Below are 72,089 nucleotides of genomic sequence, written 5' to 3' on the forward strand. Positions count from 1 at the left end.
GAGTATTGAAGTTTAAGTCCTGCAAACTTTCGGAGTACTATATTTTTACTATTGAAGTTACACTCTTGCACTTTATTAGTATAATATCATGTGTCACACAGGGTCGCTCTGTGAATCTACCATCTAATGAAGGACGACAACATGAAGCGTCTCTGCAAGTAATCCGGCGGTCGCTCCTGGATGAGTCGCGCGAGTTGATTGACCATGCGTCCAAGCTCCGAGATGTGAACGCACATCTGGTAAACCGTGCTATGAAGCTATGGAATGAGTATGCCGTACTCTTGAATGAGCACTCATCTCTATCAAAGGAGAACTCATCTCTATCGAAGGAGAACCTCTCCATGGTAAATCAGAACGGGTCTCTAACGAAGGAGAACATCTCCATCCTAAAAGAGAACTCATCTCTGAAAAAGGAGAACATCTCCATCCTAAAAGAGAATTCATCTCTGAAAAAGGAGCACACCTACTACAAGTGGCGGAGCATGACAGGAAACAAGTAATCTTCTTCGGGTGTGAAGAAGTTGTACCCATATGTGCATGTAGAGAGGTGGAGACGGTTGCCGATGAGACAAGTGAGTAGATTGAGGAGGGCAGCCACAACCCACAACGTTTGTAGTTACAAATCTTCTATCATAAAAGTAGTAGTATCGAAATTAATATGTATCCCTTAATATATATGTGGTGTTTGACAATATATAGTTTAACATGCAAGGACTCTGCAATGTAATTTGTATCAGTTTGATTGGCTTTCTACCCAAGTGAGCATGTGTCATATTTGTCCAAGGTTTGATTTTTGCATCTTATCATATTTTGTTGAATACCATACTAAAAAATTCCATGTGCATCATTTTGATGCAGAGGCTGGGGGTCTCAACTTCCATTACGAAAAGGATTTGTCAAGACATGAAACATTGGATAAAATCCTTGACTGTACCCTGCAAGTGTGGCACCTAGAAACAATGATTAAAATTCAAAGCTGCATCTCCTACCAATACAAATGGTATATCAGACAATTTTGAAACAAATTGAATCCAACCCGAAATAAATTAAATTATATTTGGAAGAAGATATGTAGAAGTACCCCTGTACAAAGAGGACGCTATGTGCAATGCACGACATATTGGCAAAAAATTACCCGCATGTACCAAAGGCATGGGCACCAAGATCTGATGCAAATTTGAATTCGGCCAAAGGAGGGTACTAGCAAAGATTTCGATCGTGTCAGCGATCCAGACATTCTTATGAAGTAAAGGGAATTTGATCATCTTGGTCTTGCAAGTAATGAAATGTGGGGACTCCTAAGATCGACGCCTTCAACACCGATGTTTCTTTTTCATCGAAGCTAGTGGTGACAACTTTGATTCCTATTCGGTGATGCAGATATCCATGAGATCATCAAGAGGATCTTGGAACATGTTGAAGCACGTGTCGACATTCTGCTCTCGTGCTTGAAGGCAGATGATTTTGATAGGGTGATGCAAAAGCCGCCATATGGTCAATAGATTGTTATTATATACAAGGATGTTGTTTCTTGGGTCATCATCTAGATCTTTTGTTTTCTTATGTGTTAGCAGTACTTTATGGAAACTATGTTAGTATTGTCTTATACTGAATTGTTGCTATATCTGGACACCGGATGCTTATGTTCTATGACATTATGGAATGTATGGAAAAAAGATGACACCTTTTTAGCTATTCAGAAAAGGCAAAAAAACAACAACAATTTGTTTCCCACAATAAAATGAAATCTTATTGCACCTTTCCCCAAAATGGTAATGCACATTTTACCTTGGGCATTTTCGTTAAGACCCATGGTTTTTTATATAAAATGGTAGGCCATATTTTGAAGCTAGTTTTTTTTTAAACATATCAAAATTCAAGCTTATCATTTTATAGCCACAAGTTCACTTTTTTTTCTTCATTTTTTCCAAAACAGGGTGGGAATCGACTGCATGCCATTCCTTGCAAACATTGGCGAATGTCGGAAATAATCTTAGATAGGGCGAACTCTAAAAGAAGAGGTAAATACCGAAATAGTCCCGAGACATTGTGATGCATGTAATTCTAACGCAATCCCAATAAACCAAAACATATTTTATTATAAGTAGAACCTATATACATACCAATTATGTGATCAATGGCAAAACTTTAGTTCTTTTGAAAATCATTTTGTAATTCGATCGATCAAGAATTTTTTCAATATCTTTTGCTCGATGCACAACTCGGAATTTATGATCTTTGTTGTCGAGCCATTTCAGGAGTCCTTTAAGTCATAGGATAGGAAAAACGTATGTACATCTTGTCTATTTGAATCCTATGGGAATATGAGTTTCTTTGATTGTACCAAAGGGATTTTTCCCTGAGGGATGACCTAATGTTTTGTTCATATAGGATTTGTAGTACAAGATTCATATGGGATATGTTCCCTTTGAATATAACCAATAGTGTAGAATAATTCCCGTAGGATCTAAATCCTATAAATCAAAGGAGCCTCAGTTGTTTTCGTCACCACATATAAAATCAGCGCCAACTCAATGAGATGACAAATGTTGTCGGATGAAACATGGCGTTTCTTTCAAATATAAAGAAATATCTGAAGTCTTCAATTCTACGCGTATGATAATGAATAGCTCAAGGTTATTTTACATATACTAAGATCCATGATACATCAATCTTTTTAATGCGGAGAACGAGTCTATATATGTTTTTTGGTACCTAGTCCATGTTTTGTTTTCGAAATCGGCTCCACGCAGTGTTCACTAAAATAGGCGCAACTTTGCCATATGAAGTCCGTTTTAAGTACTCAAATGTTCAGAAAAAAAACACATATATATGATTGGATATTCACTAAAAATCAAGGTAGGATGGCTGCCGTACCGCCCATGCTTACAAATGAGACCTTGATGGGGTCGGACAGCGTCCATTTTTTTTTCGCGCATCCACCAAACCATTTCAACGAAGCGCTAAAACACCGGCGAAAATAGCTCGGGTTGCCGCCTCCAATTTTCAAATGTTCGAATTTCCCATCTTATCCTTTCATCAAAAACGTCCCCATCGGTTCTTCTCTTATTCGGGCCAAGGCCAATCTCACCCCAACCATTAAAACATACCACCGGCACAGGCGCCGAATCCCACATCTCTCACGCGTCACCCACCGAATCGGAGCATCTCGCCCGACGACAGCAGTGCACCACCGTCCCACCTCGCCACCACAGCCTCCTGACCAGCCGCTGTAGTGTCCGAGAAGACGTTGTCAAGCAAGCTGGAGCCGCTTCCCCGACGAAGGCGCACACCGCACCATTTGTGCTCCACCGTAGCCGACGCCCACCGCGCCGGATCCTGCTCTGGACGCCGTCCACCTCCGCCGCTGCGTCGGATCTGCTTCCCGACTCCCTGGTCTACCGCACGGTGAAATGGGTAGACCCCGCGCCCAACCGGTCCACCGCGCAAAACCAAAGCGTAAAGCCGTCCACTCCCCATGCGAAGGTTGGTGTTTAGCCGCTTCCGTTATGCATTTCATTTCCGAACATCAGTTTCGTGCGATCTGTTTTAGGGCTTGTTTGGTACTAGAGTTTTACTGGGATTAGCAGGGATAATCCGCTCCAAACTTTAAATCCCCACTTATCCCCAATGCATGTTTGGTGCTAGAGTATGAGCGAGTTTAATCCCCACTTGTCCCTACTTTTCCGCAAAATTTAGTGTATTTTTTCAATCCCCAATACTCTACCCCTACCTAGTGGATTGGGGATGGGGTTTTGTGGGTATTGGGTGAATTCTGCTGTCACCCAATACTCTAGAGTATTATCCCCACTAATCCCCACTAAAACACTGGACAGAGATCAGGTGACATGCAATAGGCATGTCACCTGAGAACAGTGTTGTGACATGCGACCATGTTCTGATCGTTGGACTGAAAATGGAGGGCCAGATCAACATGAACAGTAGACGCTACAGGGACAATCCACAGTGCATCGCTACAGGGACAAATCTACAGTGCATCGATACAGTACATCTGCTACAGGGTCATCTACAGTATATCACTACAGTGCTTGATCTTGTCTACTTATTTTCGATCCAACGGCCGAAAGTGCATGTTACGGCACTGTTCATCGGTGACATGCCTATGGTATGACTGTAGTAGAAGTCAAGCCTGCAGAGTGATTAGTCGACATTATTAAACTGCATGTTTATAAATCTTGTAATCATCAATTGGCATGCACAGGGAAATCATTTATTTTTGATCTACGCTTTATTCCTTTTTGAGCTATCATCTACTTGCTACTACTAATTTACCCTTCTACTGCTCTACTCAAAGTTCCATGATAAATCTCGTTAGCATTTTTTTCTAATGCATGCTAAAGATACTGTAGTAGAGTACAAAGAGGGCCGGAGAGAAAATATAGGCATCACCAGTGAACAATCAAACACCTCTCCTGTCTCCATCGATAACAATCAATTTTCTTATTCAGAACTTGATCCCATCGAACAAGAATCCGAGGGAGACTCGAGTAAAGAGGATGCCCTTGTCAAGCACCCTACTCCACCCCCAAGGTGATTGCTCGCTCTTTTCATTGGCATTATTGTTGCATCTTCAATAACTGTGATGTATCTCGTCCAACCTGCACCAAGTTATAGCATTATCATCTGCTTCGCTTAACACATAATAATAACATATGTTTCATCATGTCTTGACTTGCTGTTCTTATGTTCCATAATCGTATCAAGCATGTATATGATTTTGTTGATTGAAGTACCGTTTATCTCTGGCAGGCATCAGGGACTTCACGTAAGGGCGTTTCAAATACCAACAAGGTGAAGAACATAGTTCAACAGGAAGATCAATATCTGACAGCTCACCTAAAAATAAAAAGGGTTCAAGCTGGTCATGTCAGATCACAAACAAATGCAGTGAACAGAGTAAAAACAAGGTTTCAGACTCAGAGTCACTCTAATCTAGTTGAAAATGATGACCAGGCAAAAAAATATTGTAATGCGAAACACCAACATAAAAAGCTTCGACCTAACCCCACATCGGTTGGTCTAAAAGCTGTAGACGGAGCAAATACCAAACCACATGTTCCCCAGCCACCTGTTGCCAATCCAGTTACCCAAGAACAATTCACAGCAGACCCAGTTTCAACAACAGGTTCTCAACACCTAACTAATCACGATCGCCCGCTGACATTTAGTCCTGCCAGAGACAACTTCTTCCTTAAAGATGATGGTGGGGCCGAATTAGGTACGTGTTCCCTTACATGCTCCGTTACATAAATACCTTGATAGCTTGATGTAATGCTTAAATTTGCAGTTCCACCACGACCAAGAAAACGAAGGGGGCCAACGACTTTGAAATCACTTAAAAATAAGATTGCCCGAATGGGAACAAGATTTCCCATCACATCAGTTATAGCAGGTATCGAAGGCCACCTGGATCCACAAGAATCATCTAATATAGCATCGATCACGTGCGTTTTTGTCGGGACTCAAATTCCTATCTTTCCATCATGGAAACAACACGTAAACACCCCTTCCCATTTTGAAGGTTTATCGCACATGTTACATGTAAGTCATTTTCGTAAACAATACCATGTTGCTCGTTCTCACATTCCCTCTAGCTTTGTTGGCTAGCTATCTAACACATGAACGGTTCCCATTGTTGTAAACAGACATGTCTTGAGTTTGATGATGACATGAAGAATGTAATCACTGTTATCAGGAGCATATTCTCTTCAGCGTTGCGCCAGGAGTGCCATAGGCTAAAGATGAGATACTTTGCTGGGAGGACTCCTAGCGATATTCCAACAACCTCTCCTATACTACAGATGACTGATGATCAATGGTGTGATCTTGTTGAGTATTGGTCTGCTCAAAAGAATTTGGTATGTTCTGTGAAGACAGTGAGACAAGATCACATTACTGATTCCTTTTTAAGCATGTGTCTCACAAGTCTTCATTTGTAGTTCATCGCTCGAAGTAACATGCGTGCTCGTAATAATGTACGTTTACAACAGCGTACAGGATCTCGTAGCTTGATTGGACACCTCTACTGTATGGTAAGGAATGTTATCTGTACAACTATATTTAAATTAGTAAATCATTTAGAATTTATAGATGCACAATATACATCGTAAATTGATGTCTCTGTTTTATTTATATTTTTTTGAAAACTTTCAATTGTCGCATGTCGGCATGTGACGTGGTTGTGAAACTAATTTATATTTTCTCTTGCGAAAATATCAGAAGGCAAGGCAAGCATACTGTGAGAGTACAGACAGAGAAATGAGTCTACTTGAGCAATTCAAGGTGTGCCAGACGAGCAGAAATGGTTTGACTGGACATTTTGCACAGAGTGTTATTGTAAGTATTCTCTACTAATGTCAGTTATGGTTTTCAATTGTATGCAGAAATATCTTGTCATATTTGTCAAGCTTCATGCACTAGCCAACACAACCAAATGCCCGAACTGGTGGAAAGTGCTAGTACAATTCACTTATATACTTCTCAGCAATATCATGCACATTACGAATTCTACACATGGATCCATGCATATTTTTATAGTCCTGCTATTACGTGTTAGCAATAGAAGACATGTCAATATGATGTAACATGCTCTTACTAAAATGTATATGCGGTAATCAGCCATGCCAGTTTGTAGGATTATTAGAGGTAGTTCATACACATGTCTTCACATTATAATCTCTTCTCTTACACATGTGTAACAACTGAAAACTCCTCAGTCTGACATGAAAGTGGAGCTGGCAAAACCAAAGAAAGATGGTATAGAAAAAACCCAGGAAGAATGTCTGAATTCATTTTCCAAGGTACTACAATGTCATGGTATAGCCAACAACACATTTCTGCGTAATGCTGGGTTCACAACTAATTTGTCGAGGTCCAAGTCCAAGTCAAAGCCCAAGCGCAGGTTGAGGTCCAAGTCATTGTCTTTTTATGTTCTCGGGGAACTACTCAAAGAGGAACGAGCAATAGTGGCTGCACAAAGAGTAGTCATCCACCGTATAACTGCAGGATTAGAAGCAAGTCAAGCCCACCTGGGCAACATCCTGAGAAAGTGTGGGAGATGCTGAATACCACAGTGAACACCGATACCAAAGGTGTCCCTTGGTTGTGTGAAAGGGTTTGTGATGCTGAACTATTTTGTTGGTGCTTCTATCTGCACTTGTTATGTACCTGGTGGTTGTTTCCTTGGTGATGTGGATTAAATGAAAACTGAATGGATTGGATGCACCAATATTTAATCAAGGTTTAATCTGATTTGTAGTATTTTTTATATTGCGCTGCATGGGAAAAGTATAACTATTAGTTGGCCCATTGGTGACCATTTTCATACATTATTTTAGTTGATGGGTCCTTGTCCTTGTATCCCTGAAAGGAGGCAGTACTACAGTAAGCTACCAATTTTTCTAGTACAGTATTTTTTTAGCGCCAGCTAAATTGAAAATATCTGTCAAGCGCTACAATCTCCCGCCAATAAAATCCAAAATATTCGCTACGCGTTTTTAAATTTAAGTTTTTTAGGAGATAGTACATGGGAACTGATTTTGGTTGTGATTATGACTTGATGTGACCGTATAGTAGTGTCATGCGCATGCGGGAGTGGTGTTTTGAAACATAGGAGCATATGCTCCCTCCATTTTGAAATGCATCTTACACATATTTTGAATTTCAAAAAAAAATCAAACAAAAAATTCGCATGTACATCTTCTCGTGCTACGCCCTTACAAAATTGCGACTTATCATGTGACGTGTGTAAAAAGATAAAATACAGTACTAAAAATAATGCTTTTCACAAGATAAGTTTTCTCTTTTTTACATAGACCACAAAAAATATTGGTTTTTCGTGAAACTTGACGAACGAACATATATTATGAATATGTACATGTAAAATTTTTTGCTAATTTTTTCGACATTTTAAAATATGATTTTTTGGTAGAGGGAGCATATGCACCCGGGAGCCAAATTGAATTTCCGCATGCATATGACACTACTCTATGTTACTACCTTCATAATGCATAGTAACTTAGATGTAGTACTATCATGCATGATTGTTTTAGTTAGTATGTAGACTCATTCTATCTTGAAAAGTGTTATGGTAACATAGCTAGTTACCACAACCAGCTCTATGTTAATACTCCTTAGTTACTCCCACTATGAGTAGTCTAAGTAGCATGGTCTACCCCGGAAGTAGATCCTCTAACGTGCAAATGCAAGTCGGGTAAGCTACACCTCTCTAATTTTCCTTCTCCACATCTACATGATTAAGTCTAATTTGATCTAAATTAACTTCCATAATATATGTAAGCCATATGCATTTACGATAATTAGTAACAATCAAAATTATGACTATCTTTTTTTAATATTTATACGATTTTTTATACATGAAAATATACAGTGATTGCTACAAGAAATACGTACAGATTTGTTACATTTTCCTGATTTTTCTTCTACGTTTTGCACTACTTAAGCACTGTGCTTACCTGACTTGTCATCTCTACGTTAGAGGATATGGTTCCGGTCTACCCCTGGCCTTATATTACAATCACGAGTATATTACTTGGACCATCTGTACAACATACTTTTGTTGCTCCTTGCAAAAAAAAATACTTTTGTTGCGACTGGATTATTAATAAAGGCCGTGTGCATCACCACGATGCAGAGGCTGGGGTCATATCCCCTTTTCGAAGAAAAAAAATTACTTAGACCATAGCCTTATTCAAAATCAATTCTTAGTCAAGCTGCAAAATCTCCTAGTACCAATCCCGAAATATTTCAGAAGGGCTTTTCAAAATTGATTTTCAAGATATATCATGATTATGATCGTGGTAACCGATTTTCAACGTGATGATGACTTGATGTGACACTTGGCCGTACTAGTACGGTCTCATATTTTTGTATTACTTGGACTGTAGCCAAATTCGAAATCTCATTCCAGCGGCAAAACTTCCCGCCCGAAAAATACAAATATTTCACACGCCTCTAACTTCCCATTCTACCCTCGTAAAGATGACAACAATGTCCATGCATAAGTCGGTTGGTGGGGGGTCTACCCGTCATTTTTTTCGATCACCACCTCCCTAGCTCCGAAACTCCCCGAAAAAAAATTCATTTCCCTCACTCTCTCCTCTGAGACCACCCACCGGAACTTCCCAAGTCCCTCTCTCTCCCACCTCCACGATCACCGCACCGGAACATCCCCGCCGGACTTCCCTGGCCTACCCGAGGCCTCGCGATCCTCGTCATCCGGCTGTCTGCCGGAGCCGCTTCATCGACGCCGTCATCAACCGGACTGGATCATCCCCGCCGAACCTCGAAATCATATACTCATCCAGCAGTCTACCGCAGTCGCTTCAGCTGCGGTATCGTCCACCCCACCGGAGCCGCTTCGCCGGATCCGTCGTCCACCGCATCGAATCTAGCTCACCGACACCGCTGTGCATGAACCGGATCTGCTTCACCGGCGCCTTGCATGATCTAAACTCTTCTACTGTCGCTTTTCTATTGCTTGTCTGCAAGTTTTGTTTAATCTTGGGGGAACCTGTTTGTGCTAACGACGCGCCGTTACGTTTTTGCAGATGAGATGAGTAATCATGAAGTGTAATGGCCGTCTCTCCAACCCCAAGTAGCACATGTAGCGTACTTCATCACCAGATCTATCAACCCTGTGAAGATCTCGTCGTGACTCCCACAGAGTGCTTCTCCTAATGTAAGTCCCTTGTTTTAGCGCCATGTTCTGGGTTCAGATGCTTGTTTGTCTGAAGCTCTTTTAGTTCATTCCTAGCTATGACCGTAACACGTTGCTATTTTCTACTTCATTGCTAACTTTAAGCGATTGAACATTTTGGTTTGCATTCCCTGCTCTGTAGATGTAGCCATCATAACTTCTATCTTGCTCAGTCGTTGTTACAAAAATTATAGGTATTATAGTAACATCCTGCTATTATTTAGTTCATGGACAATTTTAAGTAATTGCACATGTTGGTTCGCATTCCCTGCTCTATAGCTTTTGGCATCGTAACTTCTATATTTGGTTTACATTCCCTGCTCTGTAGATCTAGCCATCATAACTTTATCTTGCTCGGTCGTTGTTACAAAAATTATGGCCTGCTACTATGTTGTTTGTACCAATTTTTACTCCATGAACATGTTGGCTTGCATTCCCCGTACTACGAGGTGATGCCATTGTTTTGTATCTAGTTCATTGTAAGCTAACAAAGTAAGGACTTAGTTTGGCATGCTATCACTCGCTATCTAGCCCGTAGTACAAATAAACTTGTCATACTACTAGATAATAATTTTGCGTGCCATCTTGTTCTTCAAAAGCTGCATTATTGACTTGTTTCTCTCGACTTGGCATGACGCTCACATATGGAAAGCTGAACATATTGGTTTGCATTCCCTCTTATACAAGTTCACAGGTGATCCCACTATATTACGTATCTGGTCCATCCTAAGCTCCAAAGATTAACTATCCTCTATGTGTTGCTCATTACAAGTTTATATCCCGAAACATCTTGATTTGCATCCCCTTCACTATAAGTTCAGGAGTATTATTTAGTTCACGGCCAAAATGAAGTAATTGCACTTGGCACATGTTGGTTCACATTCCCTCCTCTTTAGCTTTTGCCATCGTAACTTCTATTTTTGGTTTACATTCCCCGCTTTCTGTAGATGTAGCCATCATAACTTCATCTTGCTCACCGTTGTTACAAAATTTATAGCCTCGCTACTATGTTGTTCATGCCAATTTTGTACTCCCTGAACATGTTGGTTTGCATGGGACTCGACAGTAGTAAGTCTATTTGTTTCATTCTAACATGCTCGTTATATTGGTTGTTGGTATGCGGCATGCACTCTTTGTTTGCTTATTGTGCGCATTACAATGATCTTGTTATAACGACGAAATGATGAGTTCCAAATTCTTTGGCAAACAATATTGCGTGTCTTTGCGTTTCCATAGTTCTCGTCTTAACTTGTAATGTCTTTGTTTCAGATATAGGTGCTGCATGGACAACTTAAAAGATTGCGGATCGCTTCATTGTATTTCTAGGTTTAATTACCATTCAATTTCTCTGGGTTCTGTAATATTTTTCAAAGCCTTGCGGTGATGTAATATTTAGTTAGTTTTTATAGTTCTTTCGCGCATTTTTCTTTGGTGCTTGTGGTAAGTGAGGCTATCCGACAGAAATCAATGCTGCGTAAATATTCTCAGTATCTAAATCACGAATTCCCATCCCTTAAACGGCCCAATTAAGCGAAATCACATATGTGCCGGCCCGCAAAATCCTAAAGCGCCTATTACGCCGGCATATAAACAGCAACTAAACGGGCTAGCCCACTTACTTATTGGGCCAGCCCACTTGATTTACGGTGGACCCCACACTCTAATTGGGCCGGCCCACTTGCTTGAAGGTGGACCCCACCCACTACTGGGCCGGCCCACTAACTAGTTGCCGGCCCTTTAAGACGAAAGTGGGACCCACCAGTGTTTTTGGCCCGGCCCACTATCTTGTTGGGCCGGCCCACTTGCTATATGATAGACCCCACATACTAAACGGGCCGGCCCTTTAAGAGGAAAGTGGGACCCACCTGTGTTTTTGGCCCGGCCCACTAGCGTGTTGGGCCGGCCCACTTGCTATATGGTGGACCCCACATACTAAATGGGGCGTCAGTTTAGCAGTATAGTGGTACCCACATGTGTTTTGGCCCGGCCCACTATCTTGTTGGACCGGCCCAATTGCTATATGGTGGACCCCACATACTAAATGGGCCAGCCCTTTAACTGGAAAGTGGGACCCACCTGTGTTTTGGCCCGGACCACTATCTTGTTGGGCCGGCCCACTTGCTATATGGTGGACCCCACATACGCTGGCCCTTTAACAGGAAAGTGGGACCCACCTGTGCTTTTGGCCCGGCCCACTGGCTTGTTGGGCCAGCCCATTTGATCAAATGTGGACCCCACGTACTAAATGGGCCGGCCCGATAGCAGGAAAGTGGGACCCACTTGCTAATTGGGCCGGCCCAATAACTTCTTGGGCCGGCCCAGTTGCTTTAATGTGGACCCCACTTTGTAAATGGGCTGGCCCGATACCAGGAAAGTGGGTCCCACATGTCTTATGGGCCGGCCCTTTTGCCTGTTGACCGGTCAATCGAGTGCATTCGGCCCGGCCCACATGCTTAGTGGGCCGGCCCATTAAAGTTTTGACCAGTCAACCTTAGAGGTTAGGCCCGGCCCACGTAACTAATGGACCAGCCCAGCTATATAGTTGACCGGTCAAACTAAGTCAGCTGGCCCGGCCCGCAAACTTAATGGGCCGGCCCGCTTAAGACGTGGCAGGCCTCGTGTGGGCCTACCATCTACCACGGGGTTTCAGCCGGTTAACGCCGTTAATCGCGATTAACGGCGTCGCCACGTGTCGCTTGCATGACGTCAGCAGTCAACGGGCTCCCGGAAACACTTGGGCAACGGTCCGATTTTCCGTGGCGGAAGGGAGCCCAAGCGCGACGGACCGAAAAAATCGTCGTAGGACTTTGCCTGACGCAGTTTCCACAACAGAACCCATATCGTCGGGTTAGGCCCATAGGCGACGAAAAATACCCCTTAGCGGACGATTTTGAGACGTTGTCTATCAGAACTTTTCTTGTAGTGTGTGCTATAATGTATTTTTGTGAATCCATATCTATGATAGTGTATGTAAATATCTTGAAAGAGAGCGCTCAAGGTCATGTGTATATCTGTTGTGGGATCATTTGCATTACAGATATCTTGGTTCTCCGGTGGACAAAGATGTGCGTGTTGTTCTTCCAAGGGTTGAAAGTTCGTAGGTAATAATGTGGCCTTTGTGGTTGGTAATAAAATAGAATGGTTTATGAAACAACAAGATGACTTGAAACACGGTACATATGATGTTTAGTGGCCATGATGGCTCGTTGGACAAAGCTTCTTGACACGTGCATTTTGCAAAAAAAATAAGGCATTACATTATGAGCATAATATATAATTGAATGTTCAATTTTTTTTGCTAGAAATCAGATTCTGGAGGCTAAAAAGTAATTAAAGGCTATGGCCAAATAATTTTTGCAAGTAGAGAAGTAGACCAGAAGAAAGAAAGCACCGTTCTAGGTTTCCATGACAAAAGACCATGTTCTTACCTTCGTTCATACCACTCGCCATCTTTGTGACATCGTCAAACATATGAGGGGTGTGATAATGGTCTATGAATGATCAGACACACACAACTTTGGAGACAAATAAACAATGTGGAAGCCTTCTCCAAATATGATATATGAAGGAAAATACATCAATGGAGTCATCATATTTATCTTCTAGCGAGAAGAGTTCGGGCCACGAGATCCATGTCTACATAACCAAGGCTACTTCCTGCTGACATCCTTCATCCACTTCTTGTAACCCCCATTTGTGCGCGTGAATACTCAATACATTAGTGTTTTGTATGCAAATTCCTTAATGGTTCATCTTATTCCATTCATTTAACTCATGATGTTTGTGCCTTCATGATTGTTTGGTTAACTTAGTTTTTGAGGCTATGTGCAAGCACGGCTTAGACAAATGATGAAAGCTATTCGGTAAATTATTAGATTGACATTATATGATTGTGATGATGTCTATGATCCATGGTGTTGTGTGACCATCAAATGCACAACAAACATGAAACACACAACGTGACACTGAAGGGCACCGACTTCATAGAGTTGTGGGTATACATGATACATCGCTAAACCATGGTGCGAGATAATTATTCTTACCTCATAAACCGGCTACAACTAATCTTGTCTTTTTGTGGGACACGGATAGCATGTTTTCGGGTACCATTTCTATGGATTAAGCATTATTGGTTATTATCTTAAGATTTTATTACTATCTTTGTGCTTTGAAATACTTGAAGGGGTGCTAGGATGATGTTTCTTGAGTTTAATATTCCGCAAATTGGGATAGAAATTTAGTTGTTTCCATGAAAAATCAGTTTGTTACTGATTCATTACAACAAGGTTGTTGTAGGATATGGACAGTGGACAGCTACGTAAGCAACAAATTACATTATGGAACACATTGTAATTCCTGCATAATTCGAGACCCCGAGGTCGAGGCAGCGGCCTTGACATTTACCACACCCGCTAAACGAGACAAATGAGAGTAGGCTGACCATAGTGCTAGTATCATAGGCAGTACGTATCATGCATACTAGGTCCATAAAAATGATGATATGACATGTAATTAAGGAGGAGAAATAATGTTAGAGTAACATAGGTGGATACTGTATCATAGAGCACGTTACGAGAAAAGTACATGTCAAATAGATCATGTACATAGATTTACATTGAGATTCTACAAAACAATAAATTTAAAAGTTTAAGATACTACTGTATAATACCACCCACTATAGAGATAGTACCATACAGGGAGCATATGCTCCCCGTATCATAAACAAGTATTGTATGCATGATACTAGGATATGATACTATACTCCCTCCGTTCACAAATAAGTGGACACGCGCGGGTTTCAAGAGACCTTAAATTTTTTGTAAAAAAATCCCTCATTCCTTCAATCAATCTGCTTATTAATCAAGAAGATGCTTTGATTTAGGCGCTAATAAATGTTGTGCATGCTAGCAACCAATAAAACAACATTGAGAAACCAAAAATGATTAATGGGAGCTGGGATCAAGGCATACACTAGGAGCCTAAATGTAAAAAATATACCAAGAAATCTAGATGTACACTTATTTGTGGATTTCCTTAGAAGGCTAGATGTCCACTTATTTGTGGACGGAGGGAGTACACTATAAAGTAAGGGATGCCTTAAGAAAAGAGACGGGAGGGTCGGAGGGAGTACAAAGGGAGGGAATAGCACTTCACACCATATGTTGGGGCTAAAGTTGCACAAAACCACAACTTCCGTTTTGTTTTGCAGAGAACACCACTTTTTCATCAATTGTTGGCAGAGAACACAATAGTACTAATTAGAGAGCCTAATAGGCCATTAAGTAATTGGGGTCCACCTTCAAGAGCCCAAGCCAAGCTTAATGTGACTCGACTGGTCTGCTGAAATTTATCAAGGAGTTAACCACAAATATGTAGCACAACAGTTTGTAGAAATCTGGAAAACAGATTCATATTGCCCATCATCTCCTATCCATTGAACGGAACATCAGCATGATCCTTTAGCCGAAATTTTGGCAGATCAGATCACCTGCCCCAGTGAAATGCTAGAAAAGACCACCTCTCAGTGCATATGCGAAAACTAACGTGGCGACACGCTGGTCAGGCGACGCGTGGCGCAGCCGCCACCATCTGTGGAGGCAGGCTCCTGCCGCCACCGGGAATGGTGGTACGTTGGGTTGGTGGCCTGCCTTTAGACGCTCCGTCGGTGGGTGGGCCCTACCACCGCTGCCTGACAGCTCTAATTGATTCGTAGGTGACTCCTCTAATTTCCATGCTCTCGGTACTATTTTTTGCACTTTCAGCTCCGGTAGACACTATGTTTGTACAGAAAATGGATTGCATGATTCCCCTATGGCGGCAAGGCCTACCGCCACTGGCTATGGTGGCAACCTCCACGTGTCGCCTGGCCAGCGTGTTGCCATGGTACTTTTGGCATTTGCATTGAAAGGTGGTCTTTTCTTGCATTTCACTGGGGCAGGTGTTCTGATCTGTCAAAATTTTCTTGCAGCCTAAACAAAGATAAAAGCTGGTTATTGTTGTGCCCAATTGAAATTTGGTTCAACCATAACTCAACTAAAAAAGAGGTCAATTCAACTCGCTGGGTCGTCGGAGCCCTGGTGTGGGTGGCCACCCGTGTCAAGGGTTTCGTATCGGGTGGAACGGGTGGGAGCACAGACGGGTCGGTCCCATTGAGTAAAGGCTGAGCATGGGCCCCAATATGTTAATGGCCTATTAGGCATCCTAATTAGTACTATTGTGTTCTCTGCAAAGAATTGCATGAAAAAGTGGTGTTTTGTGCAAAAGAAAACTGAAGTTGTGGTTTTGTGCAACTTTAGCCCCAACATATATATGGTGTAAAGTGCTATTCCCTCGTACAAAGGATCTTTATCGGATGGAAATTATCGTGTGTATAGCAGCTCTCTATACGTCCCCTGCTAACGGGGCCGAAGCTAGAAATCCTCCACTCTCTTCTTACTAGCTAGGTTTCCACTGCGCCAGCAATTTCCCCCAAATCGGAGCCCCCTTCCCACATTTTGGTGCTCCGCCGGAGGAATGGGAGACACTGAGGCAGCGATGGCGGCGGTGGTTGGCGTCGACGACCTGCTCCGAGAGATCTTGCTCCGCCTCGATTTCCCGGCCTTTCTAGTACGCGCAGCGCTCATCTCCAAGCGGTGGCTCGGCCTCGCCGCCGACCCCGCATTCCTCCGCCGATTCCGCGAGCGCCACCCGCCCCGCCTCCTCGGCTTCTATTTCCACGATGCCTGCTCCCCGCGCCCGCAGTTCGTGCCCGTCTCGGAAGCCCCGGAGCTCCACACCGCCGTCAGCCGCGCCGGCTTTGACGACTGCGATCCCTCTGTAGGACCCTTCGGTTGCCGCAACGGCCGCCTCCTCCTCAAGCCCGACCAGTTTGCCCACGGCAAATACGTCGTCCGCAGCCCGCTGTGCCCAATGCGAGGCTTGGTCCCCGTCTCGCCGCCCCCGCTACCTGAATACCTAAGGGGCTACGGTTATAGTGAATGCTTCCTGTCCAGGGACAGCAGCGACGGCATTGTCTTCGTGTACCTGGTGCTCATCGATCGAAAGCTATCCCTGCAAGTGTCTGTCCTGCAATCTGGTTCTTGGGGTGAATGCATCTTGGCAGAAGGACAACAACTCCCTTTGCGATTTCACAATGTTTGGATGGAGATGGTTGCCCATGGCAAGCTCTACATGCGTACTGACAGTGCCTACATTTATATGTTGGACTTTGTTGCTCCATGTCCACGATTCGTCACTATAAAGCTCCCGAACGAAGTCCGTGGAAACTACAAACTCTCGTCCGCTGATGATGGTGGGTTCTTTCTCATCCATGGAGAGGGGTTTCAGCTTAGCCTTTGGCACCATGAGACTGATGACAATGGTCAAGACAATTGGGAACTTGTGGACAGATTTTGTGTGCGTGTGGCACATGATCGTTGTGAGGAAATTTTGGTGCTTGGGGTCGGGGACAATGCTGAATTTGTGTTCTTGGGGCTGCAGGAAAGTAGGTCTATCATTTGTGTGAATCCGAGGGGCAGGAAGGAGACAGTATATAAGGTGAAAGTGGGCTTATTTTGGTATGTAAGTGTCTTTCCCTTTATGACTGTCTGGCCTCCCATCTTTCCAGCTCTGAAGGAAGAAGATGACCATGACGAATGATCTCACATTATCTGGTATGACCCCTCTTTACAATTTCTTCAATACCTATGACTTTTCTATTATTGCACTTTCTGTCTATGATGAGATATTGGAAGTGGATTCGGACTTAAAAAGATTTTAGTTGATATGAAGTATGATATTGACTGGTTGCCCCTTTCTTTATTAGTGTATACTACCTTGTAATGACTCTATTGGGTTAGAATCTTTTTTTTTTTGACAGTGCAATTGTAGGAGAGGCTCATACTGTGCATTGGGTCACAATCTTATTTACTTGAGTATCATTTCCTGGTGCATGGAAACTGTTTCATCATCCCAGGAAAGGTAGTGAAACCAATTTACAAACAGCAGGCTGAAGAAAGCAGGCCTAACCATGGTCTAGTCACAGAGGTTGAAGTAGATAAATTTTTAGCTGGATGCATAGGTGTGCAAATGCAGATGTATCCATAACCTAGAACCTTATTTACTTGCAAAAGAAAATGGGAGTTTGCTCGGTGCATAAGTTGGTTGTTCAGCTATTTTCATATCAGTACCAAACATGAGTCATGTCCTAGTGCATGGACATTGTTTCATCATCCCACTAAAGGTCATGAAGTCAATTTCCAAACTTTAGGTTGAGTGCAGGCCTAACCATGATCTGCTCACAGAAGTTGAAGTAGATACTTTTGGCTAGATGCATTGTTGTGTAATTACAGATGTAATTCCTGCCGCAATAGTTCTGCAAAGTTTTGCTAATACTGACATATGTACAAACTGTGATTCTTACTGCAGTAGCGTCAGCTTACACAATTCTGAAGTTAAATATAAAACAAAAGTTCTCTGACCAGATAAAGCTTGTGCATTGGATGTTTTATTCAGTTGCATGCACCATTTAATGTTTTGCAATTCCTTTGAGCTGAAATATATTCTCACTTGTTAGTAATCAGGATGCATAATTTTGTTTGATGATGCTACTTGCCTATCACTGCCAAACATCCTGACCAAGACCATGTTGTTGTGCCACCATGCAGGTCCATTTGGTTGCAGGAAGTGGCTCGAACAGCCTCTCAGGTGTTCAGAGGACAAGCAAAACGGCAACGAGTAATTTGTATGGCTTTCTTTAGAGTTACGGTAGGGGAAGAAGAGTGATGTGTGCACCACTTTTCCAGAAGTAACGGTTTCATGCTAATATTTTCGGAAGCTTGTCAGAAACCTGGAGTAAAGCCCATTTGTGGTATGTATTCTAGTGTTTGTAGGTGTAGAGCTGTGCACTCTACACTTTTGTAGTTTCATTGCAATGACTGAAGGAATGAGATATGGCATCAGAATTTGACCCCAAAACTTGAGAAGGATTAAGTAAGAGTGTAGTATTATGCATTGCAATCTGTGTGTGGAAGGTGACCTCTGATATTTTTAGATCATTTGCGCATTTCATGATCATTACAATAAGAAGATTTCTCTTTGATGCAGTTCTTTTTGTGTTAAGAGATAAATAGGCAATGCATGCATTTTGTTATAGGCTCGCAGCCAGTGGCAAAGGACGATTATTTGTTTGAGGTCAGACGAGCTTTAAAGCATAAAAAAATTAACGCAAAAAGTTAAAGCGAGAAAATGTTCCGTGGAATTTTTGCAAAAAAAAAAAAAAAAATTGGTTTTCTTAATAACTTAGGGTCCCAATTTTCCAACCTATTTTCCTGTTCCGAAGGAGAAGGGGCTCTCAGCCCAAAATCATCCAATCTCGCTAGGTTTTCACTAGGACGGCCAGAAATTTCCCCCAAATCAGAGCTACCAGGTGCTCCGTCGGAGGAATGGGAAGTAGCAAGGCCTCGATGGCAGATGTCATCGGCGACAACGACCTGCTCCACGAGATCCTGCTCCGCCTCGGCCTCCCCGCCTTTCTTGTCCGCGCCGCCGACCCCAAATTCCTCCGCCGATTCCGCGACCGCCACCCGCCCAGCCTCCTCGGGTTCTACGTCCACGACGCCCGCTACCGGCGCCAGCAGTTCGTGCCCGTCGTCTCGGAAGCCCCACAGCTCCACGCCGCCGTCAGCGATCCCTCCGCAGGACTGCCCGTCGACTGCCGAAACGGCCGACTCCTCCTGAAGGTCGTCGGGGAATCCACCACCGGCCACTACCTCGTGCGCAGGCCGATGTGCCCGACGCAAGGCGTCATCCCTATCCTGCCGCCTCCGCAACTGCCTGTTGACTGGGCACCTACGCCCCCGCAGCTCCGCTGTAAAAGTGCATGCTTGCTGTCCAGGGACAGCAGCGACAGCATTGTCTTCGTGTACCTGCTACTCGGCGGCAGCCGGAAGTTATCGGTGCAAGTGTATGTCCTGCAATCTGGTGGAGTCTGGGGTGAAGTGATCGTGGCACAAGGAGAGCTCCATGCACTATCAAGGGATGTTTGGGTAGAGATGGTTGCCCATGGCAAGCTCTACATGGCTTCTGACAATGGATGCATTCATGGGTTGGACTTTGCTGCTCCACGTCCACAATTCTTCACCATAAAGCTCCCAAATGAAGTCGGCGACAACAACTACGAGCTCTCATCTGGAGATGATGGTGGGTTCTTTCTCATCCATGGAGAGCGGTTTCAGCTTAGTGTCTGGCACCATGCATGAGACGTATGGCAAGGGTGAAGACAGTTGGGAACTTGTGGACAGATTTTGCGTGTGCGTGGCACGTGATCGTTGGGAGAAAATTTTGGTGCTTAGGGCCGGGGACAATGCTGAATATGTATTCTTGGGACTGCGCACAAGTAGTGTAAATATCATTTGCGTCGATCTGAGGAGCAGGAAGGAGACAGTATATGAGGTGAGATTGAGCTTACCGCGCTACATAAATGTCTTCCCTTTTATGGCGGTCTGGCCTCCCGTCTTTCCAGTTCTGAATGACGAAGATGACCAGGGCGAATGATCTCACATTACTATTTGGTATGACCCCTCTTTGTAATTTCAAGTTTCTATCCAGCTGCCCTGTACCATCTCATGTTCTGCAATTCCTCTCTTGAGCTCAAATCTGTCACTCGTTAGTATTGAAGATGCATATGATTTTGTTTGATGATGCTATTTGCCTATCATTGCCAAACTTCTTGATCAAGATGATTTTTTTCTCCATGCAGCTGGAATTAGCTGGAATAGCCTCTTTCTTATTCGGGGCACAAGCAGAACGGTGGCGAGGAATTTGTATTGCTTTATGAAGAAGAATGATGGATGCACCACTTGTCTAGAAGCAACAGTTTCATGCTAATGCTTTCTGAAGTTCATTAGAAACCTGGAGTAAAGTCCATTCATGGTATGTTTTCTAGTGTTTGTAGTCCAAGAGCTATGTGCCAGGCCATCCTCCGCACTTTGTTTTCTATGTTTTCGGTGTGTAATAAATGGATCTATACGGCTGTGTGCATCCTAGTTATGCAGAGGCCGGGTGTAATATTATTTGAGTAATAAAGCGCCCATTATCGAAAAAAATCCTCCGCACTTTGTAATTTCACTGATGACTGAATGAATGGGATTTGACCCATCATAATTCACCCCAAAACTTGAGAACGATTCAGTAAGAGAGTATAATCGTTAGAGTTTAGTTAAACAGTTGAGGTAGTGAGATGTCAGGATCATGTAGACCGTGCCCAAGTGATGTGCTCTTTGTTTTTCAGGTGAGTAGTATTTCTGGGCTTTATTCTTATAGGGAAATTTCTGTGCTTATTGAGTAAGAGAAACTGAAGGCCAGGACAAGCATGGCACAGTAAGAAAACAAACGCATTTACATCCTCAAGAAAAGACGTACCGAGCTTTCCAAACCAGCAGTTCAAATAAATGACGTTCATGTTGCCGTGCGTCCGGAGTGTGCTACGCTATCTTTTTCATGTCTTCTCTTTCTTCCGAAGTTCTCATTCAGCCTCCTCAATTCTTGAGGTGTGACGAAGCTCTTGGACCCGAACAGCCGGTCGAACTCTTCAAAATCTTCCTCCGAAGGGCCGTAGCTGTGGAACTCCTTGTCGGTCAGGTACGGTAAGTCGTTGGTGCCGAATTTGGCGGCCCCAAGACCGTTTCCTTCTCCCCTCCGGACCCCACCGACGGTGTCTCCTGTATGACTGCATCCATGCGCGACCTTCTCGATGAAGGTCCTAAGCCTGGAGCTGGAGAAGCCGACCTCACGCAATGCGCATGACGCCGTCAACACCCAGGTTGTCAAGGACCGAGATGACGAGATGCTCTAACTCCACCTTCTCCACGGCGCCTAGGCACTGCACTGGTATGAGTGTGGCGTAGAACGCGTGCCGCCAGATATTTGAGCTGGCCATGGCCATTTCGAAAAAATATATGTGCTGGGCAAGGTGAGTCACGGCGGCGAGGCGGCCAAGCGTGACATCCTTGGCACAGTTGAAGTGTGTTGTGCTGGAGCGGGTGGGACTGGGTACACAGGCGGTGGGGAGAGATGACTCAGGCGATGCGGAGAGCATTGCTCTGGCGAGATGGAATGGTAAACTGGGTGTGCCGGCGCTGCCTGGCTTCAGTAAGGATATAGTTTATCTGATAGATCCCCTATCACTACAGGATGAATACACCGGTTGAGCATTAGGACTGGGATTACGACATCTAAATAAGCAAGACCATGTATAAAAAACAGATTGGGCCTGGAATTGATTTGCTGCAGTGCAGGTTACCTGACTGGTCATTGCACAAATTAAAAATCATGTTCTTTTCCCGGTATAAGAAAAGTTTTCTGCTTGTTCTAATGATATGCTATATTGACTTCATCTCACGACGTGGGCTGCTCATATCCAGTCCTTGACTACCTAATGTCTTTTTCAGACTTGATCATTCTGAATTTGAATGACCCGGAGATGAGCTATTAGAGATCTTTTCCATACTTGGTCAAGGGGGACGCTACAAAATTGCCTCCAGGGGAGTTTTAGTAGTACTGATATTTGGACTGTTTTTAAACTCGCCTCTTCATTTATTAGCATCTTGGTTCTACAGCTTGATTAGCTCATGGTCTGCATGATACTGCGCTGCCTACTAATCTTTGTTAGAGTTATCTATGATAGTTTCTATTTAAACCGATTTTTGTGCATATAAGGTCTCGATCTGATTCACTAAGCACATGGTCATCATCATGAATTAATTGGGATGAAGAGGTCCCCGATAAACAACTTGACATTGCAATAATGAACAACCTGATTTTTATTGGCAGTCCAGTGTCTGCATTACATACAAAATCTTCACACCTTTTCTATTATGTCCAGACTTTTGCAGACATCTCGTTACTACCTTAACACTTGTAACCACTCCTTGCACTTAAGAATTAATTGCAGATTGCAATATATTGGATGAAGGTTTGCTACCCTCCGTTTTGCATGAAGCTGGCTCGTCCTGGTATTGTTGTGGACCCCAGATGCCACATGTGCTTTGAACTTGACCAACACCGTGACCATTGTTTCATGTCACATTGAAAGAAGCTAAAGGGCGTCAGCGTATATTTGATCCCAGTGTGTTATTTTCGGATCTGACAATGGTGGATGCATCAGTTAAGGTATTTTCTCTTCAAGGAACTACGCAATTTGTTTTGTCATGCATGTACTTTCAGTTTCCATATTACCATGCCAACTTTGATGCATGCTTCAGAAACTACGTACACTATAGTCAGACATCATGAAAACCACACCATTAATGGTGCAACAAAGTGTACACATCCTGCTAGAATAATTCATTGGCACTTATGTCAGGTGAAATCCTAATGTTTTTTGGAATACTATGTGAGTATTTTTTATACACGTGGAATTATATTCAGATGTAATGTGAAGAAAAAAACTTAAGTGGACCCTGGGCATTTAACTAGTATATATATAATATTAAAATTGCATCGCACTGCTTGCCCCGAATAAGAAAAAGCAAAGATGTTGATGTCCCTAGACCCTGGAGCAAACGGCTGGAGGGTTGCGACGGGTACCAGACCTTGTACTACGTGGTACCCGTTTTAAATGCCTCTCTCTGTCTACCTCTACTGGCCAGACAGATACCACAGCAAATAGTATTAAAGATTTCCATGTGACAAGACCAATCATGCACGTCCATATCGTTTTCGTGGCCATTCCAACATTTATGTTCCTCGTCTCAACTGACTATATAATGGGATGGGGTTCCTTTGGAGAAAAACCAACGACTTGTGCCTCCTCTCTATTTCATCTCACAAAGTGAAGGTCAGCATATCTATCTCAACCCCGTCATACCTTCTCTCTCTATATAAACATTGCCCGTTTCGACTTGTGTTGCATCACATTCGGGATCGATGTTGGATAGCATTCTTGTTACAAAATAAAAATTCTGCCTTCTATACCAGTATTTTTTTTTCTCCCACAAAGTCTTCAAACCGGCCAACTGGAAGGTTGTACTTCTTTATCATGAAAAAGTGTTTGTAGATGCAATTGATAACCATAATTGAACTACCTCCGTTCCTATGAATAAGCTGCACAAGCATTTCAAGACAATCGTTAACCAAAAGAATTGAGAAAGAATATCTCGTTCATATATTACATAATTGATATTGTTAGATTTCTAAAAAAAACACTTTTCAATGATACCAATACTATATCAAATATTTTTTCTATACATGGGGCAATTTTTGGTCAAAGAAAAATTAAAAAAACAGGCACGCCTTATTCATTTGAATGGAGCGAGTAGTAGACTACCACACCTAGTGGCCGAACTAAGCATGGGCTCTATGGCACCAAGAAGAATTGAGAATTAAAAATGATAGGGGCCTAGTTGGGCCTTGATTTCAAGCATAGCAGAAGATATCAAGTTTGTAGTTTGTTACAGTGTATTACCCAAATTAGTGATTGTTAGAGGTTTTTCTGAGCACACTCATTATCTACACATCAATATTTGTGCTTTGCATGTCTGCATCGAGATCTGTGCTAGCTCATTTATTTCTCTTTTTTGTTCCTCTCAAATAAATCAGCAGTATTCTTGAAATTTTGCAGATTCGTGAAACATTAGAACTTAAGTGTGGAGAAAATAGTTCGAATTTTTCTGATATCATGTAAATATATATAATGATATTTATTTGAAAATATATTATATCTATAATTTTACCATTCAACTTGCAAAATTTGATGATTGTCTACTTTTTAGTTTGGAAGAAATAAAAAAGAGAAACTTGAAAAAGGGTGTGGGTGTAGGTACAACTTCTCCTAGCTTGTAGCTCGCGGGCAGTGATCATGGACACCACCACGAAAGCAGCCTTCATGAATTCTAAGCTGCTAGCACTTGCGTCATCTGGCTCTTATGTGAAACTAAGATACCTTCTTGACTGGCAAGACATAGAAGCCGATGGATTGACGCTCCTGGAGGGAGTAACAGCTGAAGGTGACACTGCACTCCATGTGGTGGCTGCATATGGCCAGGGTTCTACCTTCTTGCCCAGGTACAAAAAATTAATTAGTTCCAATGAGAAAGACACGCTTCATACCCAAGAACATTATGCTGAACGCGAAGCATTCGATGCCATATATGGCGATGGTGAGAATTTCCTGGAGAGTGCTAAGATCATCTACGAGAAAGCGAAGCACCTCCTCCTCAAGCCGAACAAGGAGGGTGACACGCCTCTGCATTGCGCTGCACGGTCAGGGAAACGTAGCATGGTCTCTTGTCTCATTGATCTCGCTGAGGACGACAAGTTGGAACTTCTGCGGAAAGAAAACAAGAACAGGGAAACAACCTTGCATGAGGCTGTCCGCGTTGGGAACAAAGATATAGTTAAGCTGCTACTGGAGAAGGACTCGGAATTGGCCAATATTCCTGAGGACGCCGCATCACCTCTGTACCTAGCCATAGTGCTAAAACATGATTCAATCACGGAGATGATCTATAGTAACAGTGATAAGAAGAAGCTTTCCTACTCGGGACAAAATGGGCAAAATGCATTGCATGCTGCCATTCTCCGAGACGAAGGTACACATGGTTATATATAATAAAATCAGATTCACCGACTAATCCCTTTGCCATTTTCTGAAAAAGCTTAACTGAACATAGTTTTGCCACTTCTTGATCTATGTAGTACTTCAAATATACAAAATACTAAAAAGTGCAATTAAATAAAAATAAAATTATTTGTATGTATCGTTAATCCGCGTTGAAATTTCTAGGTCTTTCAATCCAAATTTAGATACTATGACACAATCACTTTGGTATTATTCCTAGAAAATTCTCTACAAAAAGATGTTCCCTCTATCAGGTAGTACAGATTTCCAATGGCTAACGTTAAAAAAGGAAGTCATCCGATGTATGTAAGTAAACATATCATAATTATAACACAAAAAGATTGTTGTTCCCAAACTTAAGGTCAAAACAAACTCTAGTTTCAAATATTTGTAAGTTTTGAATAAACCCTTTCATCATACATAAACTAATTCGTTTAGTAACATGGATAAATTATGAAATGCAGTTTCTAACAAAAACTAGCTACCAAATATATAAAAGGGGTAGAAATATAATTAGAAATCGAAAGATAAATTATCCATGTATAAAAAAATATTAGGGTTTATAAGTATACACAAATTCAAAATAGAGTTTTCGCAAAGCTAGTCTCGAGGCGCATATAACTATATTATACATTTTTTAATTTATATGATATCAAATTGAGTGTCAATTTGGATGTAAAACTGTGTATTAGTGTGTTTGGATGTGAAATAAAATTTTGGAACTCCCAACTTTGAATAACAATCTTAAAATATAATTTGTGAATTAAGAATCAGTTGTTTCTAAAAGAATCTTTGAGTGGTTTGGTTGCAGATATATGGAATATCAAACCTAAAATCGCAAGTGAAAGGAATTGACATGATAGACCTAGATTTTTATAATTGCAATGTTAATCTAGGGCCTATATTTTGAATGTTTAGCATGCCGATCATACTTATCCATCTTAAGTGTTGCATTTATTGTACGTGAGCTTGACACTAGTTGAATATTTTCATAATGAAGAGTTATCTTCGAAAATTTTGCATATTTTGTCAGGCACTTATAACGGCCACACATAGACGCCATCGACATTTTCGGAAGTCTGTTTTGAGTTACCAGACGTGAGTATATAGATCATTAAGTGTGATGATGTAGTGAAATGCGTGTATGAGTTCGCTTACTATTTGTATACATATTTATTCTGACAAAAGGATTTGGCAAATCATATATAGATCATTAATGCAACAATCTTATTTTCGTTAGTCTAGTTGCGGTAAATATTTATTTGCATAATTTCCTACTCTCACCTTGATTAATCTGACAAAAGGACCGTTCTTGCAGATCTTACAAAAAAATTGTTAGAATGTAACAAGGACCTTACCACACAAAGGGACGAAAATGGGAGTACACCTCTTCATTTTGCGGCAGCAGTAACACTTGGGCCATTCGGGAGTTCAGTCGTTTGTAAGGAAGTATTGAGAGCTGATGCTGATGCCTTATATCAACCAGACCATGCTGGCTTATTCCCCATACACGTCGCTGCCTCCGTAGGTGCTCTTGGGAACATCCACTGGTTTTTTTACCAGAGACCCAGTAGCGTCGGTTTGCGTGATTCTAAGGGGAAGACATTCCTTCATGTTGCTGTTGAGAAAAACAAAATGTGCATAGTCTATTGGGCCTGCTGGGAACCTTCAGTATCATGGATTATGAATATGCAAGACGATGATGGAAACACCGCACTTCACCTAGCTGTGGAGGCAGGGAGCCTTCGTATGTTTTGTTATTTATTGGGGAATCGACAAGTAAACTTAAATTTAGTAAACAGAAAAGGGAGAACTCCACTAGATATAGCACAATCTAAGATTCCCCAAGGAGGATTGTATTCTCAGCAGGTAATCAATACTTTTATTTTGCTTTGAAACATGGGTGAACAATTGAGATATTAGGATGTTTTTTTTTTTGCAGAATAGCGAAGCACTAATATTCCGTGAACTCGGACTTGCTGGTGCTATGAAGGGTGTTCGTCGTACGGATCGCTTGGATGATATCGATACTAGTAGAGTAAGAGATGATGGAATTGACATAATCGAGGTGCTGAAAGACTCGACGCAAACTCTGTATATCGGCTCAGTTCTTATAGCATCGGTGACATTTGGTGCAACTTTTGCTGTGCCTGGAGGTTATATAGCTGATGATCACACGAATGGGGGCACTCCAATATTTTCTCGGACATATGCTTTTGACGCATTCGTCGTTTCCAACACATTGGCCTTCATTTTTTCGGTGACGGCTACCATTGCTCTCATGTATTCTGGATCTCCTATGCATAACCGTGAAAGTCGCAAAGTCCACTTCCACATAGCCGCATACTCCCTCGCACTTTCGGTTAAATGCTTGGCATCTACCTTTGCACTTGGTGCGTATGTGGTGCTAGCTCCGGTTGCTCATAGAACTGCAGTCGCAACAGGCGTCCTGAGTTGTCTTGTTCTGCTATATGACAACCTGGACTTTTTCTGGAGACGCCTTCTTCTTCTAGCAGCGGCACGTAAAAGAAAGGGGCCAATTTCCGCGTTGCTATGGTTCACAGGTTTTTTAGTGGCTAATTCTCTATTCAGCTTTTGGCCATTGATATTTATCTTTGGTTGGGCCGCAAATGCAAGCCCCACTCCAAAAATGGAGCCCTGAAGAAGGATCAACAAATATGTGGTCACACCAGACGAGACATGAAGCAGTAGCATTCTTATATTTAGTAAGATGTGCTTTCTGCCTGCCCGCGGCAAAAATGTATCTATCACCTGCATTATGATTTTTGAGACACTTGATTGAATATGATGTTTATCCCTTGCAATTCGTGTCAGAGTTATTGTGCTGATAATAATGTAAATGGTGATTTCTTTATTAGCCTACAAATGCTTTTGTATGTTTGGATAATAATTTTTTAATATTAGTGACTCGTGTAATTAAGCTTGAATGAACCATGTGAATTTCTAATTGACCTATCCCAAACCTGCACATTCCTGAGACAAAACGTCATGAACAACCCCAAAAAAACGTCAACATAAGGTCTGGTCCCATATGGCAACTAATTCCATGCAAGCTCTCGCAGTGTAAAGGAGCAGGGAGATCCACCATATCGCTGGCTTCTTCCAAATGAGGGCCAAGGCCAAGGTCTTCGCCATGTGAAACGCTCCATCATTGGGATATTCTAGGAGGGAGTCGCTCTCCAAGCAGGTGACTTGAGATGGCCAAATTCTGGTACCTTAAGAGCATCTCCGCTCCTCCTCCATATGGACTCCGGCGCAGTTATGGGGGCGCCGGCGGTAAAATAAAAATAGAGGCCGAGCGGCTAAAAAATTAAATTTTCAAAATATAACAAAATTCGTAGAAAAAGTAGATTCATAGATAGTTCGGCCATAGTTGGCCAATATTTGTACAAATTTAAAAACATATTAAAAAACCCTAAAAATCTAATAACCGCCGCCGCCACAGCCTAGCCCTAGGCGGCGGTACATCGCTGCCGTGTAGTCCTCCTCCGCCTCGTCGGGCTCCTCCTTCTTCGGTTGCGGCATGTAGTTGCAGCCCTGGCTGGCGTCCCCGCGCCTCCCGCGCGGCCTGCTGGACTGGCTATGGTCGTCGTCGTTGTCAAGGTTGATGACGAGGCTGAGGCGATGGCAGCGCTCCTCCTCCGTGCGGCGGTGATCGGCCGCGCTCCACGCCTCGGCGAACTTTTCGTCGCTGTGAAGGATTCCAGCTAAGCTTGGCACAACCCATGGAATTCTTCAGGGTCGTCCTCCGCCTTGACGATGGAGACCGCCACCTTATACTCCGGCGGTGGCGTCCACTCGCGCTAGCGTGGCGGAGATGGCTGGCGCCGCTCGCGGATGACGACGCCTCCGCCGCCATTGCGGCGCCTGCGAGCAGGAGCCTCCGATGAATATTGTATACTATGTTGAGGTCGATTATATAATCATGTTATATGTTATTTGTGATCTTGCATGCTCTCCGTTGGTAGTAGATACTCTGGCCAAGTAGATGCTTGTGACTCCAAGAGGGAGGTATTCATGCTCGATAGTAGGTTCATGCCTCTAGTTTTCTGGAAGAGTGATAACAACTTCTAAGATTGTAGATGTGTTGTTGCTACTAGGGAGAAAACAACAATGTTTTTATCCAAGGGTAATTCTATTGTTTATTTTACACATATTGCTTAATGCGATAATCTGTTGCTTGCAACTTAATACTGAAAAGGGTTCGGACGATAACCGGAAGGTCAATTATTAGTCATAGACGCAGTTGGATTACGGTCTTGGTCTATGTATTATGTCGTAATGCCCAAACAAATCTCATAGTAATTATTTTATCATGTATGGTCGATATTCTGTCAATTCCCCAGTTGTAATTTGTTCACCCAACATGCTATTTATCTATATGAAGAGACATCTCTAGTGAACTATGGACCCTGGTCCTTTTATTTTACAGTGATACAATCATCCTGCTCTTTTACTTACTGCAAAGCTCTGCTCTTGAATTAATGCAAACATCTCTTTCCACTCGATACGTCTAATCTTTTATGTTTAGCAAACCGGTGAGATTGACAACCTCACTGTAAGTTGGGCAAAGTCCTTTGGTTGTGTTCTGTGCAGGTTCCACGTTGTTGCTGACCCCGGTAGTGCGCCCTTCCACTAGTCAGCTAGTAACATCTTCAGAAGTCACGCCTTTCTCACTTGTTGTGCTCATCACACATTCCTCTTGGGGTTTTCCAACCGCTTCCACATCTGCGCTCAGCAAAATTGTCTGGCGCCATCACCGGAGCACCATCACCGCCCGTGCTAGGTTCCCGCGGACGGTGGAGGAGGAGCGGCAGGACGCGTGGAGGAACGCCGGAGGAAGGCTGCCGCCGGGCCACCCAGCTGGTAAGATTTGATGGAGCGGAATCCTCACGCATAGAGGCCACCGACGTCGAGTAAAATCCACGGCCGTGGCGGTGAGTCGTCGGCAAGGACTGAGTAGCTAGGCTAGTAGTATGTAGTATTAAGAAAATGTAGTATGTTTAATTTAATGAAGAATGAAGTTGTCCCTATAACACGCGGGCCGGGGGGGGGGGGGGGGACAAAGGGAGGATGCGAGCGGCTAGCGCTCAGCGTCCGCGGACATGCAAACGAGGCCTAAATTTGAGCCGATTTTAGGTCGTCTCAAACGCTGCGGCCATCCGTTTTTGGATGGATCCGCATGCTAGGCTGCTTTTTTTGTCTGGTTTGACGAACACCCGATCCCAGGATAGATCGCTCCGCTCGAGATGGCCTAGGGTAGCGATCCTCTCGGGCTAAAAAAAAATTCCGATCCTCAGCTGACTACCAACTGTATATCTTGTTTCTGAATGCATACTACTACGATGCGTGGGATGCATGATGCTACGGTAAGATCCACACAACCATGTTACGGATCCCACGAGAGAATAATAATAGAGACAATTGATAGTACTTCTTTGGTCACACGAAAGATTACTCAGATTTTCATAAATTTGAACATCTAGACACTATTTAGTCATTAGATATATACAAATTTAGACATAGTAAAGATATTTTCTGGTCACTCCGGCGTTCGGGACATCCCGAAATTTCGGGACAGGAAATTCGGGAAAAAAATATTTTGAGTTATAGAAAATGACAACCGAAATTTACATGTAAAGTTAGCTACCTAGAAGTTCGGGTACCCGAAAGTTGGGGTTGTGTGCAAATGCCGAATTGCCCGAAATACATAACATTTAGAAAAGATGGAGGCGATGTCCTCCATTTGTCACAAATGCAGCAACTTCCTCTGTCCGCTGCTTGCGAGCCTGTGTCGGGCTAGATGCGACGCGAAGGTGGAGGACGCCGGTCTTGAGCCTGCTTAGTGTCGGGGTAGATGGAGGCGACAGTGGCATCACGTTGGCCACCGCGGGGAAAGATGTGTAGGCGAGTAGCGAGCAGCGAGGAATGGAGGTTGCATCCTTCATGGCAGCGCACGACTAGGGGGTGGTGCGCCATGACCTGGGACTGCCACCAACAGAGGACAGCGTCGACGCGTCGGAACCTAGTCGGAACCTCATCGAAACCTAGTCTTGATGGGGAACCCGATCCGCCCGAAACCTAGTGTGGATGGGGATGGGAAAAAAGCCTCCCCAGTCGTTAAACGGGGATAGGGATGAGAAGGCACTCCCGGTGGGGAGCATACCCATTGCCATCCCTAATCCGGTGCATTTACAAGCCAAACTAAACGGCCAACATCACTCAACACTACATACCTAGTTAGGTTGCGAGCCTCCTGGTTTGTAGTCCGCCTTTCGAAAATGATCGAGAACTTCTAGAACTCTGATCTTCTCTCCATCATCTCATGCTTATATGAGCATATGCTCCCTTGGTCCCCCATGTAAAATCTTCATCACCGACTAGCAGCCACTAGCCACCTACACAGATTCTTCGCCCGAAATTGCTTTGCACACGATGTTTCATGTCCGATTTTGGTACGATCCTGGAATTCTTCGTCGGACTCCGTTGATGCACTTTCTGATAAAACGTTCATGTGGCTTGTCGTACAAACTTCGTACATAAATCCCACATTTATTTTGACAACCCCGTCTCAGGTGGAGATGTCTAGCTCGAAGCTTCAGCTTCATGAATTCGCCCATGGCTAATTTCCTTCTTTGTTTCTTATGTACTTCCCGAATCTCAAGGTAAGCTATGGATGAATGCATGTGTAGACAAAAGGGCTGCGGTATATCTCCTCATGGATCACTTTTCTCGTCGCATACCAGATTGCCCCCATAGTAACGAAATATTAACCTGATCCTCCTCGTCCAAAGAATCAATCATGTTGAAGATAAACTTCCGGGCATTGTCAGTGGTTGAATTGAACAAGTATTTAACAATGTTCTCATCCACTAGAGCCAATGCACTTCTTGCCATGTTGCACTCGATAAGTGAATGCTTCCACGAACACCGGTATAGGTAACCTTGAACTTGAACAGGAAAAAATGGAAGACCGAAACCAACTGGGCCACAAGAAAGCAAAGCCCATTGACCATGCCGGTCTCTACTCACTGGGTCTATCTCTCCGAGTTGGACTGCACGGCCCTAGTAGCTAGGCCAAAACTTCCGACAGGGGCAACGACATATCGGGCTGGATGCCTATTCGAATCGTGCTGATTTATCTATTTTTGCATGACCCAATAAAAAATCTATTTTTACAGTATTACTTGATAAAATATTATTTGTACCCCTTGAGGGCATCTCCAGCGGCGCGACGCATTTTAGCGTCCGCGCGCGTCCGTTTGCGTCGGCCCTTTTGGTCGAAAACGACCGCGCGTCCGTTTGCGTCGGGGGTGGCTCCAGCGGCACGACGCATTTTTTTTAGGACGAATCATTTTTTTGAACTGAAACATAATTTACAAAAACTGAAACATAACTTACATACTTGAAAACATAAAAAAAAAACCTAAAACGCCTACTGCTGCGCATCGTGGCCGTGCTGCTCCTCGTTGCTGTCGAGCAGGATGATCTCCGGCATGTCCCACGGCCAGTAGCCATCCGGGGGAGCGTACGCCGGGCGCGATCGCGGTGCTCGAGGTTGAGGAGGCTGCGGCTGAGGCGGCGGTGGAGGCGCCCAGGGCTGCGGCTGTGGCGGCGGATGAGGAGCCCAGCCATAAGGCTATGGCGGCGGTGGGGGAGGCGCCCAAGGCTGTGGCGGCGGTGGAGGAGGCGCAGCCGAGTCCAGGAGCGCCTGTCGAAGGGCTTCATCCGCGGACAGGCCCGGCGGCATGACAACGGTGGCGTAGCGGGGCAACGGCGGCTGCACAGGCGCGTCGTACTCGGAGACGAGGAGGCCGAGCTTGGCCATCTCGTCGTCCGTCATGTTGTCGGGGAACTCGAAGTTCCGGCCCTCCGCCATGGCCTGCTGCCATTCGTGGAAGACGAGGCCGACGTAGTCCTCGCTGTCATCCTTCACCTCCTCGCTATGGTACGCGAGCGCCTCGATGTAGTCGTCGTCGTACACGGCGTAGGCTTCGTCGTCGTCGTTGTGCTGCGGCTGCTCACGTCGCGTCGGCGCCTGCTGACGACGAGCCGGCGGTGCAGGGCCGAAGGGATAATCCCTGTCGCCCATGAAGCCAGCCCTTCGTCTGCTGTCCGTCTCCGTGGACAGGTACGTACGCCAACTCTCCGAGTCGATGGCGTACGCCGGATCGGCGCGGAGGTCCGCCGGCAGATATCGCCTCCTGCGCCGGATCTCCTTGGTCCGCTCAGGCTCGCGCGCAGTCATCGGAGGGATGGGCACCGGCGGCTGAGCCGAGCCGCCGGCCAGTACCGCACGCCGGACCAGGCGTCGCACGGCACCCATTTGCCGTGCATAAGCCTCCCCACCGTGACGGGGAGCGCCACCTTCTTGCTGCCGCTGCCGGAGGCCTCGAAGTCGTTCTTCTTCCCCATGGCGCAGCGGCGGTTGTGGTGCGAGTGGAGCTGTGGGCGAAGGAGCAACGCGGCCGCTGGACTTTTAAGGGCGGCCGCGCACGGGATCGATGCCATTGAAGGCGCCGCAGAAGCCCAGCCGCCGCCCGCCAGTGCACGCGCAAAACAGGAAGTTGCGGCATTCATGGCGAAGGCTGCGACGCAGACGCGGAAGCGCTGACCGCGGAAGCGATGGCCGCGGAAGCGATGCCCTCGGTGGAGACCGCAGCGGACACTTTGCGCGTCCGCGCAGCGTCCGCCGAGACGCAAACCTGGCGCATATTTGGGACAGGTTTGCGTCTCCGCGGATGGTCCGGTCACTTTGCATCGTGCCGCTGGAGAGGGTGCCAGACGCATTTACGACCAAAGCGGACGCAAGCGACGCCGCTGGAGATGCCCTGATCGACCAAGGCGAACAACACCTCACGTGTCACATCACATGCTGTCTTCTTGCGTAGCAACGTGGGAAAAAAAGTGCGGAGGGAGATAGAGACGAGTCGACGATCACAGTCGTGTCGATCAGCAGTATTCATGTATGTATGCAGCATGTACACTGATGCTGCTTCTTTATCGACCACCGTGCAGCAGGGAGCAGTAGCCAATCCATCACCATATCAGCTATCAGGATCATCATACATACTCGTAGTTACTACTACCAATTTCACAAAAGCGAGTACTCAACTTCACTGGAGCACATATGATGGTGATGATGGCCGTGATGATAGGGATTCCACCATCCCAAATCACACGATCTGGTGACACCGGCGGCATAAAACTTCAGATCTTTGGCTGGGGGTCCCTTCGCGCTCCGCAGATCGATGGAGCCTCCCGATGCTTTCTATCGCATCGTTTTCTGCTGTTGGCAGTCACTGTCGCCCGCTGGCTCCTGGGGATCCCCGAATTCTGAATCTCTGATGCTCTGTCATATGCAGCCTCTGTAGACTGATGTGGGACGACAGTGAGTGATGGGCAATTTCTGCAATGCATGCTAGCTGCCTCGCCTCGCCTCGGGATGGCGGATAAAATGCGACTAGGCGGCCGGCAGCCTACCTAGGCATGTGTCAATGTCGAGTGTCTCTCACAGCAAAGGCACAGCACAGGGACCATGTCTAGTGTCGTCTCTCTGTCTGTGGCCAACGCCCTGTTCTTTGCTCCAGCAGCTTCGGTCCAGCATCAACGCACAGAACACGGTATGACGAACGGGAGAAAAGCACCAGGTATTGATCGATAGCACTGCAATGCCGATGCCGATGCAGCCACACTATTTCTGTTTCTGATGCAGCGTTTTCAGAGACATTCATTGCGACCATCTGGCAACGCCATGTTAAACGCTGGGCCACGTTTTGAATCGTCAAACTGTCCGTTTTGATCCATTTACTATGGCCGAAAGAGGTCCAATTCCATTCAGGTTGCCAGCGTTGGTCCGCGGTTTTCTAATTTTTAATAATTTTGCACATATAAATGATTGTAAAAATATAACGAGGACTCTAAAAATAACAAAATAAATAGTAACACCAATCGTAGCATCTAGTTCATAAAATAAAAACAAAGTGGCAGCTCATAATTTATTACAATCATTGGAATTCAAATGTAATGAGAACTACTGCTTTCCAACATGATTTTGCGTATGTTGGACCAAATGATTCTGGAGTAGGCTACGAGTCGCCTTGTCTCTCAGCTCATAATGCACATGGAGAAGATCTACCAAGTCTTGGCGGCAGTCCAGACTCGGTATCAAACAACTCATCCTGAAATTTCTAGCCTTGATTATACACGTTGTCAATATGCTCTGCCTCAATCATATCGTGCATGATCACATAAGCAGTCATGACAACCCTAATATCTCCTTGCTTCATGTTCTAGTAGGTCGCCGAACAATAGCCCAACAAGATTCCACCACAACAAATGATCGCTCCACATCTTCCCTACAAGCTTCTTGCTCTTTTGCAAACCTATTCTATTTCTCGTCTTTGGGTTGGCGAATTGTCTTCACAAATATGAACCAATAAGGATCAATGCCATTGGCTACATAGTAGCTTTTGTCATAGTGGTGGACATTGATCTCGTAGTGGACAATGGGAGCATTACCTTCCGCAAGTCGAGTGAACACAGGAGATCGTGGGAGGACACTAATGTCATTGTGAGAGCATGCCATGCCAAATAAAGAGTGCCAAATCCAGAGTTCTTGAAATGCGACCGCCTAAAGAATGACTGTGCACCCTTCCACGTGGCCATGATACACCCCTGCCTCGCGAATGAACAATTTTTCCATTCTCAGTGCATGCAATTTATGCTTCCAAACATATTAGAAAATCCTCAATACTCATTGATTGACAAGAGACGGGCAGTGTCAGTAGCATTTGGTTTCCTCAAGTCCACCGTACCTCGGCAAACAAATGAACCACTACTCTTCATAACCTATACATTGAATCAAGGCAAGTGGACTCACGCATACGAATGCACTCATCGACTAGGTCATCAGATACTACACGAGCATCATATTATCTGCAGTGCATTTCTGGTAAGAAGTGAAGCCAATTTTACATGTGGCATCCTTCTTGAAATTGAAGTAGTCGTCGCATTTCTGGTAAGAAGTGAAGCAAATTTTACATGTGGCATCCTTCTTGAAATTGAAGTAGTCATCGTAGCACCTCACTTTGTGCATAATCCTCGGAAAAAGCTTCCTTGACATCCGAAAACGCCGTCGAAAACATGGTGCCCTGAACAATGGATCGGTCCGATGAAAGTAGTCCCGCCAAAGTTACTCATGGTCGGCCTCTCGATTACGGTCCCTCGACGGACCGTGTCCCTTGATGGAGCCTCTGTACTCTTGTACGATTGTACTAATCATGGACGAGAAGGGCCACGTCCGCCAGGATCTCGGTATCATCATCGGACTCGTCCGACAATGTGTCGATGACATTGTCGTAGAAAAACTCATCCAAACTATCTGCCATGATCTATGAATAGTTAGAAGGCACCATGAGCAACGAGTTTCAAACGTATGCGCTGCAAAAAAAGGAGGCATGGAAATTACCTTGCCGCCCGGCGAGGAACCTGATCAAATAGTTTACGGCCGGTCAGTAGTTTGAAGATGAAGCCTCGCGACCCAGCCGCGGCCGCCGCTGGGTAAGAGCGCCGCCGCCCCGATCTCCCTGCTCCGGCCACTCCCGCTTCGGCCGAGATCAGATCCGGGTGCTCCTCCACGCTCTCTGTCCCTTCTCCCTCTAGCCTCGCGCCTCGGCCAGCGGAGTCGAGACTGCCGAGCTCATCTCCCCGCCAAGCTCGCCGCCATGTGCTCCCACGACCGTGTCCCCTCTGTCCAGCCCTCTCCAGCGGATGGCTCCAGGGCCGCTGCCGCCGTATCTCGCCCGCGGCGGCCTCCCCCTGCTGGGAGATTTCGGAAGGAGAATGGAGGTGTGCTGGTGAAAGAACATCTCTCACATTATGTTTTGTATGTTTGATGTCAATATATGTGATACACTAATGTTTGTTTAAATGGTACAGAGATTACATAGATATTTATTCATGTGTGTTGGATTTGATCGTCTGTCAAAAGAATTCAGAAAAAGTTGGCCAGGCCGGATAATCCGGGCCGGATATTGTTGAAATATCCGGCCCCCTGTTATTGGCTAAGTCTTCGAGGAATTGCAGCGCAGTATGGGGGCCGGACATTTGCCCGGATAATGTTCCGGTATTGTACCAGGGCCGGATTATCCGGGCCGGATATTTTGGAAATATCCAGCCCCCTCGTTTTTGGCTAAGGACTGGAAGAAATGTGAACCAGTACATGGGCCGGACATTTGGCCGGACAATGTCACAGTTTTGTCCCGAAGGCCGGATTATCCGGGGGGGGGGGGGGGGCGGATTATCCGGCCCTTACTTAGGCCGGAATATCCGCCCCCCCCGGAAGCTGCAACGGCTCAATTTTGAGGGGAGGTATAAATACCCCCTTCTTCTACCTTGGTTGCTTGCTCAATCATTATACAAGAAATCTGCCAAGCCACCTCCATTAGAGCCACCTCAAGAAAGTTAAGATTTACAAGATCTCCTTCCTCCCCCAACCAAAGCTCTTGATCTTTGGAGATTCGAAGGAGATGACACCGATCTACATCCTCACCGAAGCGTTCTTCATTTCCCCCTCTCTTGTTTGAGGGATCTCATGCTAGTGTTCCTATTTGGTTCCCTAGTTGATTTGTGTTGATGTATTGTTGTTGATTGTTGTGTTGTAACAGATTTGGGAGCCTCCAATTTGGTTGTGGATGTGTGCCCCAAGAACCTTGTAAAGGCCCGGTTTCCGCCTCGAGGAAATCCCTTAGTGGAAGTGGGCTAGGCCTTCGTGGCGTTGCTCACCGGAGATCTGAGTGAAGCCTTCGTGGCTGTTGGTTTGGCTTTCGTAGCAACCACACTCCTCCAAACGTAGACGTACCTTCTTGCAAAGGAAGGGAACTACGGGAATCATCTCTGTGTCATCGCGTGCTCTGATACGTCTCCGACGTATCGATAATTTCTTATGTTCCATGCCACATTATTGATGTTATCTACATGTTTTATGCACACTTTATGTCATATTCGTGCATTTTCTGGAACTAACCTATTAACAAGATGCCGAAGTGCCAGTTCCTGTTTTCTGCTGTTTTTGGTTTCAGAAATCCTAGTAACGAAATATTCTCGGAATTGGACGAAATCAACGCCCAGGTTCCTATTTTCACCGGAAGCATCCAGAACACACGAGAAGGACCAGAGGGGGGGCACTGGGCCCCCAGACCATAGGCCGGCGCGGCCCAGGCCCTGGCCGCGCCGCCATATGGTGTGGCCACCCCTTCAGCCCTCCTGCGCCGCCTCTTCGCCTATTTAAAGCCTCCGTCGTGAAAACCCTAAGGCGTTCGACGAAACCCACAGAAACCTTCCAGAGCCGCCGCCATCGCGAGGCCAAGATCTGGGGGACAGGAGTCTCTGTTCCGGCACGCTGCCGGAGCGGGGAAGTGCCCCCGGAAGGCTTCTCCATCGACACCGCTGCCATCTCCACCGCCATCTTCATCACCGCTGCTGCTCCCATGAGGAGGGAGTAGTTCTCCATCGAGGCTCGGGGCTGTACCGGTAGCTATGTGGTTCATCTCTCCCATGTACCTCAATACAATAATCTCATGAGCTGCTTTACATGATTGAGATTCATATGAGTTTTGTATCACTATTCATCTATGTGCTACTCTAGCAATGTTATTAAAGTAGTTCTATTCGTCCTGCACGTGTGTAAAGGTGACAGTGTGTGCACCGTGTTAGTACTTGGTTTATGCTATGATCATGATCTCTTGTAGATTGCGAAGTTAACTATTGCTATGATAATATTGATGTGATCTATTCCTCCTACATATGCATGAAGGTGACAGTGTGCATGCTATGTTAGTACTTGGTTTAGTCTTTTGATCTATCTTACACTATAAGGTTACTTAAATATGAACAAATTGTGGAGCTTGTTAACTCCGGCATTGAGGGTTTGTGTAATCCTACGCAATGCGTTCATCATCCAACAAGAGTGTAGAGTATGCATTTATCTGTTCTGTTATGTGATCAATGTTGAGAGTGTCCACTAGTGAAAGTGTAATCCCTAGGCCTTGTTCCTAAATACTGCTATCGCTGCTTGTTTCTTGTTTCTTGCGTTACTACTGCTGCAATATTACCACCATCAACTACACGCCAGCAAGCTATTTTCTGGCACCGTTGCTACTGCTCATATATATTTATACCACCTGTATTTCACTATCTCTTCGCCGAACTAGTGCACCTATTAGGTGTGTTGGGGACACAAGAGACTTCTTGCTTTGTGGTTGCAGGGTTGCATGAGAGGGATATCTTTGACCTCTTCCTCCCTGAGTTCGATAAACCTTGGGTGATCCACTTAAGGGAAAACTTGCTGCTGTTCTACAAACCTCTGCTCTTGGAGGCCCAACACTGTCTACAGGAAAGGAGGGGGAAAGTAGACATCATGCTCCACTCTCGGTTACCTCTATCCTACTCTATCTCTATATTGCTTAGATATATCTTGCTTAGTTGATAACCTTGTCATATAGGTAAATTCACTTAGTTGCATATCTAGAGAATTTACCTTTTGTGTCAAGCCTAAATTGAAAAAGAACTAAAAATTGGTTAGCACCTATTCACCCCCCCTCTAGGTGCGGCATACGATCCTTTCAATTGGTATCAGAGCCTCGGCTCTTATTTCGGGCTTAACCGCCTAAGAGTATGTCGGACGAGGAGTCCTCGGAAGGGGCCGCCAAGACGGTCTCCGTGGAAGACTTCAATTCGTTGAAGTCCTCCGTGGAAGCCCAAATGGAAAGCATGAAAAAGATGATTGCCGAGCTTTTGGCTACGGCCCTTCCCAAGGCTCCTAGTGTAGAGGTAAAAGACACGGGTGCGTTAGATGAGGGAGAGGCTTCGGACTTACCCTCATCTACCAAACCAGTGGAAGGTGATAACTTAAACACTATCAAATCTCCCATTGCATCTCCTAAGGGAACTAGTGGGAGTGAGAGCTACAATCAAGTACCTCCACCTTTCCAATCTCCCGATATACCGGTTCCTCATCCCCATTTGAACATTCGGGGCGACCCACCTAAGTTTTCTATTGATAATTTCGATACTTGGCAATTTGAGTTCCGCTCTCATGTTTGTAGTGCCTCCAATGAATTATGGAGAATCATCTTGGAGGGCTTCAAGCCATACAACTCCGACAAGTTGACAAGAAGAGAAGCGGTTGATAGTCAACTCAACAACACCGCCTTGTACATGATTCAAACTAGTGTGGGGACAAAGGAATTGCATCGTGTCCGGAACTACACCACCGCCAAGGAAGCTTGGGATGGCTTGATCGCTAGTTGCATTGGAAGTGAGAGCACAAGGAGGAACAAGTATAATGCTCTTAAGAATAAAGCCGAAGGGTTCATGAGGCTACCGGATGAAGATCATGAAGACATGTATGGAAGACTTCTCACCGTTGCCGATGCCTTCCGGCTTATTGGTGCCACCCACATCAATGACTCTTGGATCAAGGAGAAGTACATTGAATGCATGATGCCATTTGTACCCATTGATGTCAAGACTCTTGTGGGGAGGGAATGCTATTCCTCTCTCACCTCTCAACAAGTCGTGCACGAGTTGCAAGCTCTCAAGGTGCTTGAGGAAACCTCTCATGATTCTCGCAATCGTGCTCTTGGGATGGCAAAAGGTTCCAACCTTGCCTTGGTGGTCAACTCCGTTGAAGAAGTGATTCCTCAAGAATCTTATAGGGCATCTTGGAGCATGACCTATCCGGAAGATTTGCAATGCCACTACCATGACCACATGGCCTTCCATGCAAAGTCGTTTTGGATTGATCCGTCCAAGGCCAAGGAAGACAACATCAAGAGAAACAACAAAAGTGGGTTCACTAGCTTTGGTCCAAAGACAAGATCATGCTACAATTGTGATGACAAGCGCCACTTCATTGCCGAATGCCCCTATGAGAATAGAGAGCTTCATAATGGTAGGCTCATTCCCAAGGACAAGAGCAAAGACACAAAGGGCAAATATTCAAAAGCCCCCAACAAGAAATTCTACAACAACAAGACCAAGAAAGGCAAGAGGCCCTCAAGAATTGTGCTAGTAACAAAGGAAGAATATTCTTCTGATGAAGTGGGAAGCTCTAGTAGTGAGGAAGATGAAGAAAGCTCAAAGGAGTTGACCGCCATCGTCACCACCAACATTCCCTCTTCATCTCTCTTTGACTCTCCCAATGAGAATCCTCATATCAAGAATGCACATTGCTTCATGGCAAGGTCCTCCTTGGACACATCTATTGTGCTATCAACTCAAGAAGAGTATACCTCCGGAGATGATGATGTTGATGATGAAGAAGATGCAACCTCTAATGGATTGGTCGCTCTTGCCTCTCTCTCCACTAACTCTTCATCACCAAGTGAATCCCCCAATGAGGTCATTCATGTGGAGGAAGAAAGTTGCCTCATGGCTAAATCCTCCGAGGTATCATCCCCTAACCCCTCTATGCCTAACTTATCTAGTGATCTAGGGGTTGATGATGCTAGTCTAAAAGTGAAACAAGAAATGCTAGAGTTTGATGATTTCATTCTCAACCTACAAGGTAACACTAAGAAGCATGTTTCAAGCCTCATGGTTCGTATAGCTCAACAAAGTGATATGCTTGAGAAAAAGGGTCAAATAGAGAGAGAAGACTCTCTTGAAATCCATGCCCTTAAAAATGCTCTTGAGGAAAGTCAAGAAACTATAGCTTCTCTTGAGGAGAGGTTAGAAACTCTTGAAGAGCCTCAAGATAAAATTAACAAGCTCACTAAAGCTAGAGATCTTGCTAGAGCTAAGACTAAAGTGCTTATAAAGGAAAAGGCCAAATTTGGTGTTGATCATGAGAAACTTGCGAAGGATCTAGATGAACTAGACAAGGCTCACAAAGCCTTGAAGAGTGAATACTCTCTCCTCTCCGAGTCTTATGAGCAACTTCAAATTAGGCTTGCTTCATATGACATACCTAGTACCTCTACTCCTTCATGTGATCATGCAAATATAATTGAGGAAAATGCTAGGTTGAAAGATGAACTTGCTAGGACCTCCTCTCCCCAAACACTACTGCAGAATTGGCCTCTAGTGACATGCACAAAAGGCATGTTAGTGACAGGCAAAGTGCCTGTCACTAATGTCTAGTCACTGGTATCAGATCACTAGTGACCGGCATGTGCCTGTCACTGATGTGTGCATACTAATGACAGGCAAAAATAAATGCCTGTCACTAGTTGCGATGGAAGGCTGCGGATAGTGAGGTTTGAATTTTCATAATAAAAAAATAAATACTTTTTCCACAAATATTCCAGATAGCATAAGAAGATGTTATAAAAAAAATCAGTACATGCAGCTAAATAGTCGTAAGACATATCCATGCATCGTTGCACAGTTCAGTTCACTAGGGCTCCCTAAATCACTACATCACACATCACCATATGTTCTAGAAGCGCCTACAGACAATTTATACTACAACGCAAAAGGAAACATTCAGGTTGAGGATGGGGCTGCTGAAAGAGTACACGATAAATCGTCGAATCGAGGATGATCCCTCTGTCCTCCAGAAAACATCACTTGGGTAAAGCAAGCACCAGGAATTCACAATGCGCACTAGTCGCTTCACACAAGGGTCAAACTTTGTCAGATGCATCGCTTGATGTGCTCTCCGTGCTCCTAACCTCAGCAAGTTTCTCAGCCAATCTTTGCTCCAGTGCTCTTTGACCCCTTTCCCTGCGTGAAGTAACACAACCAAGCGAGACTGAGTATACAGGTACATATGTTGGAAGCTGCATGAATATTTAACTGCATATGTTGCAGCAACCAGAAGCACCAAACACAGCGACTAGTTACTGAACCGAAATACCCAAAATTAAGAGAAACATTGGAATCGAAAAAATGGAATACTAGCTCAAACATAGACTCCACAAGCTCACAAACTGCCATGAAGTATAAAGCTATTATCAAGGAGGGACAGTCTCAGAACATAAATCAACAATCCATTTGAGCATTACCCATGTCTGATAATTATCAAGGGTTGTATCTGGAACAGTCCCAAGGAACACTAACAGGATGGATTTCATGGTTCCAGGTCTTCTTAAGCTACTACAACACATATGCAGTTTGCAAATTCAGTGATGTGTGGTATAATCTGTTGTGACAAACAACTGGGATCTGATTTATGGTTCAGTTTAGCACTGACCTATGCTCCTAAATTAACCAACTAATAAAAGACCCCATTTATTTATTTACCAACAATACCACAACAGTTTTAGAGAGGAGTTCCCACATGGCTGGTTAGACCAACATATACACAGAGAGAATTCCTTATTTGACACTACTTGAAAATTTGGTTCCTTATTTGACACTGGATTCTGTTTTCTTCCTGATTTGACACTTGGTTTAAATCTTTTCCCTTATATGACACTATAGTTCATTTTAAGCACTAACGGTGTTAAGGACTGACATGAAAAGACGCTTTTGCCCCTGGTGCATTATGTGACAAAAAATTGCACACAAAAAATCCAAAAATATTGTGATATATTTGGTCATGGTTAAATGACCAAATGCGACCCATACGTTGCTGATGGTGTTCGCCCGGATTTTCTACATGCCTAAATACAATCATATGATAAATAAATGATAATGAAGATTATAGGATGCATATATATTTCGTGCCTGATGTTTATATTTTGGCCAGCAGAATTAATTCCCTTCAGCTCTATTTACTTATAACGAGCTGATCCTGTGTGGCTATGTGTGATCAAGTCTGGCCTTACGTACCAGCATGGTCACACGCGTTCACACGCACTAGCTTTGTCCCCCCAAGTGATTACTCGATCTAATTATCTCTCCAGACTAGCAACGGTACAACAATCATATACGATGTATGTGCATTCCTAATCTTAGTCCCTAATCCTCATGTGTATGTAGGGCTGCTGTGTTTAGCAATCACACAAACCCTTTCCCGTTTTTCAGCCGCCAGGTTCACGTGAGCTTTTTTTTTTGTCGTGAGTTTCAATCAAACAAGAGTAGTAGATGCGCTAGATTTTAGTGTACGGGATTCCATCAAATTGTTTTTTTTTCTTACACAGCTAGCTAGCTTTACACATCAAGAACATGTATTCTGCTCCATATGCGCTAGATAAGTGATGCTTTTGAAAATAATATTCCACATTTTATGGAAAGGATCTGTTTTACTTTATAATGTGGGAACATAGCATCATGTTAGCTTACTCAGGAAATAAATATTACTATATGAACCAAGAAATACGTACCATGCGTTTAGGTCTGGAATTTACCTTTCTTGATATTTCTCATATCGCAGAGAAAAGGGAAAGCTTTGCTACGAAGAAGAACTGAAAGAGCAACACTATATATATGCATTTTAACTACTTTCTAAATATGTAATCGTGAAACAGAGCAAGAGAAATACAATGTTATATACCTCAACCGTGTGACAGCATGGTACGTACCATGAAAGATTTAGGAGCAGAGAGGGAAAAATTGGGAATCATACATGCCAATCCAGGTTTCAGGTATCCAGCCACATCATTTTCTAACAATGTATTGACCCTCTAGACAAACAAAAGTTAATAATATAAGCATAATTCGTAAATCGCTCCATGTAATTACTTTACACTATTTGCTTGTGAGCTCCTACAAATATTTAGAAAACTACTAATGTGATGAATGTTAGGGTTAAAGTGAAAGCACGTGTTGTAGTCAAAGCTAAGAAGCCCCTTATAGGCAACTAATATATTTTGTTTAATGAGGTAAGCCTCACATATAGTAGTAGCACGCAGCAGAGTTTCCTAACGATTAGAATCAAACATAGGGAATTTATCCCATTAGAAAGATAGCTAAGATAGTATCTGATAAAAACATTTATGTATAGAAATAATTAATTAAATCCAAGCATATACGAAGAGCATGAATTTCAGTAACTTCTACACATGTTACAATTTATACTTTCCATGAATTATCAACAATTTTGTTACCTCTTGTACAGTGAAGTCATGATCATAAATTCCCTGCCACGGAGAGATCGTGCCTGCAAAATAAGACCAAACATCGGTAGGAGCCCACGTTATATGGAACATGGGTGCATATGCTCCCTATATTTTGAAATGCATCTTACATACATTTTAAATTTTTTAAAAATTGAAACTAAAAGTTCGCACATACATCTTCACGTGCTACGTGCTCACAAAGTGGTTTCATAACAAATCGACTTATCATGTGACGTGTGTAAAAAAGACAAAATTCAGTGCTAAAAATAATGCTTTTTACAAGATAAACTTTCTCTTTTTTATATAGACCATACAAAATATTGGTTTTTCGTGAAACTTGACGAACACACGTATATTATGGAGATGTACATGTAGAATGTTTTGTCCAAGTTTTTTGACATTTCGAAATATAATTTTTTGGTAGAGGGAGCATATGCACCCGGGAGCCGAATTGAATTTCCGTTATATACATAGTATTACTCTGAGGTCGAACATTAAGATTGCACACAGTGATTAAGGAAAACATGGCTAATTATTTGACTTGGTTGCCAATGCTTAACAGCTGCTGATACTACTGCGGTCTCGCCGAGGGCGCGGGCTGTTAGACAACCTCATATCATGAATAATACTTCTAACATAAAAATGGCAGTTTCTCAACAGAGAAGCATTGTATTATTCTAAGTGCGAACATTTAGATTGAATTCCAAACGTGAGATATTCCAGCAGGCAGATGGCTCTTCAGCGAAATTCTAAATAACGGAAGGGAAAATCAGTTGATAATGAAATCATATGTCATGACAGACCCTTCGTTCTACTAAACTTGGTCCAAAGCTTACACGTTTAGTATTTTGCTCTTAGTTTTGCACCATTTGGCTGATCTTAGATTGGTTGCGTAGCCTTTTCTTCTAAATAACCATGTAAATACCTTGTGAAACTGAAAGCTCACTGCGGCAAAATAGGTGAAATATTACCAAACATGAGGGGATCAGTTTTACTCGCTCCGATCTTCATCAGGCCTAAACATCCAAGAAACCATGGATGATTACCTGACTTGATTGCCGATGCTGAACAAACGTCTTTTTCTTTGGCGATGTTAACATCAGCTGATGCTGCTGCGGTCTGGCCAAGTGCCTCCGGCTGCTAGACATCCTTGTACCATCGTTCTAGGTCTTTGCATGGTAAATCCAATTCCTTATCTGAATACTCACAGATTGGATCAAGAAAATAAAATAAAAAAATCTGGTGATTCCCCTATCGGATCAAGAAAACAGAAGAAAAAATATGTTGATTCCCCGATCGGATCAAGGAAATAGAACAACAAATTTGGAAGTAAATTCAGAAGTTTATCAGGGAGGTCGAAGGGATGAAATAGAACAACATAACTTGTGTTTCTCCAATTGGATCAGGGAGGTCGGGCGGCGGCGTTGGAGTGGGCTGGCAGCGCGGCGGCTTTGGACTGGGTTGGCGGCGCGGCGGTGTTGGCGGCGCGGCAGCTTTGGGGTGGGCTGGCGGCGCGCAGTTGCGATCGGGAGAAGCGCGGCTGCGGTTGGGATTAGGAGGGCTCGGGGTCATGGGGTAATGGGGTACTCGATTTGTTTTGCTGGAGTTTTAGAACAAGCTCGGTTTACTTCGTACTGCATACAGCCACGTCCAATCTCTCCTGTAGCCTGTACCCTTCTTTTTTTAGGGAGCCTGTACTTTTTTTTTTTTTTTAGAATTAGGGAGCCTGTACCTACACCGATCGATGCAAGGAGAGGCCAGCTCGCTAGGGTCTTACGCGTATGTCGCGTCCGAGAAGTCTCCAGCCGGCCCAGGTACGACGCGCGTGGGAAGAACCGGCCTACAGGCCACAGTTGATGAGGAGCTGGTGGGCGAACACAGTTTGCTAGTGACAGGTTCTTTTATTAGCCTGTCGTTAAAATATTTTCAGTCTTAGCCGCCCTTTCAAAGAAAGACCAGTGACATCTTTTTTGTACGCCTGTCATTAGTGTTTTGTATCAGTGACAGGCTTATACGTGCCCGTCACTGATACACTTACTAGTGACAGGCACAATTTCGCATGTCACTAATCACTTGGAGGCTATAAGCATTTCTGCAGTAGTGAAAGTAAACTTTCCTTGGATGATCTTTTGAGTAAGCAAAGGTCAAACAATGGGAAGGAGGGACTTGGTTTTAATACCAAGGCTAAAAAGGAAAACAAGAAAAAGACCAAGCCCGCACATGAGAAAGCTAATGGTGAACCCCGAAAGGGCAACACCATTAATGATGATGGTGCGGGAATAGATAACCCTCACTATGTTCTCTTTAAAGATTATTATGGTGATGTCTATGCTAAATATGTTGGTCCTTATGATGGTTATGTTGCTTGGTCTATTTGGGTTCCAAAGACCCTTGTTGCTAACAAAAGAGGACCCATTGAAAAATGGGTACCTAAATCCAAGAATTGATCTCATGTAGGACTATGCCGCCGGAGGTTCAAAATGGGTACTTGATAGTGGATGTACAAGTCATATGACCGGTGGCAAGAACCTCGTCAAGGAGTTGAGGCCCAACATAAATAATATCACCGTCTCCTTTGGCGATAATTCTACATCCGAGGTATTGGGTTTTGGCAAGGTTGTGGTTGCACACAACATTACTCTTGTGGATGTCATGCTTGTCAAAACCCTTGGTTACAATTTGCTTTCCGTTTCCGCCCTTGGCAAGATGGGTTTCGCCGTCTTTATTGATAATGATATTGTGGTCCTCTTGTGGAGCAAGACTCTAAAAGTCGCTTTCGTTGGGTATCGCGAACACAACTTGTATGTGGTGGACTTCTCGGGGACCACCACGTCAAGTGCGATGTGCCTATTCGGAAAGGCGGACGTGGGTTGGTTGTGGCATCGCCGCCTAGCCCATGTCAACATGAGAACTTTGCAAAGTCTTCACAAGGGGAACCATATTGTGGGACTAATGGAAAATGTATCTTTTGCCAAAGATCGTGTTTGTAGGGCTTGTGTTGAAGGCAAAATGCATGACTCTCCGCATCCAAGCAAGACTATCATCTCTTCCAAGAGGATCTTGGAGCTCCTTCATGTGGATCTCTTTGGTCCCGTTACTCATGCAAGTCTTGGTGCGAAGAAACATTGCTTGGTGATAGTTGATGATTACTCAAGATACACTTGGGTCTACTTTCTCAAGACGAAAGATGAGACTCAACAAATATTCATTGACTTTGCTACCGAGGTGCAACGCCAACACAACCTCTTCATTATGGCAATAAGAAGTGACAACGGCTCCGAGTTCAAGAACTATACACTCAATGATTTTCTTAGTGATGAGGGGATTCGACATCAATATTCCGCTGCTTACACCCCTCAACAAAATGGTGTTGCGGAGAGGAAGAACCGGACTCTTATGGATATGGCAAGATCTATGATGGCGGAGTATAAATCCCGCTATAACTTTTGGGCGGAAGCCATCTCCACCGCTTGCCACTCCTCTAACCGGCTCTATCTCTGCAAGGGCTTGAACAAGACTCCATATGAAATACTCACCGGGAACAAGCCTAATATCTCATACTTCAAGGTGTTCGGGTGTAAGTGTTTCTACAAAATCAAAGGGGTTCGTTTGTCTAAATTTGCTCCTAAAGCTTTGGAGGGTATATTTGTTGGTTACGGTGCCGAATCTCACACTTATAGAATCTTTGATGTATCCTCCGGGATTATCATTGAATCTTGTAGTGTGAAGTTCGAAGAAAATGATGGCTCCCAAGTGGGGCAAGTTGATGTTTGTGCAGGTGATGAAATACCTCAAGATGCCATAGTAAGAATGGGTGTGGGATTTTTCCGCCCCATTGAGGGACATGGTGTGGCGTCTCGGGAAGAACTATGCTCTACCACGGTGGAGCCCTCATCTTCTCAACATCAACAAACCTTACCTAGTGAAGCAAATGATGCACCAACCCAAGAACAAGAACAAGACCCTCTCTCTTATGTGCAAGATCAAGGTCAAGATCAACCAATCATTCATAATGGCTCCAATGAGGATCCAATCAACCCTAGCCCTTCTCCGAACATTGTTCAAGATCAAGCACATGAGATTGAGCAACCCCAAGTAATTGAGGAAGCTCAAGTTCAAGGTCAAGACGGGGACCCAAATGATCAAGTTGATCAAGTGACACCTCCAAGGCCAAGAAGAACCAAGGAGGAGATCGAGGCCCGTCGTTTAGCAAGAAGAGAGAGGACCCTTGAAATTCGTGGACACACTCATGACAAGGTCCTTGGTGATGTTCGAGCAAAAGTCTCCACAAGAAGGCAATTGGCTAACTTTAGCAATCATCATGCTTATATCTCCGTAGTGGAACCCAAGAAAGTGTTTGAAGCCCTTGAAGATTCGGATTGGGTGGAAGCTATGCATGAGGAACTCAACAACTTCAAGCGCAACAAAGTGTGGACCTTAGTAAAGAAGCCAAAGGAGTGCCGCAATGTTATAGGCACTAAATGGATATTCAAGAACAAGCAAGATGAGTTTGGAAATATTGTGAGGAACAAGGCAAGATTGGTGGCTCAAGGTTTCTCTCAAGTTGAAGGGATTGACTTTGGAGAGACCTATGCTCCCGTGGCTCGTCTTGAGTCCATCCGTATCCTTCTTGCTTATGCATCGCATCATAACTTTAAGTTACAACAAATGGATGTGAAAAGTGCTTTTCTTAATGGTCCGTTGCATGAAGAGGTGTATGTTAATCAACCCCCGGGGTTCGAGGATCTCAACTTTCCTAACCATGTCTACAAGCTTGATAAAGCACTTTATGGTCTCAAACAAGCTCCTAGAGCTTGGTACGAGCACCTTAAGGAATTGTTGGTAGACCGTGGGTTTGATGTTGGGCTAATCGACCCCACTCTTTTTACTAAGAGGGTCAATGGGGAGCTTTTCGTTTGCCAATTATATGTTGATGATATTATATTTGGCTCTACTAACAAAGCTTTCAATGATGAATTCTCAAAGCTTATGACCGATAGGTTTGAGATGTCTATGATGGGAGAGATGAAGTTTTTCCTTGGTTTTGAGATCAAGCAATTGAGAGAAGGAACCTTCATCAACCAAGCAAAATATCTCCAAGACATGCTCAAGAGGTTCAAGATGACCGAGTTGAAGGGTGTGGCCACTCCTATGGTTACCAAATGTCATCTTGCACTAGATCCCAATGGTAAAGAGGTGGATCAAAAGGTATATCGCTCCATGATTGGATCCTTGCTTTACCTTTGTGCATCTAGACCGGACATAGTGTTGAGTGTTGGTGTGTGTGCAAGGTATCAAGCGTCTACTAAGGAGAGCCATATGATGGCTCTCAAAAGAATCTTTCGATATTTGGTTGATACCCCAAGATATGGTATTTGGTACCCCAAAGGCTCAAGTTTTATTCTCAATGGATACACCGATGCGGATTGGGCGGGTGACAAGGATGATAGGAAATCAACTTCCGGGGCTTGCCAATTCCTTGGTAGGTCCTTGGTGTGTTGGTCTTCTAAGAAGCAAAATTGCATATCTCTCTCCACCGCCGAAGCCGAATATGTTGCCGCCGCAAGTGGATGCACTCAATTGTTATGGATGAGGCAAACTTTAAAGGAATACGGTGTCATTTGTGACAAAGTGCCTCTATTATGTGACAATGAAAGTGCCATCAAGATTGCCTATAATCCGGTGCAACATTCAAGAACGAAGCATATTGAGATCCGGAATCATTTCATTAGGGATCATGTTGCCCGTGGTGATATTGAGCTTATCTATGTTCCTACCAAAGATCAACTTGCCGATATATTCACGAAGCCTCTTGATGAAGCAAGGTTCACTTATTTGAGGAATGAGCTAAATATCATCGATTCAAGGAGTATAGCTTGACCATCTTGCAAACACACCTTCGTCTCAAAACTTTATTTGGTTTAGATGTGGGCATGGAAATAGGGGGAGTGCGGTTTAAATTATTGAGCTATCCCTCCCCCCATAATGCCAACATTAAAGATTTCATTCTCGTTATATCATATGTTGATATGTGAGCTTAAATAATGAGTATTGGTTTGGACCCAAGATATATCTTCGCGGTGCCATACCATAACACTCATATATGGTGGCCTAGGCCACCACACTCTTCTTCGTGAAGAGTTGGAGTTGTTTGGTTTTTCATTGGATTTTATTGACATCTCCATGTTCTTATGGGAAATCACTCTAGTTTGGCCTTATTTGCTCATATCTTGCAAACTTGAGTGACCATGTACCATTAACAGTTTGTATCTTCTAATACCTAAGCCTACTCTCTCCTATAAGCCATTTCCATCTTGCTCATTTGTCATGTTTGGTAAAAACTTGGAGTTTGAGGTTTTTCGGTCGGATGATCTAGGTTGCTCCATCTTATTGGTAAATTTGCACCTTATATGTGATGTGATACTATATTGCATCGCATATGGGTCTTGCAAATAACCAACGAAAGATGGGCCGAATTCACGGCGATTCTGGAATTTTCCAGAACCCCGGATAATCCGGCCCCAGGCGACCCCGGAAAATCCGGCCCGGCCGGATTATCCGCCCTAAGATAGGGCCGGATTATCCGGCCTGGGCAGATCTTGAAAGGGTTGAGGTCGAGGCTGTGGGGGGCCAAACGGTTCACACCTCCCCCCCCCCCACGCGCCTCTCTCCTCTTTCTCCTCTCAAGACCGCCGGATCTCCTCCTCCTCGCCAGAGACGCTCCGTCCGCCCCCCTCTCGGAGTTCTTGGGTGGATCGGGTGCATCTCCTCCCTAGCTACCTTCTCCTCCAAGCGGTTTCCACAATGGATGTGGGTATGATCCACAATCTCTAACCCTAGATGTTGTGTTTTATATGTGCTATTTTCTTGGTGGATTTGGTGTCTAGTTGTTCCAAATCACGTGTAGTGTACTCCTCTTGCATGCTATGAGGCCGATCTAGTCTTAGACAAGTTTTTGATTGAAAATCTGCACATCTCGCAGGGCCGGATTATCCGCCCCCCGAGCAGGCCGGATTATCCGGCCAGGCCGGATTATCCGCCCCCAGGGGACACCGGATTATCCGGCCTGGAGCTTCATCGCCGCTGCAGTTTTTGCTTCAATCTATCATGTCTAGATTTGTACCGACCTATAGCATGTTTCTCGAGTATATTACTGTATCTTACATGACTTATGAGCATTACCTTCTCTTTGCTACCCGCCTTTGCTTCTCACAGGTGGTGCTTCCCGGGGTGGTCAGAGACGCCAAAGGCATGATCGATCTAGTGACGAGTTTGCACCCAATGCACCTCGCAAGTCCGTCACTTCAAGGAGGAAGAACAAGGAAGTGAGAGAGAACTACAAGGCCATGGATCCAGTCTCTTATTCCGCTATCCGCTTGAAAAACTGGTATGAAGATGTTCCAAGGGATGAAGAGATAGAGGGCAGGAGATTCTGGTGCATGGAGCAAGTGTTCATCTACAAGGACGTCTATGAGCCCATGAAGAATCTGAGACCCATGCAAGCTATCGATGTGGACATTCTGGCTGCAAACGATCACTTTGAAGATGCAATCTGGGTAGCTGGAAGAATGGGCTTGAAAGATATCATGAAGATTCAATGTGACTATAGCCCAGATTTGGTGAAGCAATTCTTTGCCACTTTGGCAATCAAGAAAGATGAGGAACGCACTATGGAATGGATGACTGGCTCCACTCACTGCAGTGCCACTCTGCGCCGTTTTGCTGGTATTCTTGGAGTTCCTGTTGATGAGGGTCGTCGTCTTCATGGACCACAACAGACAGATAAGAATGCTCTTGCAAATCTCTATACCTCAGCGGGAAGGATTGGTTATACTAAGGGGCTGCTCCTCATATACAGTCAGTTGCTCCGGTTCTTTCGGGCAACCATTTGCCCAAGTGGTGGTAACAATGATGCTCTCCGGGGAGTCCTTGTGGACCTTATGCACCTCAGCTATAAGTGTGCTCGTGATGGTGATGAGGTGCGGGACTACACTCTTGATATCATGGACTTTATCTTCCATGAGATCCGTGATGCCATGGTCTCCCGGACCACCATACCATATGCACCCTACATCCAGCTTCTCATCAACAACTCTGTGGCTGTGAATAGTGAAGATTTGAGTGGGTATCCTTTGGTGAAGCACCATGTCAAGAAGGCCTACAAGCTTAAGCCAGTCTCTTCAGCTGTACCTGCACCTGACACTTTCATGGGTGATGCTCGTTCTAGTGGTGTTGCTCCTGCTCGTCATCCTGATGTCCCGGCTATGAGGAAGCAAGTGACCCGGCTTAGTTGGTTTCAGCGTCACATCCTTTGCATGAACATTGAGATCCATAAGGAGAACTATGCAGCTAGCCGAGAGCGTTCTGAGATTAAGCATACTCAGGCGGTTATTCTACACAAGCTCAGTGGTGATCAAGGTCCCCCGCCTCAGCCTCCAGCTCACCAGGGTTACAGTGGTTGGCACTCTGCACAGGTTCCATGGAGTGATCTTGATGATTGCCTTCAAAGGTCCAACACCTCTCGTCGTTCTCCGGATGCTCCTGACACTGATGAAGAGGAAGAAGAAGAAGAAGAAGAGGCGCAAGAGTCCGATGATGATTATGCCTCCGAGTGATCCCCATGGGGCGAGTAGCATCGCGCTTGTCCCCTTTTTGGCGTCTCGATGCCAAAGGGGGAGAAGCGTTCTATTAGGAACTCTCTCGGGGATTTGCATGGTGTGGGCACAAGCATATGCGTTTATCATTCCTTTATTGCTTGTGTTCCCTCTTATTTGAACTATTCGCTTTGGTTGTGTTCCGTTTTCCGTTTAAAACTATGTGCTATGCGGTGTGAGACATTGTTATGGTTTTCGGATTTCTATTTGTTGAGATCAAGGATATTACATTATGTGTGATGCTATATCTCCGTATTATATATCTACACATGGGTATGATTTCTTACATCCTATCTCAACTTCATATGTGTCAATGTCTAGTGTTAGAGCTCATGTTGGATATCTCTTGTGATGAGGCACCATACTCCTATGTGTTGTGTATTTGTATTCAAATGCAAATTACTTAGATGCACACATGTAGGGGGAGTGCCTCTATGGTTTGCCATCATGCTTGTCTCTTTGGTGATTCTCTTGCAAATCCGTATATTGTCATCAAACACCAAAAAGGGGGAGATTGAAAGAACATCTCTCACATTATGTTTTGTATGTTTGATGTCAATATATGTGATACACTAATGTTTGTTTAAATGGTACAGAGATTACATAGATATTTATTCATGTGTGTTGGATTTGATCGTCTGTCAAAAGAATTCAGAAAAAGTTGGCCAGGCCGGATAATCCGGGCCGGATATTGTTGAAATATCCGGCCCCCTGTTTTTGGCTAAGTCTTCGAGGAATTGCAGCGTAGTATGGGGGCCGGACATTTGCCCGGATAATGTTCCGGTATTGTACCAGGGCCGGATTATCCGGGCCGGATATTTTGGAAATATCCGGCCCCCTCGTTTTTGGCTAAGGACTGGAAGAAATGTGAACCAGTACATGGGCCGGACATTTGGCCGGACAATGTCACAGTTTTGTCCCGAAGGCCGGATTATCCGGCCCTTACTTAGGCCGGAATATCCGGCCCCCCGGAAGCTGCAACGGCTCAATTTTGAGGGGAGGTATAAATACCCCCCTTCTTCTACCTTGGTTGCTTGCTCAATCATTATACAAGAAATCTGCCAAGCCACCTCCATTAGAGCCACCTCAAGAAAGTCAAGATTTACAAGATCTCCTTCCTCCCCCAAGTAAAGCTCTTGATCTTTGGAGATTCGAAGGAGAAGACACCGATCTACATCCTCACCGAAGCGTTCTTCATTTCCCCCTCTCTTGTTTGAGGGATCTCATGCTAGTGTTCCTATTTGGTTCCCTAGTTGATTTGTGTTGATGTATTGTTGTTGATTGTTGTGTTGTAACAGATTTGGGAGCCTCCAATTTGGTTGTGGATGTGTGCCCCAAGAACCTTGTAAAGGCCCGGTTTCCGCCTCGAGGAAATCCCTTAGTGGAAGTGGGCTAGGCCTTCGTGGCGTTGCTCACCGGAGATCTGAGTGAAGCCTTCGTGGCTGTTGGTTTGGCTTTCGTAGCAACCACACTCCTCCAAACGTAGACGTACCTTCTTGCAAAGGAAGGGAACTACGGGAATCATCTCCGTGTCATCGCGTGCTCCACTCTCGGTTACCTCTATCCTACTCTATCTCTATATTGCTTAGATATATCTTGCTTAGTTGATAACCTTGTCATATAGGTAAATTCACTTAGTTGCATATCTAGAGAATTTACCTTTTGTGTCAAGCCTAAATTGAAAAAGAACTAAAAATTGGTTAGCACCTATTCACCCCCCCTCTAGGTGCGGCATACGATCCTTTCAGCTGGCCTCGTGCTCGGCCATCCCCATGGCTATGGCGGCGGTCGCCCTGGGCAAGGCATCGTCCCCGTCCTCTGCTACCGTGAGTCCAGCGCCTTGCGTGCCGCCGCTGCCTCCGTTGAGCCGGTCCACTCAAGTTTCTGGAGGTGCTGTGCAAGTGCCGGCTGCTACGGCTCTGCCCGCAATGCTGCCGGTGCTGTGGGCCGCTGCCGCTGTGGGAGAGGAAGAAGATGATGAGGAGGAGCTGGCTCCCCAGACCCCGCCTCCCGTGCCGGTTGCCACGACTCTGCTTGCAGCACATCCGGTACTGTGGGTCGCTGCCGCTATGGGTGAGGTTGAAGTTGAAGACCAAGGCGTAGAAGAGCTGGCTCCCCAGATCCCGCCGCTTGCTTCGACTCTGCAAGCGACCGCTGCTGCTCCGGAGCCTACTTCGTGGGCTTCCGCTGATAACGACGATGAGGATGAAGATGAAGAGGAGTTGGCCCCCCGGACACCACCGTCGGCTGCCCCCATGACCTGCGCTGCACCTGATGTCGTCGGAGGCAATGTGGTGGTGGTGGCCTCGCCGATGCTCTTGGCTGCCCCCAATGGCCTTGTTTCCTGTGGGTTTGCCGAGGCCTTCGATGCAGCCGATGCCGTGGATGTCGAGGATGAGCTTGCTCTCGAGACGATGTCGGCCACCAAGACCTTCATCGATGCTGCTCCTATTGTCGAGGAGCGTGATGGCTGGCAGGAGGTGATGCCGAGGCGTGGCCCGCGCCGCTCGACTCTGCCAGCCCCGCCAGTTGCTCGTCGTCCTGTCCCTACTTGGCTCAAGGGAAGATGTTGCAGATGCCTGGTTCTTGGTCACCGTGCTGCTGTTTGCTGTGATCCCTTCAGGTGCTCTAGATGCCTTGAGAATGGTCATCGGGCCTGTGACTGCCGTAACGCTTGGCGTCCTCTCAGCTCGTTGGCAGGACCTACCGTGTTGTCGCCCCGCCAAGAACATGCTCCTCGCCGTGCCCAGGTTGAGATCCCGCTCCCGTCCAATGTGCCTCCTTATCGTCGGTCTTGGGCATCAGTTGGTTCTGCTCCTGTTGGCTCTTCGACCTTGGCGGATATGCAATCCGCCTTGGAGAAGCAAGCTGCGTTGTTGCATGAGGCTGTCCGTCCTCTTCTCGAGGTTGTTGACTCCTTGCACGGTTGGGTGCTTGCGCTTGGAGGCTTTCTGGAGCGTGCAGAAGCTGCGTTGGGTAGGCTCTCCCGGACGCCTGCCGATCCTTTGGTTTTGCCTGATGTTGGTAAGGTGGGCGCTAGCGGAGCGGGCCTCTATGGTTGTTTCTCTCCTCGTGTTGGGGCATGCTCGGCGGTCACGGCCCCAGTCATGCAGGTCATGCCTGAGCTCCAGAAGTTGTGTGGTGATGCCGTTATGCCTCTTTGCGCCAAGGAAGTGAGGAGTGATTTGCACGAGATCTCAGTTGTGGCCTCTCCGTTGAGTCAGGCTCTTGACTCTGAGAAGAGTGATGTTATTGACGCTGCAGTCGACATGCTTGTAGCCCCTTTCGGTGATGGGGATGCTATGTCAGGGTCGTTGGCTACGGTGCCCGGTGCCATCGTCGCCAGAGAGGTTTCTGACTCCCTTGCCACGTTGGCTAGTGCATACCCTGGATCCACAGTTGTTTGATGGGGCCCCCAATGTCACGGCCAGTCTTTGTTGGCGCGGTGATGGAGTGTTGGGTAGTGAGTGTTTGTTCGGGTCACTTTGTGGTCTCTTGTGTTCGCTTGAGTGGGTGGGACTTTGTTGTTCGGGTCTCTTGTTAGTCTTGGTTGCGGGTGTGTGTAAGTGTTGCTTGTGTGGGCCTAGCCCTGTGGTTGTAGGTTTTTGCCCGATTTTCTCCTAAAAACTGGGCACCTTCTTCTTAATTAATAATGAGGCAAAGCTTTTGCCTCGGTTTCAAAAAAAATATAGTTTACGGCCGTCGCAGAGCCCGGGGATGGCGATGGGGGAATAGGCCTCTAGCGCAGTGCCACAACACCATACACCAGCGACGAGAGGTTCGTTTGTGCGGCCGAAACAAGTGGTCGAATCAGCAGTGACCAACAATGTTGGCAAAGTGGAGACAGAGGCAGCGAGTGTGGTGGGAGCTAGGAAGGTAGATGCGATCGGGTGCGGCTGGCTGGAGGGTTCGGGGCGGATAAATACTCGCGTAGTGCACACGATCTGTTCGGGCAATCTTACACCCGCATCAAATTTAGTTTATTCTAAAACGGATACGTCAACGAGACGTGATCCGGTTAAGGGTCATCGTTAGGTCTCCCTATTAGACCGCATGGAGACCAATGAACATAATCTATCTGTTCGTGAACCGTTGTTGAAGATGACCTAATGTTCATTGATGGTTCTTATATGCAAAAATGTTCATCGATGGTGTATGAAGACTGAAACATTGGTGGTGCCTTTTTTTTGTGAAAAGTCACAATATATTATCGCAAACCAGCCCTTACAAGAACATCCTTACAAGCAGAAATAAAACGTAAGTACTTGAAGATTTCAGAATCATCTTCCTTCTGCATCCCTCGACGGTGCACAGTGAGCAGAGCTCGATGCCGCCTCTGGGCCTTCGGCGTAGCAAAGCTCGTGTCGGAGAAAACTTGAAAAAACCCAGGTGCTTGTAGAAGCAGCAGCCGAGAAGTCGTTGACGTAGACCAAAAGATGCCGGCGACTACGGTCTCGAAAGATCGTTGTCCCGGAGAAGCTAGTACTGAGAAGGGCTAGGAGATAATCCCAGCTCCGGACAGACGAAGATGGGGGACTCCAAACTCGCAAGTTCCCCGATGAAGCCGTACTTGGCTGAGCTTCATCAGGCGGAGGCGAAACTTGTGGACACCAATACGCTGCGACATCATCCCCTCCACGAAAAGCCACTGTTGTAGACATGTACTTATCACGCCAAGCCTAATGCCAGACGATCGACTGGAGGACTTTTATTCTCATCTCCACCGATGCCCCTACACCGGAGACGAAGAACTCTAAGACCCTAAACGGACCGAAAATCCGATCCATGGTTCCCCCGCTCTCCGGCCGCCGTGGCGGCAAGAGAGGGCAGGGGAACGGGCGGCGACGACAGCAGCTGAGGGTAGGAGCTGATCGCTAGATCGCTTCTCGCGAGAGCTACCTGGGAATAGGCCTCTAGCGCAGTGCCACAACACCATACACCAGCGACGAGAGGTTCGTTTGTGCGGCCGAAACAAGTGGTCGAATCAGCAGTGGCCAGCAATATTGGCAAAGTGGAGACAGAGGCAGCGAGTGTGGTGGGAGCTAGGAAGGTAGATGCGATCGGGTGCGGCTGGCTGGAGGGTTCGGGGCGGATAAATACTCGCGTAGTGCACACGATCTGTCCGGGCAATCTTACACCCGCATCAAATTTAGTTTATTCTAAAACGGATACGTCAACGAGACGTGATCCGGTTAAGGGTCATCGTTAGGTCTCCCTATTAGACCGCATGGAGACCAATGAACATAATCTATCTGTTCGTGAACCGTTGTTGAAGATGACCTAATGTTCATTGATGGTTCTTATATGCAAAAATGTTCATCGATGGTGTATGAAGACTGAAACATTGGTGGTGCCTTTTTTTTGTGAAAAGTCACAATATATTATCGCAAACCAGCCCTTACAAGAACATCCTTACAAGCAGAAATAAAACGTAAGTACTTGAAGATTTCAGAATCATCTTCCTTCTGCATCCCTCGACGGTGCACAGTGAGCAGAGCTCGATGCCGCCTCTGGGCCTTCGGCGTAGCAAAGCTCGTGTCGGAGAAAACTTGAAAAAACCCAGGTGCTTGTAGAAGCAGCAGCCGAGAAGTCGTTGACGTAGACCAAAAGATGCCGGCGACTACGGTCTCGAAAGATCGTTGTCCCGGAGAAGCTAGTACTGAGAAGGGCTAGGAGATAATCCCAGCTCCGGACAGACGAAGATGGGGGACTCCAAACTCGCAAGTTCCCCGATGAAGCCGTACTTGGCTGAGCTTCATCAGGCGGAGGCGAAACTTGTGGACACCAATACGCTGCGACATCATCCCCTCCACGAAAAGCCACTGTTGTAGACATGTACTTATCACGCCAAGCCTAATGCCAGACGATCGACTGGAGGACTTTTATTCTCATCTCCACCGATGCCCCTACACCGGAGACGAAGAACTCTAAGACCCTAAACGGACCGAAAATCCGATCCATGGTTCCCCCGCTCTCCGGCCGCCGTGGCGGCAAGAGAGGGCAGGGGAACGGGCGGCGACGACAGCAGCTGAGGGTAGGAGCTGATCGCTAGATCGCTTCTCGCGAGAGCTACCCTAGGAAAACGTTTCAGCTATCGGTGGTGCCTTTGGTTCGCCCTTCCACTTTACCTGTCTTGTGACCCGTTCTCTCTCGCTTTCCTTCTCTGCCTAGGGATGGATGGTAGAATTCCCAATGATTTGCATAGCATGGTGCAGGTGATTGGTAATCGATTGGATCAGGACAGTAAACGGGACGGGCAAAAGAGAGGGAAAGCTAAAGGCTTGTCCATGTTACTCGAGGCCCACAAGAAAGTTAAAATTTTAGTCTTTTGAGAGAGGGGAGAAAATTTGTTGGGTATACAGAATGTGAATGTGACTTCTTTTGTGCCGCATTTTGAACTAGCGATCAATCATAATACTCCCTCCTTATAAAATTTGGATTTGTCTAAATTTGAATATACCTAGACATAATTGACATCTAGATACTCTAAATTTTAATAATTTTTAAATAAGTTTTATGAGATGGAGTGAGTATGAATGATGTGCAAGCAGAACTTCGTCACGGTGAAAAAGATCTTAAGCCATGGAAATGTGTCAATGCCTAGTTTGAAAGAACCCCATAATTCTATGTTTGGTTCTCAAAAGAGTATTCCCACCGTTACATATTAGTTTTCGCAGATTCAGATGCATCTATACATAAAATGTATCAAGATACATCCAAATTAGCACTAATTAATATTGAACGAACTTTTGTAAATTTTATTATTTATAGGCTATTTATACAACTGGTGATGATTATTAATAGATCGGCAAAATTTTCAAAATAAAGTTAATATAAAATGTAGGGGTAATGTACGCGCTTCAGTTTTCTTCTAAAAAATGTTTTTTAAGACCTTCCATTTTCATAGAAAAAAGGCCAAGACTGCGAAGATGGCACCTCCGAACATGAGAATGCTATTTTATTGATGATTACAACGTGCGTAGTGCAACTAGTCTAGTTACAGAGCCATTACAACTACTCTAGTTCATTGACCAGACTCTATATACTATTCATCTACAGAGACATTACAATCGGAGTACAGTTACAGCAATCGATTCCCTACTTGCAAGAACAACAAAATGTAATTCCGTCCCAGTTTACGTCTCCACCGAACGTAAACGCCCCCAAGCCAGCCGTTTCCACATGACGCGAGACCACAGAACGAAACGCTACTCAACTTCGATCGATCAGACTCTGAGGAGGTACACGCTGAGCTCGGGACCGCCATTGATGCCGTTGCTGGAGCTGCTGTCCGGGTTCATCATGTAGAATGCTTCCGAGTCCTTGGAGCCCACCACCCGCTCGAACCTCGCGCGCATGTACATCACGTCGCCCTCGCTGCCGCCGCAGCTCGCCGCCGGGATCACCCCGGCGCCCATCGACACCGGCTCCAGCGCGCGCAGCACCCGCCAGTCTGCGCCCCCGCACTCCCGCCGCACCGCGTACCCGCAGCTCTTCCCGTTCACGTACGCGCGCCACACCGTCTCCTCCAGCAGCCTCCGACCTCCACCACCGCCGGCCGCGGTGGCAGCGGGGTTCTTGGCGCGCTCGCACTCGAGGGCGATGCGGACGAGGCCCGAGGCCATCTCGCGCACCAGCGCGGCGGTTGGCGCGGCCAGCTCGAGGAGCAGCGCCGGGCACGCGCGCGGGTCCGTCTGGAACGACAGGTGCACGTGGCCGCGCCGGTGGCCGTAGAGCGTGCCGGTGAGCCGAGAGCCGAGCCCGACTTGCCTCCGCCGCCCTGACACCGCGGCCGACAAGGCGGACCGAAGCCGCGCCACGGCCGTCCGGACCTTCTTCCTCCTCTGCTTCTCCTGCGCCGGTGGCGCCTGGGCTGGCGGCGGCTTCTTCGGAGGGGACACGAAGTCCTCGGAGTGGAAGGACGGGCACGCCGACGAGAAGGCCATGGCGCCCTCGTCCTCGTCGTCCTCGTCCTCGGCCTCCGAGCCCCTCACGTATCCCTCGTCCCCGCTCGCCGCGCCGGCGCCGCGGCTGCTGCTCTTGCCGAGAACCGGCCACTTGAAGTGCCGCCTCGAGAACGACATCGAGTCCTGCGGGTTCTTTGCCGTGATGGCTCTCATTGTATCCACTCTGCTCCCACCTAGAGCTCGGAGTAAGCAAGGCAATGGAGAAAGCTCGGAGCTTTGCCTCAGTAGCTATGCAGAGAGTGTGAGAGTGGTGTATTGCTTGCTTTGTCTCTGGACTCTGCTCAAAGCTAGCGCTGGTGGTTTTGTACTGGTTGGCCAGCAGAGCCCACCACCACAACTGAGCAAACAAAAAGAAGAAGAGCGAGGTTCTTGGCCGGCCGGAGCTCTGATCCTGAGCTTGTTTTCTTGTGAGCAAACGGTAGACAGGAATGCAGGCTGTGGCAGGCAGGAGAAATTATATGGCCGATAGGATAATCGACAGCCGAGGAGAGGGTGGCAAGAAAAGAACAGAGTAGAGAGTGAGAGTGACAAGAGAGAGGATGTGGCAGGAGAGATTTATTGGCCTCGGAGGTTGTCTTACTATGTGGTGTGAGTGGTTGATGACGCGCTGATCAGGCTTATATTAAGCTTTGAGATATTTCAACAACTACTTTTTCCAGATTCCTAATTGCACTCTCGAGATGGTAAGAAATACAGGTGAGAAAATGGAAGTATATGTAACATCCATCCAGCTGATTTAATTGAATCGGATAGATCTAAACCTATTTCTTAAACCTTTGGAGACACATTTATATATTTTGGAACAAATGAAAACCCACCAAGAAATTAAGGTGTTTGATAAATCGAGATATCAGTGTACTATTCATTAGTGCTCACTGATTTGTTAATTTTTGCTAAGCCAAAATACCAAACTTATTTTGTTCCAAAAGAAATAAACACCAATAAATTACTCCCTCGGTCCAATAAAAGATGTCCTATTTTTTCAAAAAATTAGACGTTTCAAATTTAGAAAAATCTAAGATATCTTTTATGACATTTGACGTCCTCTTTGCTCGTGCCTCTTTGCTCACCTAGTATGGCATACATTTCTATGACATTTGACGCCCCCAATGTATAATATCTCGAAAGTACCTAGAATTTGGATTGGACTTTGTGCGTATTGTGTTGGGCTATTTGGAATTGGAATAATGATATTCCCTCATTGCCATATAATATAGCGTGTATTGGTTTCTATGAAAGTCAATCTCCACTAATAATAGAAGCTCACCCTCGACCGGCTCTTCCTCAGCAGTACGACTCGAGGGGCTTGGCGAGCATCACTTCACCACCGCTGCCATTGCTGCACGGGCAAGATCTGGCGCAACCTGTCATGTGAAATTGATTATGCGACAGTAACCCTGGAGGTGGTGTGCCTCGGGGATTCCGCCTCGGTCGTCGGCCGCCTCGCCGTGCACCCTACTTCCGGTGGCGCGTAGCCTCCCGTGCACTGGACATATGTAGAAGGTAACGTCATCGGGAAAATATCAGTTTATACTAATTAAATTCCAGACGGGTGGGTCCGTATTGTCACTCGGACTAGCATGTTATCACGTTCTGGCTAGTTGCTTTCTCAGCGCGCCAAATCGGTATACGTTTATAAATAGACCGGGAGTCAAGATTTCAGAGTGTCAATTACCGGAATTTTAAGTTCAGGGTTTGATTTAGCTAACACCTATAACTTTAAGGTTTATTTTGAACCTTTTCCAAAAGAAAAAGCAGCGAGCAGAAAATTGTGTCCCGCACAACCACCTTTAACGTGTGTAACATGTTGGTACCATTGGACTTCAACGGACTGAATTTTGTTTTCTTCATTGGCGGACCGATAACTGAGGATCCAAACAGAACAAAGTACACAAATCAAAGACTGAGCCTCAAAAGCCTAATAGTATGTTTTGCAAAAGAAAAAAAATAGACTGACTTTATTCATTTACTCATGGTTCTAGTACGGAGTATATACATCTGTCATGTTTTAATTGGCTACTAAAATCTGCCCATCATCGAATTGAAAAACACCTAGCTGTTCATTAAGGCACTCTCAAAAAAATTACTCATATATTTCTGTACATAATATTGCAATTTCGTTAGCATTCTCATGGTCACGAATGGCCTTGCTAATTAAAGAAAACTTATACGAGTCATGTTATAAACGCGACAACAAATAGTGAGGAACGGAAAGGAAATAACAACAAGACACAAGATTTTAATGCGGGAAATCTTCTTCAACATAGAGAGGTAAAAATCAGGGACGCCAGGTAGGAAAATTTTACAAACATCGTGGGTTATCTTGTAAAGCGATTAACTCTAGCCGACGGCTTAAAAGATGTATAAATAGTTGGTGATGACTATCCGTACCGCAGGGCTTTAGCCCAAACCTACATGTGACGAACCTCGTTTCGCTCGTCGGAAGTTAGCCTTCTTATATATTTAGATCATAATATAATAAGTCAGTTTCAACTTAATGTATATGTGCATGTCATTTTCGAAAACAAACACATACAACTTTTGCTAAGTTTTATAAAGTGCATACACCCCCAGGGTTCCATTAGTGGATCCTGATGACAGTTTTTCTTTATGGCGGGTCCTCAATCATGCCTTTAATTGTGAGCGCACCTCCTTTTGTTGGATCGAGTTTAGGTACTACTCGGTTCTCACGGTGAATGGACATATGGCCGAAAACCACTTTAGAACCTAAGCATGCATTGCTTGTGAAATGATTCAATCAAGATCCAACGATAAAGCATATCTTCCTAAAAAAACGTAGTCATATCATATGGGCACGCAGCTTTCCAAAACCTATATTGGCCAGTGTTCGAACGCTCACTACACCATATCTCGTCGCAAGAGCTTGACTTTGTTTTGCATATTAAACAGCTTTAGCGCTTCTTTGATTTATAGGATTGGTATAGAAATTGTGTAGGATTTACATTCTATAGGAATATTTTGTACACTAGTTGTTTGATTCATAGAAACATATTCTATAGAAACTAATCATATATAAATCTTATAGTTCTTATAGTGCAAATCATATAGGAACAAAACATTAGGTCCTACCTCATTGAAAAATTCTTTGGCACAGTCAAACCCAACTCATTTTTCTATAGAATTTAACTAGTCATGACATCCTAATCTTATACTTTTCATATTGCTGGGAGCAGCGTTTTGGCTCCCGAGCTCATCTACTCCCGCTCGTTCATTGGCCATATGGAGCGTTGGAAGTCGTGCTGATGTATTTCACCTAGCAAATACAAGCCTTTGAAAATATCGGATACACAGATGCATCGTACATCTTTTGGTGGACCAGTGACAGTTAATGGACTATGTCAGTCTGTACCGTCGGTCCAGAATTTGCATCAAGCCAACTAGTAATAAATGACATCTCGTTATATCCACTGAGATTATCGATTATCGGACCCATCTTGTAGTATCTGCACGACCCCGGGAATGGGTGTGAGGGCATCTGTAACGGGATGACACACCCTGCGCCTGCCTCGTGCTCCAGCAAGACGACGCATAATGTACGTACTGTTCGCGGAGACGCATCGGCGTAAAAATGCGACACGTTTCCGTCTCCGTGGACGCTCCACGGTCGCCTCGAGCATCCGCTCGCTTTTCCCACGGGCCCGTTTGGCAGCGACCCTGGTGCGAGCCGGTGCAAATTAACACAACAATTGCCGGGGAGGTCAACCGCCGGAGTGGTAACCGCGTCGATCGACGCGCGAACCATCGGAATGGAGTGCGACGTGGTGATACTTGTGACCGGCGCGAACGACGGTGCCATGGTGGTCTTCATCTTCATGGTCGGCGACGTGCCCATGCTTGTGACCGGCGTGATCGACGGTGCCATGGTGGTCTCCGTCTTCGTGGTTGGCGACGTGCCCATGCTTGTGATCGGCGTGACCGATGGTGTCATGGTGGTCTTCGCCTTCGTGGTCGGCGGTGTGGTGATGCTCCTGACCGGCGTGACCGGCGGTGCCATCGCCGACATGCCGAAACTTGTGAACGGCGGTGCCATGATGGTCTTGTGATAGGTGAGGTAGGGTCACCATGTTTTCATAGGTGAGGCTAGGAAAACCATGTGATCAACCAATCAAAGTGTGACTTGGGTACCACCCGATGCAACCCAGGCTATCGAACGAATTGCGTTTTGTGTACCGGAGCTGGTCTGAAACAAGATGGAAGTCCCATCTCACTAGCGCAGTGAACCACGAATTGCATGCAGCCTAACAAATATGCCCAATGCGTTCGCGCCCACTGTCTCCGCCACCAAATTAGCTCGCCAAAACATCGCTCTATCACTACGACATCTTTTCCAAAAACTATCCTCGCGGTGTCCGTCATGGTGGCCTTCGACGTGCATGGCAATTCTGAGCCCTCGCACGTCTCCCTCTCCTACTTGGTCAATGCCTCCATGTCTCGCATGCAGCACGCCGCCCCTCGGTGGGCAAGTGCAGCTGCCCATCGCCTCTGACTTCCCGTTCCTCAACGCCTCCCCGTTACTCATGCTCCGGCAGGTCAAGGACGACAACAAGGTCGTGATGATGTGCGAGCTCGACTACCTCTAGTTCTACCTTACCATAGATGTTCCCGGTGATGCGCGAGCATGATGACCTCGAATCCATGGATTTGCTTAAGGGCATCTCCAACGGGCCGACGCATTATGACGTCCGAAATGTTCGGTTGTGCCCGTTTGCATCGTGCGGCCCAGGGCGACCGTTTGCGTCGGGGTATCTCCAGTAGTGCGGACGCATTTTTTTTAGCGGAGACAACATCAAGGTCTTTAATGGCGGTTTAGCGTCCCGTCGAGCCCTTCCACCGGCGATTAACGGTTCCCGCGCGATGACGGTCGTTCCCGCGCTTGTCCAATACATTGGCAAGTTTCGCCGGTGTTTCGCGCGCGCGGGAAACGACCTGCGCACCAACGCCGTTTCCCGCCCCGCCGTGGCTATATATGTTGGACACCGACGGGGGTGACGGGCACACCTCAAGCTAAACCATACCATCCATCCATGGCCGAGCACAACCTTAGCTGGGATCAGGTTGTTCACATGTGCCGCCAAGCCCACCCAGAGGACAAGCAGCTATTCGCCGACGCTTCTTAGGCCGACCAGCTGGGCCTGGAGGAGGCGGAGGCGGCAGAGCGCGCGCAAGCGCGTGAGCGCCTCGCTGCAGCTAGGGCGGAAATCTCCTGCGCTAGGGCCGAGCTCGCCGAGGCCAGGGCGGCGCTCGCGGAGGCATGGGCGGCGATGGCGGTCCCTCCGGCGGCCCCTCTGGCGGTAGCCGTCATCGAAGACATCACCGACGACGACGTCGACGTACCCTGCCGCTTCGAGTGCGCCAGTGACGTCCTTCGAGACCCTAGCTGGGCACGCCCAGCGCCGTCAGGCTTGGGCAGCGGAGGAGGCAGCCCACAGCTATGCGATCGCCATGGCTCGGGGGTACATGTGCTCTGACCTGAATTCGCTCCAGCAGAGGGGCCCTTCTCCCGCGTGGGTCGAGCAGGAGAACCGAGAGCTGGAGGGCGCCATCGCCGCCAGGGACGAAGCGGTGGCGGAGGTGGCTAGGGACAGGGCCTACTTCCACGCCCGACTGGCGATGTTGGAGGTAGTGGACGTGGAGGCGGCCCAGGCGGAGGAGGCGGAGGCAGCGACGGCAGAGGCGACCAACTCTATGGCCAGGAGAGTCCTGTGGGACTCTTCTCTGGCCGAGGCCCTCGAACGTCGCAGGCGGCAGGACGAATGTCCAATCGCCGGCGTGCGCAGCGCGCGGAGTGCGTCAAGCGCCCCCGCTTCAACGACGGCGCTGGCCCCAGTAGTAGGCCGCACGACTGCGAGTAACCCAGACCGTGGTAGGCCGCGCGACGGTGAGTAGATACGGCCGTCGTAGTTTAGGTTAACTCGACTAACCATCTCTGTAAAAATAGTCATTTTTGCCAATCAATAGTAATGAACAAATATTATGGTTACCTAGTCACTGCCGACCGGGCCCAGACGCAACCACCGCGGACACTTTCCGCGACCGTGTAGCGTTCGCGGAGATGCGAACCTGACGCATATTTGGTCTGGTATGCGTCGCCGCGGACGGGCCGGCCACTTTACGTCGCCCCGCTGTAGCAGGATCCAGACACATTTTCAATCGCGACGAACGGAAACGGTCGCTCAATATTCATTTGCGTCGCTCCGTTAGAGATGCCCTTAGTAGGTCGGAGGCCGCTGATTTGCAACTGATGAGTCATGGGGGTAATTTGGACTCCACATGTTCGGCAGTAGGAGGAGAGCACCACAGCTGTACTGCCCAGCAACAAACGGCTGTCGGCTCATTAATTGATCAATGGACATGGACTACTGACACTGTACATAAAAGCCAGAACAAATAAAATACGGTGGGGAAATACAGCCGTTTGCATGGATACAGGTGACTGCTATTGGTCCAAACTGCAGGAGCATCTAGACCCGAGATCCGAATTGAATATCCGTATAAATTTTACTATCCTATTCAAAGGAGCCCTTACATTGCAACCATTAGACCATGACTCTGCATATTTGAAAAAAAAAACTAAGTACCACTAGTGCTCAGCCACACACAAAAAAGGTAAGTTACTGAGAAGAAACATGAAGTATATGCCGAAGTGGACAACATGAGCCTATCGGGGATCGTCGGGAACTCAAACTCGAAATGCCAGACCTGTTGCAAACTAACTTACCATAGAGCCAGCGGCTCAACCAACAATCGTGTTGGCAGATGTCTATGATCGAGGCAAGGGAATGAGCTGAAAATCTGAATGAACAATCACCAAGGTCAATCGAGAGGGTAAGGTCTTCCAAATTCTTCATAATATTTAAAAGATCTTACATTAATCAAGAAAAGGTTAGTATAATCGTAGCGGACAGGCTTGTCGATCCTCTTGCCACGGTATTCCAATAAAGAAAGTATAAGCAGACAGGTTGTGTAAGAGCATCTCGAGTCGCATCCCCCAAACGACGTCCGGCAAAAACGCCGGATTGATCGTTTCGGGGATGTACGGACAGAATCCATGTTTGAGGGGGGTATCCCTTTCCTAGCCGCGTCCCCAAACATGACCTTCAAATAGAAAACAAGTATAAAAATCGTGTCCAGCATCCCTGATAGAGCCTCTATATACATGAGATGAGCTAGGGACGCCGGATAATACACAACAGTCTTTGGGGACGCAAATGGAGATGCTCTAAATCTCGTGTTTTTTTCACCTTCACCTATTAACAAGCTTTTGATTTGAAGCCGGGCGAGAGATAGTAGAAATTCCGAAGTAAAACAAGCGCGACGCTGCAGCAGATCGCAAGAGAAAGGAATGGAGCGAAAGAAAGAGACGAGACGCTGATCGGTCAGGGCCGCAGGGTAGGCCGTTGTCTCTTTGCCGTGCCTCGGGATCGGCGCGCACGCAGGAGCTTTGTTGAGGGATTGGGTCCGGCAGCTGGTGAACATACAAGATGGTTTTACTAGGGAGCTGCAGCTTTGACTAGGGAGGAGACGACCCACCGACGGACGGAGCCGGCTGCTGGTGCACAGGCATGGCAATGGCAGGTCGGGTCCGGGTGACGACGCGACACCGCCGTACGCAGCAGCATCGCCTCGTCGTGGCTAGCTAGCTATGTGTGGGTGCGCAGTGATGCTGCGGTTGCCAGCCAAGGGGAGGGAGAGACACAAGGCACAGCTATCTCTGCTGGCTACGTCTCGCTCTTCTGCCGCTGATGTACCTGATCTGAAGTCTGACGGCTGCATACGTCGGCAAGTTCACTCCAATTCTTTTTCTCCTTGCAATGGCTCCTAGGTTCTATTCCATCAGTCCCTATTTAGCTGAAATTGTTTTTTTTAATGGTACAATTTTGTAACAAGTGACACATGTATTACCGGTTAACTATTTATTGGTCAGACTTAAAACACGAAAAACTCGAGGGTGTCACATGGGATGGAGGGAGTAGCACCGACATGTTGTGAGAGAACATGCCCTGCTCATCCCCGCCACTAGTTTTGCCCGTCCTGTCTCCGTTCTCCATGGCGGACGGCGGTAAAGGAATTGTCTTCTTGAGGGACAACAACAATGCCGAAAGCCTTCATATTATTTCATTAGTCAACATTGACATCATAATGTTATGGTTTTGCCTAATCTCCATATTAGATGGAACCTCCAACATGGTCTGTCCCTCCTAAAATTGTGATCAAGCTCTATCGTGGGAGGGAAACCCTCCGATTAGGCGCCCTAGTGGCACACATGTGCTTGGCCACCGAAGAAGGGTAGGGGTGATGGGGCAACCCTCATTCCGAAGATTTTGGCGACAGGTGTAGCATGCCAGCGGCGACGGTTCTTTAATACATCTCGTTTAAACTCTTAGCTAGCTTTATTATTCTCCTCCTCTGTTGCTAATAGCAGCGTCTTCCATTGGCGCTGACTTGGACGATGATGACTTAGTGAAGCTCATGTACTACTTTTTTTTTGAGATGGACATGTACTACTATTATTTACACGAATGTTGGTGGCATGCTCAAGAATCCAATGGATCTTGATGTGACTTGTGGCATCGTTTGCTTGCACATTTCATGTGAGCGAAGACTCGTCTCGTAAGGCACAAGAGTACCAATCGACCCCGATCCTTTATCTCGGCCAGGAGGTTGCACCATCGCGAAAAGTATTAGGGGTGGCCTGACTTGGGCTATCTCAGGCATCATGGCAGCTTCATGTGGATTTCTAGGGGGTGGAGCTCTAAGAAGATCGTCCATTAAGACGGTGACTCGAACACCAATCGACCCCGATCCTTTATCTCGGCCAGGAGGTTGCACCATCGCGAAAAGTATTAGGGGTGGCCTGACTTGGGCTATCTCAGACATCATGGCAGCTTCATGTGGATTTCTAGGGGGTGGAGCTCTAAGAAGATCGGCCATTAAGATGGTGACTCGAACACCATTCTATGCCCTTGGTGAGAATCTGTTTTATTGGTAGGATCCAACCACGACAAACTTGCATTGTTGACTTGTTAAAGGTGTCGTCTTGGTTGGACTCGACAGCGCCGATGGAAATATTAGTCATCACCATCACATGGTGGACCTGACGAGACCAGTAACTGGACCACAACCATAGCAATCAATTGGTATACAAGTCACGAGGGGCCTTTTAGCACCATATTGATGCAACACTAGAGAATTAGTGTAAAATAGAAGTTTAAAAATCAGCATGACATGCAAAAAACCACTTAATTCAAGAAATAAAAAATAATTAATCAGCATGACACACATTTGTACAACATGTCGTCACGTGTAATAACACATTCTTACTCACTAATTGAGTATCATCACCTGCATGCCGTCATCTCTTATTATTCAACAATAAATATTGTATGTCAGTTTCCCACTATGATGAGAAGAACGAGCTTGACAGAAATAACCACAAAGGTGCTCACTAAAACTTTCTTTTATACTAAACTTTATTATTTTTTCGTAACATTACTGTTCCTTTCAACTATGTTGTTTTGTTGACATGCATCATTGAAAGTACTATTTTGAATATTGTTTTCCAAGTAAATCCGCAGAATTAACAATGTAACTACACTAAGATATATTAGACTAGGTACATATTTTTCACACCATTCCATTATTATTCATTACAAAAATATTTATCAAGTAAAAGTATGTGTTGTCACAAGAAGTTGTTTTTATTTAATTTGAGATGTTTAAGAAAATCTCATGTTGCAATGAATTTCAACTAGAAATCTAAGCAATCCGGTATCATCTCATTATGTGTTTTTGTATCCAGCTTTTCTATAATATGCTTAGATATCTACAAAATTTGGCAGAGACAAAAATAATCTACTCCCTCAGTTTGTAGATACATCTATTTTTAAGCAATTATTTTGAACATGAGAGAATATAGCAAATTATTTGGCCGAGACTTCTAGAGTACACCACTATCAACCTTAGGTGAAACATTCTAAATTGTATGTAGATTCAACTAGAGCTTTTCTTCGAACTTGTCTTGTAATCTCGTGCAAGAGTATCATGATTTCAATAGCTTTAAATTATAGTGTTGCTCACCTA

At 45.6% G+C, this 72,089-nt stretch overlaps 3 protein-coding genes across 7 annotated transcripts; 2 read left to right on the forward strand and 1 right to left on the reverse strand.

Annotated features, from left to right (window-relative positions):
* Nucleotides 1-16,117: 16,117 nt before the first annotated feature.
* Nucleotides 16,118-20,823, forward strand: LOC127299069 (uncharacterized). Of its 2 annotated transcripts, XM_051328964.2 has the most exons (3): nucleotides 16,118-17,391; nucleotides 18,385-18,587; nucleotides 20,478-20,823. In XM_051328964.2, the coding sequence occupies exon 1, from the start codon at nucleotides 16,253-16,255 to the stop codon at nucleotides 17,375-17,377; it is 1,125 nt and encodes a 374-aa protein (XP_051184924.1). In that variant the 5' UTR covers nucleotides 16,118-16,252; the 3' UTR covers nucleotides 17,378-17,391; nucleotides 18,385-18,587; nucleotides 20,478-20,823. The 2 variants fall into 2 exon arrangements, with proteins under 2 accessions (XP_051184924.1, XP_051184925.1); XM_051328965.2 differs by lacking the exons at nucleotides 16,118-17,391; nucleotides 18,385-18,587 and adding an exon at nucleotides 19,041-20,289.
* Nucleotides 20,824-23,467: 2,644 nt separating this feature from the next.
* LOC127299068 (uncharacterized) lies at nucleotides 23,468-28,162 on the forward strand. Of its 4 annotated transcripts, none has more exons than XM_051328963.2 (4): nucleotides 23,468-23,555; nucleotides 24,537-25,308; nucleotides 26,371-26,435; nucleotides 26,656-26,795. In XM_051328963.2, exons 1-3 carry the CDS (start codon nucleotides 23,490-23,492, stop codon nucleotides 26,391-26,393), a joined length of 861 nt encoding a protein of 286 aa, XP_051184923.1. In that variant the 5' UTR covers nucleotides 23,468-23,489; the 3' UTR covers nucleotides 26,394-26,435; nucleotides 26,656-26,795. The 4 variants fall into 4 exon arrangements, with proteins under 4 accessions (XP_051184923.1, XP_051184921.1, XP_051184920.1 ...); XM_051328961.1 differs by lacking the exon at nucleotides 26,371-26,435 and adding an exon at nucleotides 27,280-28,162 and having other exon boundaries at nucleotides 23,469-23,555; nucleotides 24,490-25,308; nucleotides 26,656-27,206; XM_051328960.1 differs by lacking the exon at nucleotides 26,371-26,435 and adding an exon at nucleotides 27,280-28,162 and having other exon boundaries at nucleotides 23,470-23,555; nucleotides 26,656-27,206.
* Nucleotides 28,163-60,943: 32,781 nt separating this feature from the next.
* On the reverse strand, nucleotides 60,944-62,511 carry LOC127299067 (protein MIZU-KUSSEI 1). Its single transcript, XM_051328959.2, has one exon. The coding sequence runs from the start codon at nucleotides 62,139-62,141 to the stop codon at nucleotides 61,248-61,250; it is 894 nt and encodes a 297-aa protein (XP_051184919.1). The 5' UTR covers nucleotides 62,142-62,511; the 3' UTR covers nucleotides 60,944-61,247.
* Nucleotides 62,512-72,089: the final 9,578 nt, after the last annotated feature.

The sequence above is a fragment of the Lolium perenne genome, chromosome 1 (genome assembly GCF_019359855.2).
Source record: "Lolium perenne isolate Kyuss_39 chromosome 1, Kyuss_2.0, whole genome shotgun sequence".
In the NCBI taxonomy this organism is placed as follows: domain Eukaryota; kingdom Viridiplantae; phylum Streptophyta; class Magnoliopsida; order Poales; family Poaceae; genus Lolium; species Lolium perenne.

Excerpts from the sequence above, each read along its gene's own strand:
- LOC127299069 (XM_051328964.2), top strand. The coding sequence starts at position 16,253 with ATGGGAGACACTGAGGCAGCGATGGCGGCGGTGGTTGGCGTCGACGAC.
- LOC127299068 (XM_051328960.1), top strand. The coding sequence starts at position 23,490 with ATGGGGTTCCTTTGGAGAAAAACCAACGACTTGTGCCTCCTCTCTATT. Across the intron at positions 23,556-24,536 it reads TTTCATCTCACAAAGTGAAG|GTACAACTTCTCCTAGCTTG; the intron begins GTCAGCATATCT and ends GTGTGGGTGTAG. Across the intron at positions 25,309-26,655 it reads TGCCATTCTCCGAGACGAAG|ATCTTACAAAAAAATTGTTA; the intron begins GTACACATGGTT and ends CCGTTCTTGCAG.
- LOC127299067 (XM_051328959.2), bottom strand. The coding sequence starts at position 62,141 with ATGAGAGCCATCACGGCAAAGAACCCGCAGGACTCGATGTCGTTCTCG.